Here is a 72,089-nt window from a genome sequence, read left to right as displayed (position 1 = left end):
AATACGGTAGATAAATCAGATGCGTCTAAAAATGGGCTCATGATGTTTCTGATGAAATGCATTGAAATGTAATGCAGTCATCTGAGGATAAGGGGAGAGGAGCCAGTCACCCTACGTCACAAGTCTATCGGTACACATCTAGTCTACCATTGATCAATTCCATGCAAAAATAAGGAAAACAGACTCGATTTTAGGAACGGCTGAACATATAGCCTAATCATTCGGCATATTTTATGTCAAACCGATTTGCCAGGATAACTTGTCATAGACAGATTTACATACCGTTACCGATGCCGAGCCACTTAAGCGTAGAGTCGTGTGTCTAGAAACCGGAGAGYAGCATTGGTGGTGTGCGCGTGGGCGGGGTGAGAAGGAGGAGGATGAGGGAGGGCGCGAGGGATTGGAGAGAAGATTGGCAGAGTTTGATACGAATGTAGGCCTGTGGCAAAGCGGGACGGGATGCGGCAACATCGTCTGCAGCCACCAGCCGCCTATGGTTCAGCTACGACTTTTTGGGCCAGTGAGGGGCGCTATGCGACTCACATATTGCACCAGCTTTAACTCTTCCACTGCTAAGACTAAGCACAAAACATTCTGGTGAGTAAGACAGGGGCGGACTGGGACAACAATTCGGCCCTGTGCGCACCACCAACTCATCCCAAAAACGAAAATCCTACAATATATATATATAGTGCAATTCAGAAAGTATTCACACCACTTGACTTTTGCCACATTTTGTTGTTACAGCCTGAATGTAACATTTATTAAATGTAGATTATGTGTCACTGACCTACACACAGTACCCCATAATGTAAAATATGGAATTACATTTTTACAAATTAATAAGAAATGAAAAACTGAAATGTCTTGAGTCAATAAGTATTCAACCCCTTTCTTATGGCAAGCCTAAATAGGTTCAGGAGTAAAAATGTGCTTAACAAGTCACACAATGAGTTGCATGGACTCACTTTGTGTGCAATAATAGTGTTTAAAATGATTTTTGAATGACRACCTCAACTCTGTACCCCGCACATACAATTATATGTAAGGTCCCTCAGTCGAGCAATGAATTTCAAACCCAGATTTAACCACAAAGACCAGGGAGGTTTTCCAATGGGTGAAAAAAMAATAATAAGTCAGACACTGAATATCACTTTGAGCATGGTGAAGTTATTACACTTTGGATGGTGTATCAATACACACAGTCACTACAAAGATACAGGCGTCCTTCCTAACTCAGTTGCCGGTGAGGAAGGAACCACTTAGGGATTTCACCATGAGGCCAATGGGGACTTTAAAACAGTTACAGAGTTTATTGGCTGTGATAGGAGAAAACTGAGGATGGATAAACAATATTGTAGTTACTCCACAATATTAACCTAAATGACAGAGAGAAAAGAAAGAAGCCTGTACAGAATACAAATATTCCAAAACATGCACCCTGTTTGCAATAAGGCACTAAATTAAACTGGGAAACAATGTGGCAATTTTTTTAACTTCATGTCCTTAATACAAAGCGTTATGTTTGGGGCAAACCCAACACAACACATCACTGAGTACCACTCTTTATATTTTCAATAATGGTGGTGGCTGCATCATGTTATGGGTATGCTTGTTAGGATAAAAATAAATGGAATAGAGCTAAGCACAGGCAAAATCCTAAAATCCTAAATCCTAAAACACAAGGACTGGAGTTGCTTACCAAGATGACATTGAATGTCCCTGGGTGGCTTAGTTATAGTTTTGACTTGAAAATGGCTGTCTAGCAATGATCAACAACCAACTTGACATAGCTTGAATAATTTTTAAAAGAATGTGAAAATATTGTACAATCCAGGTGTTCAAAGATCTTAGAGACTTACCCAGAAAGACTCACAGCTATAATCACTGCCAAAGGTTATTCTTCATTTTCAATAAATTAGCAAAAAAAACAATTGGTGATCATCCGTTCACCTACTCTGCATCTCACAAAGACACGGCGGTTGGAACCAAAAATCTCCAATTTGGACTCATCAGACCAAAGGACAGATTTCCACAGGTCTAATGTCCATTGCTCTTGTTTCTTGGCCCAAGCAAGTCTCTTCTTATTATTGGTGTCCTTTAGTAGTGGTTTCTTTGCAGCAATTTGACCATGAAGGCCTGATTCACGCAGTCTCCTCTGAACAGTTGATGTTGAGATGTGTCTGTTACTTGAACTCTGTGAAGCATTTATTATCCTCAATTTCTGAGGCTGGTAACTTTAATGAACCTATCTTATGCAGCAGAGGTAACTTTGGGTCTTCCTTTCCTGTGGCGGTCCTCATGAGAGCCAGTTTCATCATAGCGCTTGATGGTTTTTGCGATTGCACTTGAAGAAACTTTCGAAGTTCTTGAAATGTTTCAGATTGACTGGCCTTCATGACTTAAAGTAATGATGGACTGTCGTTTCTCTTTGCTTATTTGAGCTGTTCTTGCCATAATATTGACTTGGTCTTTTACCAAATAGGGCTATCTTCTGTATACCACCACTACACAACTGATTGGCTCAAACGCATTAAGAAGGAAATAAATTCCACAAATTAACTTTTAACAAGGCACACCTATTAATTGAAATGCATTCCAGGTGACTACCTCATGAAGCTGGTTGAGAGAATGCCGAGAGTGTGCAAAACTGTCATCAAGGCAAAGGGTGGCTACTTTGAAGAATTTAAAATACTAACTATATTTTGATTTGTTTAACACTTTTTTGGTTACTACATGATTCCATATGTGTTATTTCAGAGTTTTGATGTCTTGATGTAGAAAATAGTAAAAATAAAGAAAAACCCTTGAATGAGTAGGTGTGTCCAAACTGTATATATACAGTACATTCYTAAAATATCCCGACCCCTTGACTTTTTCCACATTTTGTTACGTTAGTCCAAAACAAACAKAAACTTCACACAATTCTGTCATATACGCAAAATGTTTAGACTGGGAAGCATGCAACAGGCTTAAGATAAGTGTTTAACATGTCATTAACCACATCAATATGATTTTGCAATTTGATGCCCATATGCAATGTAGATGATGTTGCATTAAATCACTAATMTGTGCAGCATGACTGATTTACAGACGATCTGGAACTTAGCCAAAGATTGCCAGCTACAGAGTCAGACGTTACAGACGATCRCTTTTGTAAATGTAATAGGGTGAKGTTTCCCCTAGGTACAGATCTAGGATCATCTTCCCCTTTCCCAATGCTAACCTAACCATTAATGGTGGGAATGCAYAACTGGCCCAAGATCAGCGCCTCGGCGCAACTTAACACCTACATCTCGCAAGGTATGCTACATTTCACTGCTCAGCAGTGCTCTTTTAAGACCTCACCTAATAACACACACACACCTCCAAAGTAAACATTCCTGCCATGGACTGTGTTCTGTTACAGTATGTGTCCAGGGCTGATACGCCCCCCCGTCAACCCATGGTTGGGTTCTGTTTGGCCCACCAGGGTACCATTGATGTGTGTGGTGTGGGAATTGTCTGAGAGATCAATGGGATGATGAGATGGTTGTCGTTCCTCTGACCTAAGCTTTATCTCTCTCGCTATCCTCCCTCTCACCTTTCCTTCTCCCCTTTTTCTATGTATTTCTCCATTTTCTTTCTCCATCTTTTTCTCTCTCTCCATCTCTCTCTCTCTCTCTCTCTGAGCCAGACTGCAGTGATATCAGGCCCTGGGATCAATATGAATGCTTTGAATAATTCAACATCAGCTTCCATAATGCATGATGCTCGCACACACAAACACATACACCATTTTGGAGAGATGGCGCTCTTATGTCAGGGTCTGTGCTATCCGGGATCCTTGGGATGTACATACTCCATTGAAGTTGACATTTAAATTGGTTAAGGTTAGGGTAAGAGTTATGGTTAAGGTAGGGTTTAGGGTAGGGACGTCCCAAGGATAGCACAGACCCTCAGGCCAGGTGCCCCTGAAGCCACTTTTTACTCTTGGCTTTTTGATTCTCTATTTGTAATCATGGGATTATTTCCCCCATTCATAGTATACATTCGTGAGGTTCCACAACTGTATGAAGTCTACATGAAACGAATCTAATCAGTGACATTGCCTTGTGCTTTTGGAATCTTGTAGATTTTCATGTTGTACTGAATTAACACAAAAGAGAAAGATTTAAAAAGAGTAGAAAATATTTAAACAACTGATACAGTATGCTCCGTAATTGCCCATTAGCACTGCACCAAAGATCATTCCTGGGTTTCTAAGATATCCACTCACCCTCTCCTGCTGGCTCAAGACATTGTAAAATCACAAGGATCCATACCCGCAGTGCCCAAGCGCTGTCTGAGTCTTTAATCTGAAATGTTAAATATCTGTCACCAAGGAGAATACTCTTACCTTGCAAAACCTCTTTCTACAGTTCCTCACAACAGATAAAACACTCCACCTATTTCTGTGGGTGGGTACAGGGAGGAATATTGTACCTCCGAGAGACTACTTGAACTGTCGAGAGTTGAACATGAAAAATGGACCCTGGCAAAAACATTTATCCATGTATTGCTCTTTCTGAAACATTTTCAGTGAAACCTCAGCGAAGGAAATTAAACCTACAGAATGAGACCCCAGCAACTTTTCTGAAATATGACTCGACATTACACATTGACTAATTTATTACACCACTCTTCACATAAGGAGAGTTAGCATGCACTAATATGCCTGGTGAGTGTAAATGGGATTAACGGACAGTCAGTCCACCACGATGACACTGAATTTTACTGCTATCGGATTAGCATAGCAGCAGCAGATTGGATGTACTGTAGCTAGTGACTATGGGCCATTGAGTACTTGTGTGCAGTAGCAAAAGCCTATTTCTTAAATAACACCCTATTTTTCTGTATAGTGGGTGGCACCCTATCACCTTCAGAGTGTAGCACTATGTAGGGAATCTGGTGCCATTTTGAGCACAGCCTATAATTTATCGGCATAAGCCTAATACTCATAGTTAATGTCAGCCCATTGTTAGCCTTTTACAATGTTCACTGGATTCTCCCTACAGTGCGCACTCCTGTGTATCTCCTTTTGACTTCCCTTTCTCAATCTGTAGCCCTGTAAACTCTTGCTCACCTCCTGCTTAGCTGTAATGCACTGTAGTAGAGCAACAACGCTTCCTAGAGAGCACAAGTCAACCCAATGTGCAGGGAGGTGGAAAAAGAGAAGTCAAGTGCAAGGCCATGTTCTGTTGGTTTAGAGACTACTGACATGTAAATGGAAGCTGACAGCTCTTCACCCTCCATTACAATAATAGCTATTTTTACGGATTCGTTTGCTGTGCCTGTGTGTGTGTCTCGACCCCGCCCTGTGCAACTGGGTCCTGGACTTCCTGCCGGGCCGCCCCCAGGTGTTGAGGGTAGGAAACAACATCTCCACCCCGCTGATCCTCAACACTGAGGCCCCACAAGGGTGCGTTCTTAGCCCTCTCCTGTACTCCCTGTTCGCCCATGACTGCGTGGCCATGCACGCCTCTAACTCAATCATCAAGTTTGCAGACGAAGCTACAGTGGTAGGCTTGCTTACCAACAGTGACAAGATGGCCTACAGGGAGGAGGTGAGGGCCCTCGGAGTGTGGTGTCAGGAAAATAACCTCACACTCAAAGTCAACAAAACAAAGGAGATGATTGTGGACTTCAGGAAACAGCAGAGGGAACACCCTCCTATCCACATCGACGGGACAGTAGTGGAGAAGGTGGAAAGTTAAGTTACTCGGCGTACACATCATGGACAAACTGAAATGGTCCACCCACACAGACAGTGTGGTGAAGAAGGTGCAACAACGCCTCTTCAACCTCAGGAGGCTGATGAAATTTGGCTTGTCACCGAAAACACTCACAAACTTTAACAGACGCACAATCGAGAGCATCCTGTCGGGCTGTATCACCGCCTGGTACGGCAACTGCTCCGCCCACAACCGTAAGGCTCTCCAGAGGGTAGTGAGGTCTGCAAAACACGTCACCGTGGGCAAACTACCTGCCCTCCAGGACACCTACACCACCTGATGTCACAGGAAGGCCAAAGAGATCATCAAGGACAACAACCACTTGAGCCACTGCCTGTTCACCCTGCTATCATCCAGAAGGCGAGGTCAGTACAGGTGCATCAAAGCTGGGACCGAGAGACTGAAAAACAGCTTCTATCTCAAGGCCATCAGACTGTTAAACAGCCATCATTAACATTGAGTGGCTGCTACCAACATACTGACTCAAATCTCTAGCCACTTTAATAATTAAATATTGGATGTAATAAATGTATCACTAGTCACTTTAAACAATGCCACTTTATATAATGTTTACATACCCTACATTACTCATCTCATATGTATATACTGTACTCGATACCGTCTACTGAATCTTGCCTATGCCGCACGGCCATCGCTCATCCACATATTTATATGTACATATTCTTATTCATTCCCTTACACTTGTGTGTATAGGGTAGTTGTTGTGAAATTGTTAGATTACTTGTTAGATATTACCGCACGGTCGGAACTAGAAGCACAAGCATTTCGCTACACTCGCATTAACATCTGCTAACCATGTGTATTTGACCAATGAAATTTGATGTGTGTGTGTGTGTGTGTATGTGACAGGAAAAAGTGGGTACCACACGTAAGTGTAAGGGGTGTTCACAATCACGTGTAACAAGGTTAACTCCGACTATTAAAACACTACCATTCCTCCAAATAAGTAACCTGGGCTACAAATAAGTAACCTGGGCTACTACTCAGGGAGCCTCCGAGTTCAGGGTGACCCAGTCAGAACCCCCGGGGCTAGCAGGGTAATTAATGGCAGTGACAAGAAGCAGAAGCCAGTTTCAGGGCCCTAAATGAGGTCAGAGAACTGGGCTGCACAGAATCGCAGGGCACTAATAGAACCAGGAAGTGTCGGTAATAGAACCAGGAAGTGTTGGTTATAGAACAAGGAAGTGTCTCAGGATCTCTTGATTACTCTATCACACAGTGTTATAAAGCAGTGCTCTACCACTATAGTCTGACTTGAAGATTTAGAAAAACAAAGGGGTACAAACAGGAAGAAGAACAGCCTGGATGCTTGTTAAACATGTTGAATAAGTATATAGTATTTATGGGTATTTTACTATATAGTATTTATGGGTATTTTACTATATAGTATTAAAGACTTTACTGTACTCCCCCCCCCGTATATGTTCATGAAGTCTTTATAACAGCTTCATCAGACATAACATTTACCATAGTCAGTCATAAACATGAGTGTTTCTAATAAAATAAAGATCAATCAATGTGATTAAGGCTTGATTACTTGTTGTTGCTGTTAGGTCATTAATACAATACATTCGGAAATTATTCCGACTCCTTCACTTTTACCACATTTTGTTGAATGGAGCAAAGTACAGAGAGATCCTTGATGAAAACCTGCTCCAGAGCGCTGAGGACTTCAGATTGGYACGAAAGTTCACTTTCCAACAYGACAARGACCCTAAGCACACAGCCAAGACAACGCAYGAGTGGCTTCGGGACAAGTCTCTGAATGTCCTTGAGTGGCCCAGCCAGAGCCCGGACTTGAACCCGATCTAACATCTCTGGAGAGACCTGAAAATAGCTGTGCAGCGACGCTCCCCATCCAACCTGACAGAGCTTGAGAAGATCTGCAGAGAAGAATGGGAGAAACTCCCCAAATACAGGTGTGCCAAGCTTGTAACTACATACCTAAGAAGAGGCTGTAATCGCAGCCAAAGGTTAAACAACAAAGTACTGAGTAAAGGGTCTGAATACTTATGTAAATTTGATATTTTTTTTATATTTTTTTTACAAATTAGCAAAAAAATCGAAAAACATGTTTTTGGTTTGTCCTTATGGGGTATTATGTGTAGATTGATGATATATATGTATTTTTTTTATTTTTAAATCCATTATAGAATAAGGCTGTAACGTAACAAAATGTGGGAAAAGTCAAGGGGTCTGAATACTTTTCAAAAACAGTGGCCAGATAGCTAGCTTGGTAAAGCATGTATTGTTGTGTGCATTGTGCTCCACCCCATTTGTTTCTTATGATGTGTGTGTGACTGCCTGGCTTAGTTAGAAAGTTCACATTAACTAGCTAACTAATAAGCCAGTGCACATCAAACCTAAGAAAAAACATCCTTCTTGAAGCACAAAACTCCATAGCTAGACGTAAAAGGGGTAAAGGGKTTGAAAAAAAAMATGTATTATGCAGCTTTATTGTTTTAGTTAGAACAATTCTYATGAAAAGGGTGGATTAGACCAGAAAAATAGCCCTTTTTTCCCCTTTTTCTTGTCACTCCAGTTYSCTCCCCCACGTGGAGGTTCGTGCTCTCTGATTGGTGCAAAGTCAAGTTGTCGGCCACTGCCGAGCATTCTACAAGTAGAAATGCAGTTTCGTCGGTAAGCAACAGGTTCTAGCAAGAGAAGGAACAGCCTCCTACTGTGATAATTACCTATCAGCAGTTTATCAGCAGTCAGATCAGGTCTTCCGGCACTATGGCCTTCCGGAGGACATCGRTTCCAACCGTGGTCCTCAATTCACGTTGRGGGTATGGAAAGCCTTTATGGAGAAGCTGGGAGCCACGGTCAGCCTCACATCCGGGTACCAGCCTTAGTCCAACAGGCAGGTGGATCAACCAGGAGCTGGGGAGGTTCTTAATGAGTCACTGCCAGGACCGTCAGGGGGTGTGGGCCCAGTTCCTTCCCTGGGCAGAGTACGCCCAGAACTCACTTCGGCACACCTTCACCGGGCTGACTCCCTTCCAGTGTGTCCTTGGATACCAGCCGGCCCTGGCTCCGTGGACTGCCCCCGCAGTGGATGACTGATTCCACCYTCAGAAGGATCAGGTGGACCGCCACCGCAGTGAGGCTCCCGTGTTCCARCCTGGTGATCACGTCTGGCCCTTCAAGGTTGTCCGGAGGGTCAATGAGAACTTATCGTCTACAACTCCCCTCCAACTACTGGATCTCACCATCCTTTCATGTCTCCCTCCTCCTTGTTCCTTGTTCCTGTTCCCCTGGTGGATGCCATCCCCCGCGACGCCACCCCTTGACATTGATGGGACCCCGCCTATGCCGTTAAGTGCCTCCTGGATTCCCGACGTCGTGGGGATCGGCTCCATCCTGGACCCCAACATCATCCGTGATTTCCATCTCCGCCATCCGGACTGGCCCACTCCTCACCCTCGGGGCCATCCTGCGGCTGGAGCCGCGCGCCAGGGGGGTGTACTGTCACGCCTACTCCCGCTCCCTCTCTCCAGCACTCAACTACTAACCACCGGGCCTGGTAACAACCATCACGCACACCTGTTCCCCATCATTACACACACCTGTTCCTTATCATTACGCACACCTGYTCATCATTATCTCCTTGATTACTCCGTTTATTTAGCCCTCAGTAGAAAGCAGTCACTAGGTAGTATTGTTTTCTCTCACGTTCTGTACGCTTCTCATGTTCTGTTCATCTGCATGATTATTAAACTCACCTTCTGCACTTGCTTCCTGACTCACACTGTATTACGTTACACTTCTGCCGCATTCAAAACAACTGGGAACTAGGAAATCTCAAACTTCAGTGAGTTCAAGATAACTGGGAACTCGGGGGGAAAAAACGAGCTCCGACTGGGAAAATGCGTTTTGAACGGTCATCCAGCATGGAATTCCAAGTCGGGAACTTGGGCCTCTTTCTAGAGCTCCGATCTGAAGATCAATGATATGATTCGACCTTGATTTTTTTTWAATTCCTAGTTGTCTTGAAAGCACKATAAATCCAGAGAATGCCAGACTTTGATGACAAAATTTTCCCAGAAGAAGGACCGCCGCGCCACCTTCCTGTTCATGCGAGCACTGCACAACAAGGTACTGTAAGTCCAAAAATGTCTTGTATGCTGCTGCATAAATAATGTAATATGCCAGGGAAATAAGAAAGTAGTAGTAAGTGTATGTTGTGTAGTAAGCTGTTAGTAGCCCATGTGCCTCACCCTAATAATTTGGTCCCTTRCCCCCTCATAACTTAGCCTACTGTTCTGACTTGGTGGTGCACATGTAACCTATAGCCTGTTTTAGAGAAACGTCATTGAATATTGAAAGAACTTTCATTGTCTGCTTATATGCCACTTGCTGTACAGGGAGAATACTGTAAGAATCACCCATGTTCTGAATTCTGTCGCTGTACATTTCAAAAGTGCTGATTAAATAGTTATACTGAGTATGTCCATCTCAACTCACTCATTAATGTCTTAATCAAAATTACGGATTGCCTCATCTGCTCATCGTTCCCTTATGCCATTGTTTGTACATCTCAATTGTCAGTAGAAACCACGTTTTGTATAAGCAAGTCAACCATATCAGCTGTTTTTCTTTTTTGAAGGCAGTAAATGAGGCTGAATGAACTGTTTTGCTGCCAGACAAGGCTCCGCTGATAGCCAGGTGTAGTGGTGGTAAGGATTCACTCCATGGTGCTGAAAAGAAAGCTCTGCTGTTGAGACAGCTTTATGTAGGCCCTAATAGTTTGTGGGCACCGTTTGTTACTGTTATAGTGTAATTCATGTGTTGTGTGGTGGCTTTGCTGGCATGCATAAAATTCAAAAAATTCCCCACCAAGGTTTACATGCTAAAATCGTCACTGGTGGTGGGTGACGCGTTGATAGGTTGCCTACCATTGGCTATAGCCTATGCACTCGAATGGGAGGCTATCAAAACTGTTAACATGCGATTGCATTATTTGTTGCGACTGTCCATAGATACAGAATAAAGCAACCCTAGATTTGTGTCAGTACTATTTGTGTCGGGACTATATCTTGTGGAAGAATTAAATAGTATGAATAGATTTTTAATAAAAATATGTCAATCATTATTTGAATATGTTGGTAACCCGCTGTATAAAAGTGATAATGCCCTCGAAGCCGGTGTTTGGAGGATGTATCGGCACGGTTTGCCGGCCCTATTGCTTCCTTGAAAATAGAACTTGGACAAATCTTTTAATCAGAAAAATTGTCATGATTAGGCCCAATCAAAATCCATCCATGTGTCAATCATCTGATTTTCAGAATCAATATTAGAACAGCAGCACTAGTGGAGTCAAAATAGCGTAAACATCATTCTTTGCATTGTATTAAAAACCATACTATTTCATTCTTCCACAAGATATAGTCCCGACACAAATCAACGGTCGCTTTGTTCTTGTAACGTCTGCTTCCAACTCACACTCCCAAAACGTAGATCCCCTGAACGCAGCTCACTCTCCAGATCCCAATCACCTGAATTCTGARCACCTGTTCACACACCTGTATGTCATTATCACACACTATTTAGATCAGTGCTTTGCACCCCATGATTGTGGGGGGTATTGTTTGTTCTGTGACACACTTCTAGTTGGAGCGCTYGGTTTCCTGTAATGTAACCCTCCTGTGTATGATAGTTTTTGCCTGCCTCACTAACGARGCCTARTCCCTGCCTGTACTRTAGCCTATCGGATTTCCTGTTATCAACCTATTGCCTGATCTCCCGGATGACGTTACTAGCCTTTTCCCTGCCTGTACTGTTACCTTGTTGGACCCCCTGTGTATGACCTTCTGCCTGTCCCTGGACCCAGCTACCTGCCTCCTGCTGTGGTCCTTTACAAGTAAACACKTGCTGCGCCCTGCGCTTGAAATCAGCTCTGTCTCCCATCGTGTTCATTACAGTTCTGTATCTATGGACGTGACCCAGTCGTTCAAACTAATGTTCCATTGCCATACTGGCTGGCATAGAAAATGTGCTCACTCGTCAGGACACTGTTGTTCAGAGGAGCTAGCCAACAACACAGCTAACACAATCACTTCAAACAGAAGATGGAAAGACTGCAAACTAGCTGCACTTTGTTTTGTTTGACCTTTTTTCAATTGACGTTTCTGTAAAAGTGATGCCAGCTGATTCATGATTTCTATTGGCTGAGAAACACTGTCTGTTTTGTCCCGACTCCCAACTCGTTCATTACTATGGGACAGATGGAGATCGAATTTGAATATTGAAACAATGTTGCAAATGTTGGAGACAGACAGCAAGGTTTATACAAATCTGTTGAAAACTAAATGTTAGTCTAAAAGAAATGTGAGATAATGTCTAGATGCTTTTTARAGTGGAGATCATGTTTATAAAGTGCCTGGCTGGGCTGATGAGACAGTGGATTGCACAGTCAGATGGAACAGAGTAAATGGGCATTTTAATGTCTCTAGATTTAGCCGGTGGTAAGTTGTGGCAAAGACACRGTCTGAAATGCGGTTTTAACCAATCKGCATTCAGGATTACACCCATCCGTTGTATAAAGGCTTATATCTGTGCACTGCTATGCTATGCATTTTGCAATCAGTAGCTTTTGCAGTAAAATTGTAACTTGATCTCAATGTGAATTTGAAAAGGTTAAATAACCATACAGTACCAGTCAAAAGTTTGTACACCTACTTATTCAAGGGTTGTTCTTTATTTTTTTTACTTTACCTCGATGACAACTTTGCACACTTGGCATTCTCAARCAGCTTCATGACGAATGCTTTTCCAACAGTCTTGAAGGAGTTCCCATATATGCTGAGCACTTGTTGGCTGCTTTTCCTTCACTCTGTGGTCCAACTCATCCCAAGTAATCRCAATTGGGTTGAGGTCAGGTGAATATGGAGGCCAGGTCATCTTATGTAGCACTCCATCACTCTCCTTGGTCAAATAGCCCTTACACAACCTGGAGGTGTGTTTTGGGCCATTGTCCTGTTGAAAAACAAATGATAGTCCCACTAAGCACAAACCAGATGGAATGGTGTATTGCTGCAGAATGKTGTGGTAGCCATGCTGGTTAAGTGGTGACAGACAGTGTCACCAGCAAAGCACCATCACACCTCCTCCATGCTTTACGGTTGGAACCACACATGCGGAGATCATCCGTTCACCTACTCTGTGTCTCACAAAGACARGGCAGTTGGAACCACAAATCTCTAATTTGGATTCATCAGACCATTGCTGGTGTTTCTTGGCCAAAGCAAGTCTCTTCTTATTATTGGTGTCCTTTAGTAGTGGTTTCTTTGCAGCAATTCGACCATGAAGGGCTGTTTCACGCAGTCTCCTCTGAACAGTTGATGTTGAGATGTGTCTGTTACTTGAACTCTGTGAAGCATTTATTTGGGCTGCGATCTGAGGTGCAGTTAGTTAACTCTAATGAACTTATCCTCTGCAGCAGAGGTAACTCTGGGTCTTCCTTTCCTGTGGRGGTCCTCATGAGAGCCAGTTCCATCATAGCGCTTGCACAATTTTCTGAATTGACTGACCTTCATGTCATTAAGTAATGACGGACTGTCGTTTCTATTCGCTTATTTGAGCTGTTCTTGCCATAATATGGACTTGGTCTTCTACTAAATAGGGCTATCTTCTGTATACCACCCCTACCTTGTCACAACACAACTMATTTGCTCAAACGCATTAAGAAGGAAAGAAATTCCACAAATGAACTTTTAACAAGGCACACCTGTTAATTGAAATGCATTCCAGGTGACTACCTCATGAAGCTGGTTGAGAGAATGCCAAGAGTGTGCAAATCTGCAATCAAGGCAAAGGGTGGCTCCTTTGAAGAATCTAAAATATATTTTGTTTTGTTTAACACTTTTTTGTTTACTACATGATTCCATATGTGTTATTTCATAGTTGTGATGGCTTAACTATTATTCTACAATGTAGAAAATAGTAAAAATAAAGAAAAACCCTTGACTGAGTAGGTGTGTCCGAACATTTGACTGTTAAAACGGTTGTGCTTTGTTTATTTCGCTAAATCAATACATTTCCGCTCTCAAAGTAGCAAAGGTTTTCAAGATCAAGCAACTTCCAAAGTGATCAATGCAATGAAAGGGCTAAATTTAAACGTTTCTTACAAAAGAAACATAGAAAGCATATGAATAACCATGGTAGTAGTTAAAGGGAACCGTTTGGAGATCATGGGGGACATTATTAGACTAAAGGTGAGGACAAAACAGTTAATCTGAAACGAGACTGAAACCAAACATTACACCGTTGATTTTGTGCTTTTTGTATTTACTGTACTTTTTGCCGCATTTGTTGATAACAAAATCTGAAAATACTCTAACATGGACATTTGGGGTAGATGCAGCACAAGACCATAAAATGGCACACCCCTCTCCAAAGTGTGCGCACAGTTCCGAAGTAATTTCAATGCACTTTTGTGACACGATAAGGTTCTTTTTTGAGCTCTCCTAGCTGTGCCATTGAGGAACTAGAGCACATGTATAGTTGTTTTGGACCACAGCTCTGCATCCCCGCCTTTACACAATTATTGTTGTTTACGCAATGCAAAAACGGTCCATTTATAAATCGCATTCTGGGTCAAGTGGGCATAATTTGACAGCTTGTTCTATCGCCAACATGACTAGCTAAATGATAAAATACGATCTTACAGTAATTAGGCTTTCACAATGACATTTCAGAGAAGCAGATCGTAATTTTGGTGCGCATAGAATGGAGTCATGAGAGCATTCAGATGCATGGTCCAAAGCAAATTTTCTTCAAAATACAACACAGGCTCGTTCTGTTCAGGATAACCCAGGGTATAATGCCATGTCATCTTGTAACTGTACATCAAACATAGTGATTGTCACGGATCCCTCCGGAACATTCATTGCGCCCACCTGGCCCCTATTCCCACTGATATTATTTGTATATATGTTCCCTTTGTTCACCATGGTGCTGTCGATTATTGTTACAATGTCCGTTGGTTCATGTGAGTACCTGTGCTGTGTTAATCATTGTGTGCCTGTGTATTTATTCGAGGTACTCCTCGCTCTTTTGTTTGGGTTTCAAACCTGTGTTTTTGTTACGTGTTTGTTTGGTCTTCGTTCCCATGCCATTACACGGCACGCCGTAATTTGGGCTAAATTTAAAAAACTATTACGCATTCCTGCGCCTGTCTCCCGAATKATTTATACCAGCGTGACAGTGATCATAAATGTTGACACTGTATATTGAGTTTTATGATTTGAGTGTTTGGCTCACGTGTTTGGCTTGCTTGTATGACATCAAAGCGGTATTTATTATAATCCTCAATGTCTCATCTTTTCCAAATACATAGATCCTAGTAATTTACAGCATTTCCCTCACTCAGACAACAAACAATGCAACTTATTGTTGTGCACCGTCCTCAAGTTCAGAACGGCTGTAAATCAAAACCKWTACAGAGCTGTGTAGCGGAGACCCAGAGCTCTGACGTCATGTATAGCATGTTACTGAGCACACACTGGTTGAATCAACGTTGTTTCCAAGTCATTTCAATGAAATTACGTTCAACCAACGTGGAATAGACGTTTTATTGACGTCTATGCCCAGTGGGTGAGCTTTGACGTCACGTATAGCGTGTTACTGTACAGTCACTGCGTTCCAATTTAGGCGCTTATCAGTGTCCAAATCTGCCATTTTCCACCTGTATATGGGTACAAGTGCAAAGGGCTACACTTTCATCTGCCAACCCCAGAGGTCAACGTCAGGGTCAATGAGGTGTCACCATGGTAACCTGGCTGAAGAGGAGGAACATGGATGCAACTAAGAAAATTGGAACCATCGACCCTGGATCTTATTAATTATCTACCCACTACCCTCAGGCCCCCTCTAACCTCTGTCATGTCACACAATGTATGAATTTTCACATACATTTTTAAGAGGTTATTTTGAAGTCGTAAAGGCAATTTTGGCATCACTGTACTAAAATGGCTTGCATATTATATATATWTTTTTTATTATTGAATTGGAGGGGATATTGTGCAGTGAGTTTTCTGACATTTTGTCTTCTTGTTGTGCCAACCTAAGATAAAGAATGGTGCATAAAAGTAAAATATATTTTATTTAATATCCTATCATTTCTTACCATATGTTCTGTGTTATCATTCTGGAACCTTCTCATCTAATGATCTAATTCATTTTACAGGGCATTACTGTCTCATATGAATCCATCTGATTGTGGCTTACCGTATCTGACAAACACACACACTATCCCAGGTCATCTCGCCTCCTCCTCCTCTCCACCTGTGGATCGTGTTGGGGAGGAAGATCTATATGGCGATTACAGCTGCTTACGATCGCACCGCTCTCTTGCTTTCCTCCCATATCCCCCTTTCACAGAAATAATAAACGGCCTCACTACAAAGTACCCCATAGGGCTTTTGGGCATTGAAGCCCACATCCGCCCTCTTTTCCCATAGCCCACTGCACCTAGCCCCAATTAACACTGAATGATCTCTGTGTTCTGGGAAGAAGTAACAGGCTGCTTCCCAAATGGTAKCATGTTCCCTTTATAGTGCACTGGTCAAAAGTTATGCACTTCATAGGGAATAGGGTGCTATTTGGGATGCAGACTCWGTCTGTTTGTYCCATTACTGACTGAGAATAAAATGYTTGGGAAAAACACAACAGTTGAAGGATAGAATAGTTGTTTGTTRGATAGTTTTGGTGGAAATTGAGCCATTTCTGTTGATGGGAACCCGGTGAGCACCATCGATACTCCCCATGTGAGGTTCAGCCTACACACCACTGTGTGTATCTGTGACTTAACTAAGCCTAGAAGGACTTAATCAYAGTAAATTGCTGACGGTAATCCATGCCTCATGCTTTGCTTCTCTGCTGGGTGTTAGAGGGGATGAGTTAGACACCACCAGAAAGGATACTGCACATCATTGCGAGCAAATCATTTTTAGGTCCGTCAGTGGGAGGGAGAAAGTGTGTATGTGTGTGAGTGCGTGTGTGCGTGCATGCGTGCGTGTATGATACACACCCTTGAAACTGTGTGTGAATATGCTCATTGTTTGTGAGTGTCAAGTACAGATGACAAAATGAATAAACGGATGGAGCAAAATGTAGAAAATGCAGACAGGCACAAAATACGCTGCAGACATCCTTGACAACTGAGGAGGCGAATCATGGGTGTTCACTGCTGCACTTCTACCGTTCAACACTTGAGTGCGCAAACTCAAAATCCAAGCTCATTTAAGTAACGTACAGTAAAGAAGAAGTCAGTCAGGAAGACTGCACTAAACGACCAGACAGTGGAAAGGTTAGTGCAATAAGGGTTCCTTGGGATGTCCCTACACTAAACCCTAACCTTAACTCCTACCCTTACCATAACCCTTACCTAACCCTAACCTTAACCGTTATAAACTTCAATGGGGTGACCTCAGAGTTCGGACGTCCCAAGGGTCCCGTTTAAAATGGTTAKGGTAAGGGTTATGGGGCACTACTTTTGACCAGGGCCCTATAGGGAATAGGGTGCCATTTGGGATGCACCTGGGTGAGCCTTTATGGAACAAATGAAACATTTAGATAAAATAAAGAAAACACAGGCTTCAAAGAGACACATGAATGACACACAGTTTCAAAAGGCTTCAAGGCCACACGGCTGACAACAGGAGTCACATACACTGAGTGTACAAAACATTAGGAACACCTTCCTAAAATTGAGTTGCACCCCCTTTTGCCRGCAGAACAGCCTCAAWTCATCGGGGCATGGACTCTACAAGGTGTCGAAAGAGTTCCACAGGGATGCTGGCCCATGTTGACTCCAATGCTTCCCACAGTTGTGTAGAGTTGGCTGGATGTCCTTTGGGTCATTCTCGATACACACAGGAAACTGTTGAGCGGGGAAAACACAGCAGCYTTGCAGTTCTTGACGCACTTAAACCGGTGCACCTGACACCTAATACTATACCCCGTTAAAAGGCACTTAAATATGTTGTCTTGCCCATTCACGCTCTGAATGGCACACATACACAATCCATGCCTCAAAGGTTTAAAAATCCTTAAAAATCCTTCTTTATCCTGTCTTTCCGTCATGTACACTGATTGATTGAAGTGGATTTAACAAGTGACCTSAATAAGGGATCATAGCTTTCACCTGGATTCACCTGGTCTGTCTATGTCATGGAATGTCATGGAAGAGCAGGTGTTCCTAATGTTTTGTGCACTCAGTGTATTGTTGCACAGCATTCATTAAAACACAGTTTCCATAGGTTTTCCTCAGTCTTAGGCTGTGTCATGCTAGACGATGTTAAACTGGCTTTCACTTTGTGGATGTGGACATTGGTGGTTTCCCGGACACAGATTAAGCTTCCTGGACCCAGAAATATTTTCCATGGAGATTCTCTATTGAGCTTGCTCCAGGACCGAGTTATGTCTTTCCATCGACTTTGAGCAACATGATCCCATTATCTATTTCTGCAATGCAGGCATTGAATTCCCCTCATCATTCAGTGCCATTGATCTGCATTGTAGCCTATCTCATGCTGAACAGAGGAGTGCAATTGATAGCCCCAGCCCTCCTCTCTACCCCCGCCCCCCCATCCCAGCCATCCCCGGCCCTCCTAAGCAGCCCCAGCCCCACTCAACCGGAGCTGCCTCAGAGAACCAGCAGTCCCTTTGTCTCCACCACAAAGTCCAGACTCGGCACAATCTGATCCCGCTCTCGAGTGCCCTTGGCTGGGAACGGTGGCCTCGCTCACCCCCCTTTCTGCCTGGAGGACCAGCATGCAGACGTGAAGTAATGCAGAGGTGGTCTAAAATGAAAACCACAAGCTAGGTTATGAACACACCGTCTTTCAACCCTTTATTGTGCTAGTGTTTCAAACCTCAGCGTTGACAGAATAAACCCATAATTATTGACGTGAGCAACTTTTTCCAGCAACTGCACAAAGCCATTGGACGTGTTGTATGTTCTGACTATTCTACATTCATTCAGTTTCTTGAGCTTAAACCACGTCTTTAAAAAAAAAATCACATTCAATTACAGCACATATCCACATTCTTATGAGATTCTTAAGAGCAATGGTCCTCGGATACTAGATCACTAAGAATAGATCGACTTTAGATCAAAGCTGCCCACAGAAGCAGTACACAAGGTGACTGATAGAGCAGATGGCTTTATGCAGCACAATGTCTGTGTGCATTTGGTAACCATACCAACGCTTTGGACACCTTGAAGCGACCTGGAAACACAGAACGGATGAAACCGATTAAAAGTTGCAACACTATAAAAACAAGCGTTCTTTTAAGATAGAACGTTCTCTGGATGTTTATCCTCTCGAAAAAAAAATGCTGTGTCATTTCTGCTTGCTCTGATATGGATCAGCACTTACTGTCGGTGCAGTGTAATGATCTAGCCTGTAGTTTGTTTGTGCGTGTGTGCTCTCAAGCTACCTGCAAGTCCCTGACCTGGCAGGGAATTTACCCTCCTCTCTCTCTAAAACCTGACAATGCAGTACCCCTGCCCCTGACACACACTCCCCAATAATAACCATYGTTATTATATWTWTTWTTTTATTTAACCTTTATTTAACCAGGCAAGTCAGTTAAGAACAAATTCTTATTCACAGTGACAGCCTACCGGGGAACAGTGGGTTAACTGCCTTGTTCAGGGGAAGAACGACAGATGTCTTACCTTGTCAGCTCAGGGATTCGATCCAGCAACCTTTCGGTTATTGGCCCAACGCTCTAACCACTAAGCTACCTGCCGCCCCAAAAGATAAAGCAATGAAGAATGTGGAGGCTATGGGATGGCAGTCAAGCCCCTGGATACCATGCAGAAATGTCTATCACCATCACAGGACTAAGAATTGTTGGTGTGTTGATAACATGTCTACTGTAGCAAAGTGTGGCTCATCTTCATTGCAATGAATTCAAATTGCAGTCTCAAACTCCGGCCATCTTAGTATTGTGTTTAACAGCTCATTTTATGTGACAAAGATGAATGAGTAAGTCAAGATTACTATGATTATTCCTAGGCAACAGGTACWGTGATGACGTCTAATGTCCAAGGTGAATGAGGTAATAGACTTGTTCCAACATCAAAGAAATGCATCCTTACCTCCATCCTCATTTTATTTAATCACAGACCTGAAAAGGCAGGATTGGTGAAAGCAATAGGGGGATGCTATAAACGTCTCGTATCTCTTTGTTCTCGTATCGCTAATCGTTTATAGATCAGTGATGCCCTGAAGGAAGTGAGGTAGGAAGGATGTTTTTCAAAAGCATTTGAACAGGACCCAAGTCCTCATAGAGTACCTCGCCAGTCCCCTCGCCTTGCACCAGAGTACTATTACCGTACCATAGAATTCAGGCACGTGATAGGGTTTCCAMTCTCCAAAATGTATTTTTCGGTGGTAGTATAATATCCCCAAAAATGTACTTTTTCTTTGTCATTGTTGTTGTTCTGAACCGTCATCGCTAAAGTCGTCGCTAAATTCTCATCTAAGCAGCGAAACCAAAAAKGTTGTGCATCTTGATTGTTGACCAATGAACAGTCATCAGCATTGGCGCAGAAAGGCGGGCACGCATAACCAGATCAGTGACCAGAAAAAACTTGTTTAATTTCCTCCAGTTTTGCCTGGCAACACAGTGTAGGCCTACGTTTTGGAAATCCACTGTTTTTGGCTGTAATGACAGGCTACATTTGCACAGCGATTGTGCGTGCGTGTTCGCGCGTGCACATGTGCCTGTGCGAGGGGCCGCGAGTTTTGTAGCACTCCTTTTTGAGGGGTTGCGGGTCAAAGTTTGGGATACATGGGATACATCAGAGTGGCAACAAACGGAGCTGGATATAGTAATGGTAGGCTACATTATTTCTGACAATCTTCTCTTTTGACTGGAATTGTGCAGCATTGTTAATAAGTGCAGCATTTATTTCAGTTCAAAATAATTGAGCAAAATACTTTACTCATCGGTTTGTGCTGCTCTGCCCTCTTCTTGTAGCCTATTGATTGGTCAACATGTCCGTGAGCATTGTTTCAGGATTTGCTTTGTTTGATAACACCCCCCCCCCCCAACAGGTTTGTGCAAGGCCCTGATATAATTATATAGTATAACTTCATTTAATAGGATCTCTGTGTACTCTACCTATTAATGAAGTATCATCTTATTTATTTGAACATGAATTCWTGTCAATTGGTGTTAGAACATGGCCTGGTCCCAGATCTGTTTGTGCTATCTRGCCAACTCCTATGTCATGGCCATTGTTTGGCGTGACAAAGACAGGAGYTGGCAAGATAGCARAAACAGATCTGGGACCAGGCTAGRTTSAATAGGGCCCATATATTCCAATGCCGTGGTGTGTGATGTCACACGACCCAGGTTTGACTGACCTCTGACCTCTGCAGAGAACTGGGCGGAGTGGCGCGTCACAAATAGCTGCAGCTGCTGGTCCAGGTCACATGACTTGAGGCTGATGTCCCAGGAGCGAATCCCTGGTGAAACGAAACAGAACAAAAGGGGAAAATATGTTACATTAAAGGATAAGTTCTGTATTTTAGACCTTACTATTATAAGTTCCTTACCCTGACAGTAGTCTATGGGTCAGAAGAAACCATGGTTTCTTCAAACAGCCACTACTAACTTCAGTGGAAGGGATAGGGGCAACCGTACAATAGTGGCACATAGACTACATGCAGGGCTAAGAACCATATAACATTCATTTATAAAATACTAAACTTCCCCTTTAATGGATTTCTTATTAACTGCAGATCCTTATAGCATTCAAAAATGTACGAATTGACTGAGCAAGGGCACAGGGGTAGAAAGGCAAGGAAATATGAAAACAACCAGCGTCTCTGAAATCTCTGGAACCTTCATGTTTTTAATATTTCAGTGTGATTATTTTTATTCATTTATTATTAATTTAACCCTGACTGATGCTGTATCTAATTGGAATGAATAAAAGTTGGTCCAGACAAACATGATGTTTTCTATCTATGTATTTTTRATGAATGTACTGGACTAGAACCTATTGTAATTTAGTGAAGGAACAGTTTTCCTCCCAAAAAATAAMAATTCTGATTTACAATTTTTCCTCAATAATTATGACATCACAATAACATGACATGATAAGGTATCATACGCTTATGACAAGCCTTACAATACATTAGAACGGCATCATAACGCATTCTATGTGGATTCAAACTAAAGTGTTACCGGAACAGGCCCACTGATGAAGCGTACAGTACAAGCAAAACCGATTCTCAATAATGTTCCCGCCAACATCCTCGTTCCACTAGGGAGAGCCTTTGTCAGATCGGATTCAGGCTAAGATTCTCTGAAGTTCAGAGAGAAACCTGCGTCAGATCTCATTCAACAGGGCATAAACCGCAGGAGAAGCCTGTCTCTGATCCTATTCACTGGTAGGGAAAGGAGTCTGGGATAGGAGATTAATATAATTTACTTTCATCCACCCCCTCATCCTCTCCTTCATATCTCCCCATGTCTCAAAAATAATATGATGACTCTACTCTGTATATAAGTTAGGTCGTTTTTTTTCCAGGTTCTGTTTTGCGTCACTGAGAGAGAGAGAGAAATGTTCCTTCCCCCACTGCAGACGACTGTGGTCTATTCTCTAAAATGCTGTGTCACTGATACTAATTCTGGTAAAGGGCTCAATGCTCCTCGCTCATTTGGGTATTTTGTGTTTGGACTGACAAAACACTTCACAAAGAGGTGACAATGACATCCGTCATTTTGACAGACAATTTGACATCTTTTGACACMGGATTGCTGATGAATTGACCAATTGGCCAATGAAAGGCTTTGAAGCCACTGGTCGGCCATATTGGCACTCCCCAGAAGAAGGACAAAATAACATGTATTTAAATATTTTTGTTATTGTAGTGGGGACAGTAACATTAGTACTTTCTACAAAATTTTACTTTAAGGAAATTATTATTATTATATGTATGTTTAGATCACATAATATAATTTAAAAGTATGCATTATGGTGTACATAATAGAAAATAAATGTGACAAAAACAAATGTAGACATTAGWACATTTTATATAGCTTCCAAAATATATTTTACAATGGTGCCACGATGGAGGAGCTGTGGCTTTGAAACTTCGCCCCCTGTCAGTCATCTAGTGTATATATAAATCATTGGTTTTGATTTCCTGGACTGGTGGAAGGTGAGATAAGATAGTGTGTATCCATCTTTCAATACCTGACTCCCCACTGGGCACAAACTGGTTAAATCAACGTTGTTTATACGTAATTTGTCAATGTATTGTGACGTGGAATCTATGTGGAAAATACATTGGATTTGAAAAAAGTGATCAACTGTTGTTTTGATGATAACATTTTAACCACATGATTATATCATCATGATCTATCTACAGCTATGCCTTCGGCACGGCCGGCCCGCTCATTAGGCAGGATTAGGTGGTCTCCTGTGGTGGCAGCCCTACGAGGGCGGCATTTTCTGAGCTAAACTGACCAAGACGTACCTCCAAAAACAACACATAAAACCTCACATAATTCGGCCCCAAAACAATGACAATTTCTTTCAACCAGTGGCATAAGGTCTTTTTAGGTGAGCGTCGATGCCGCCCTGTGATAAGCAGTGCCCACTTTGTCAAAGGCAGGGGCGCAAAATATTTTGCTTGTCCATTCACAGCTTGCCTCCCCAMGGTGCTGTTGGAGAGACGCATCGCTGCGGCGCTCCACCAACGTTCCATCAAAAACATCAATCATGTAGCAGATATAGGATATGGTAGAAAGATGCCGCCCTGTGATAAGCAGGGTGCCTCCTGAGTGGTGCAGTGGTCTAAGGCACTGCATCGCAGTGCTAGCTGTGCCACTAGAGATTCTGGGTTCCAGTCCAGACTCTGTCGCAGCCAGCCGCGACCAGGAGACCCATGGGGCGGCGCACAATTGGCCCAGCGTCGTCCAGGTTAGGGGAGGGTCTGGCCGGCAGGGATGTCCTTGTCCCGCTTACACGGTCACCAGGCGTGTTTCCTCCGACACATTGGTGTGGCTGGCTTCCGGGATAAGTGGGCATTGTGTCAAGAAGCAGTGCGGCTTGGTTGGGTTGTGTTTTCGAAGGATGCACGGCTCTTGACCTTTGCCTCTCCCGAGTCCATACGGGAGTTGCAGRGATGAGACAAGACTGTAACTACCAATTGGATACCACGAAATTGGGGAGAAAAAGGTGTAAAAAAATCTAAATAAAAGAAAGACTATGTGGCCTTTTCTGTAGCCTACAGGAGACTTCTTATAGCAGGTTTCTCAGATCAAATAGCTTAATCTAAACAGCGCACAGTCGAATACAAAATGCGCTGTCATGTTAACAAACAACATATRCTAAAAACAGGACAGGTCAAAGTAAAATCTACAATATGGAACGGACAATCAATCGCAACTGTTGTCCAGGAGTTTCACCCAATTGTCATGATCAGTGATTTRAAGTTTGTATCTGTCKATTTTTGACCAGCTGATCATAGTGAAAAGGAAAGTACTTCTGCATTTCCCACTGTGTAAACACATTTCAAATAGGCTCACGATAACTCCTAKTAAAGTTGGGTAACTGATATTCAGAGCTTAATTAGCCAAATTGATTAGTCACAGGAATCAGGACTAATGAAGCCAATGCAACGGCCTGTTTTACAAATGGTGGGCTTACCACATGGATGGGCATTCATAAAATTCCATTGCAGGCAGATATAGTAGGCTATACCCCAGTAAGCACTAGCCAACGTTTTTTGGTCGTCTTTTTTTGGTCCTTTCCAGACCATTCAGAACCTAACTTCAACGTCCAAAAAATACATATTTTAGACATGTTTTCAACGTCATTTTGCTTACCAGGACTATTCTAGTGTTGCAGAGCATATTTTATTGGTCTCGCCTAGGGCCGCAGAACGGCTAGGACCGGCCCTGCCCTTTGGTCTCCCATCCAGGCTTTTAACCAKGCCCTGCTTAGCTTTGATACTGTATTTGTCACTGACTATTACCAATGTGCAATCATGAGAATGGTTGTTGAGAACTCTCCACTTAATAGATTCCCTGTTGCTATCAAAGTCCTTCCAAAGGATAGGTTCAACAGTGCAAATGAAATGTAACCATACTTCATCAATCATATATCATCAAGGTTGTTATTCAGCAGAGGATTCAATCAAAAATAGACAATATATATATAGGCATAGGGTTTCAAGCTCAGTGGTATAAAGTACTTAAGTAAAAATACTTTAAAGTATTACTAAAGTCGTTTTTTTGAGTATCTGTATTTGACTATTTATATTTTTGACAATTTTACCTCTACTTCACTACATTCCTAAAAAAAAGTATGTACTTTTTACTCCATACATTTTCCCTACATTTGAATGCTTAGCAGGACAAGAAAATTGTGAAATTCATGCTCTTATCCCTGGTCATCCCTACTGCCTCTGATCTGGTGGACTCACTAAACACACATGCTTTGTTTGTAAATGATGTCTGAGTGTTGGAGTGTGCCCCTGGCTTTCYTCAATAATAAAACAAGAACATGGTGCCAGTCTGGTTTGCTTAACACAAGGATTTTGATGATGATTTATAATTATACTTTTGTTTTTTATACTTAAGTATCTTTTACCAATTACATCTACTTTTGATACTTAAGTATATATAAAAGAAAATACTTTTAGACTTTTACTGATGTAGTATTTTACTGGGTGACTTTCACTTTTACTTGAGTCATTTTCTATTAAGGTACCTTTACTTTTACTCGAGTATGACAATTGTGTACTTTTTCCACCACTGGTTAAGATTTGGTTCATTTCAAATTGAATCTACGTGTTAATAATAAATATGGTGGATCCATGTCTCCAACTCAACCAAAAATATAAGTTAAAAAATAGGATTAAATCAAATCAGCCTGTATTTAAAGTGCATTTAAAGCTCGATTTGATTTAGTCTTATTCTTTAACTTTGATATTTGGTTGAGATGGCGACGTGAATTCAACATGTCAATGATTAATTTGAACACAAACTGGAATTAAAACCAGACTAATTAGTGGCACAGYTGGAACTKTCCAAGTACAAGATACATCTACTTCAAATGTTGATATTCGGTTGCGTTGACAACCAAACACAATTCAATGTGACTTTTATAAGACAGTAAATAGCCTAATGWTAAGGCTAGCTTACAAATGAATGTAACAGTATTCATTCCACCTTAAAATGAGTAACACATCCACATTTTGAGGTTACAGTAACAATAAATGTATTAAGTAATTATAGAAAGCGTGCATGTTCAGGGTCACAGGTCGGTGGAAATCAAGACAATTGCTAAAAGAATCTGCACAGAATCGCAAACGCCATTGATCACTTGCACCATGTACTTTAATGTCATCTCAACTAACTGCAATCCGGGTCATTTGGTTGCGCTACTAGATTAAGCACAGTGATAACACATTAAGTTGTTTCATAAATAAACACAATATCTGACACTGTATTCCCATTTGAACTTTGGTGTGCCTTTGAATGGTTGAAAGCACAGTGATWACACATWTAAGTGACAACTGAACCAAAAAATGTAATTTGGAATTTCGTAGTTCTTTTAAATGTTCGAAAGCATAGTGACAACACATTGGGAATTCAACAAACTTTTGGCTMTCTTTTTGAGTGGGTGARAATAGGTTGGAATCTCATTGATCAACGTKTCTACCAAATATRACCCAATTCTCCACGTTAAAATGACGTGGTGTGCCCAATGGGTCATAGAAGGAGGAGTTTGTGTGATCACTCAATAGTTGTAAGAAAACAGTGTGTTCAATAGTTCAGGAGAGTTCTCTGACTAACTACCCATCACCAACTGAACGACACCGCAGCTCAAAAAACTCTGCTCRGATTGGCTCAAACGAATCATAAAACCCCACGGAGCCAATAAGCACCATTAATACTGATTCCCCAAGTGTTACCAAATGAATAATGGAGGACTAGTTCCGCACCCTGTAAATCTGTGTGTAGGGCACACAGTGTGATGCCAAAGGTGGTTTAGAAATCCGCTGAGAATGAAGGATAGAGAATGCAAAGTAGCTACTCCGTGTTCGCACTGTGTCTGAGGAGCGGAGCAGGGGGAGAGAAAGCAGGAGGAGAGCTCATTTTCTCAGTTACACTGTCAAGGGTAATTTTCCATGCTGCTGCCTGCCTGCCTCCAGTTTTGGCTAAGCCACTGTGAGCCATGACCGCTAGGCTATATGTCTTCTTCTGACACTTCTTTTTTTGTGTGGAATACGCCTGTAGCCTATTTCGTATGCTCCTACAGAACTTATTTAAAATGTTCCCRGAGGGTCGTAATTGCTGTGGCATTCGTGGCACTTGTCTTTGAATAAAACTTTTAATATGACAAATAGTTTTTGTTTATATCTGACTATTTATCAATGATAAAACATAATGCAAGTCCTTTATACTGCAAAACTTTATGTTTATGCCTTGCTTAAAGTAGTTAGGGTAAGCAAATTGGCTTCTCCCAGTAGTGATGTGTAGAGTTGTAGTGACATGTTTTGGGGATTTAGAGATACTGTATCTAGCTATTATTTGGAATGTTAGAGAGTGAACAAAAGTATTTAATACACAGATTAATAAAAACAAAGATGGCTCTTCAAATAGCAATTTATTTTAACTAATATACTGTTTGTCCCTCAGGTTAATGTCATTGGTGTTACTGCCTTCAAAATCACCCATTTCAAAGGACCTTGAGCATTCCCCAATGGCAAACTGTTATCAGGGAAGGAGTTTATTTATACTAAAGAAAATGATTAGCTAATCACACGATTTTAGTATGTCATACATTTGTGTCTAAATCCAAAGTCTCACTTGGTGTTACTCAATTTAAATGAAGGGAAATAACATTGTGTACAAAATMATTAATCATATTACTTCAGTAAATTATTTTTAAAGGGTTAATCATTTTAGGATTGAGCAACTGTGGCCTCCCTTTAAGAAAAGCCTCAATAATCTTAAATGTCTAATTGGTGTTACTGCTCCTGGCACAATGTTATCATAATGGTAAAAATACGATTTAAAGTCATTACGCTGTTAGTCGATTGAGAACGGGAAGATGTCTCGTGGGTTTCATAACCACGTCTTTATAACAATTAAATAATGACGAGATGGGAGACGGGAATCAGTTCAACCATTTATTTGAACATGCGAAGTCTGAACACCATACAACCCRCATGATGCTCTGTGGCACAAACCCAATACARAACAACGCCTCCCCTCCTACAAGTCCAAGTATCTAGACGCCCGCCCATCTATCGTAGGGTAACGACGGTCAACCTGACTCTCAACAACGACGTCTTTAGACTGTCGTGTTGACACAGGCGTAGGCACGTGAGTAGCCTGTGTCACAGTCTCGTCGTGTTGTTGTGTGGGTGCCGGCTGAGTCAGTGTCCTGTGAACGTGACTSTGAGCCCCTAGGTGATGACTGCTGGTGTCCGGGTGTCACTCAGTAACAGTTCTGGACTACTCACGACTGGTGGTTTTGTCAGTGTTTCTTTACTCAACAGTAACTGATCTGTGTGCCTTTCCAGATGACCTCATCTGSAGTCTGGACAGTGTAGGACACAGGAACAGTCTGAGTAATGACTGTTGCAGGAACCCACTTTGGTCATTTTGAGGTAGTTCCTAGCTAAGACAGTTTCTCCCGGATTGAAAGCTCAGTCCTGAAAGCTCATGACGTTTGACTTGACTCTCCTGTTGACATATCGCCCTGTGTTCTCTGCGTTCGGATGTTTGAGTAGATCGAATCTTGTGCGTAGCTCTCTCTTCATGAGTACCTAAGCAGGCAKAGCTCGGGGGTTGCATGAGGAGTGATCTGTTCACGCATTGGTTCAGTGTCCCTTGACCCTGAGACACTTTTAAGGCATGTTTCARGGTCTGTACAAACCTCTCCGCCAGCCCGTTGGTTGATGTATGACACGGTGCGAACCTGATGTGCTGGACGCCATTCACCTGTWGGAACGTGGCCATTTRTTGGGACACTAGCTGCGGTCCGTTGTCGCTAACGAGTTGGAGTGGCGATCCYAWRCGACTAAACACTTCTCGATGGTCTTCTCTCTGACACCCACCGGCCACTTGCTATGAGCATCCACAACCACGAGAAACATTTGGTCTAGAAATGGACCTTCAAAGTTGACGTGTATGCGTTGCCATGACTCTTCCGGGCCAATCCCACGGATGAAGAGGTGCAAGTTGAGGTACGTTGCAAACCTTCTGACATGTGGTACTTGTTTTTGCTTTCTCTAATGCAGCAGCAAACATTGTCACTGAATCCCAATACCCCAATACACAACTTACACAACAGTACCCAAATGCATTTAAATGAAAACAATTCTGGAAAAACCATTGAATTTATCCCAAATGCCATGTCCAAATGACACCGCAATTCAAGAATGACCCATGAACTATATTTTATTAAACAGAAGGAAGCAAAACTAAATGCCCTCATAGCGGTAACTGTCTCAACTATCCCTAAACTATCCCCGGTCCCTAAACTATCCCCGGTCCCTAAACTATCCCCGGTCCCTAAACTATCCCCGGTCCCTAAACTATCCCCGGTCCCTAAACTATCCCGGTCCCTAAACTACAGGGGGAAGTTTTCACGCAGATCCCAAGAACAACTGTGTATAATGTTGGTAAATGAAGTCATACCCAACCATCCTCCAAGCTGCTGTCTCCCATAGTCTACCACACTTACCCTTGATGGGACAGTGATACAATTGGACTACAATGGTAGCGTTCACATTTCAATGGGCTCTTACATCTAATGTCAGCATATACCCACCAACTATGGCTAACCAACAGTTGACATGACATTGTTAGTCATTTTCGCTTGTTGTTGTCGGCCTGCTGTAAAGCCCATGAGCAATAGGCAGTTGGCCGGTGAGCTCTGCAAATGGTTCGCCGCTCATGGCCACCGGGAGCTTGCTAGCTAAATGTCTTTGCTAATAAAGAGTACAGACAGTGGTTAACTTGGGGTGGCTTACACAACATGCAACACTAGGGTCTCGATTCAATCAGATCCACTTTAGCCAACATCCGCATGGCGGTTGTTTTGGTGGTGTCTGATCAAGCACCAAGCGGCTCCTGGCATTATACCTAAAGCGGACATTGTCATTGGCTGCATGGAGTCGCATTAAGAGAAATCCCATGCAGCCTTGTTTACAAGTTCGAACACTGGAATGTGAGATGTAATCTACACCTTGATTATGATAGAAATCCTCATTATTTCGTTGACCGATTTTCTATATTGCCTACAGTTTCTCATTCTGAACTTCTAACGCGAGTGGGACAGGTGTGGCTTCATGACAATGATCACAAGAGCAGCTGCTCACTGATTTGACGGCTTCAACGCAGTTCCAACTCCGACAACGCCAAAACATCTGCCATGCTGGTGTCTGCTATCGCCGGTTAATGATTGATCTGATTGAATCTAAGCCTGGGACTAAAGTATATTGTGATCAAAGGGTATTGTCTGCAGAGGTTTGCCAGTAGGGTCATCATTCAGACCTTGATCAGAGGACTAAACCCAACTGGAGACCAGTAGTCTGATCCAAGGCAACATAAAATGGCCACTCATCTCCATCAAGGGCAGCCTACCAAGTATTGACGTCACTTTCAGACTACAAGAGAACGGAGAGGTCAKGTCTTTTACAGGATAAAATCCCAATGGAACTAGCAGGGAGGGTTGCCTGACTCATTCTGCATTCAACAATGACATGACGATTTCTGTTGCTTTTCCAAAACCACTCTGTATGAAAAACAATATGAGGATGACGGCGATCTCTCATATCCTGAGAAAAAGTGTCATGATGTGCATGGTCCTTGGTAATGACGGCAATGAGGCGGTTGCCATGGTGCTAGCCAGGCACTTAATAGGGTGATTCATCATTWGCCGTCTCTGGCGGAGGAGAGCTGGCAGCCACGCTCAAATTGCTGCTGACCAGCAAACTCCTGTGAAAGCACCTAGCATCTTTCACACCACGAGTCTGTGTCAAATGGCACCCTATTCCCTATACAGTGCACTACTTTTGACGAGAGCCCCGTGGGCCCTGGTCAAAAGTAGTGCAATATGAAGGCAAGTGTATAGGGTGCCATTTGGGACATAACACACTGTGTTAAACATTGGATGACACTCTCCATTTGTACCCAACTTTCTATTATCCAAATGGCAACCCTTTAGTATTTAGCTCACACTGAAGATTTTCCCATAGGTTCAACACTTGGCATGGTCCCTGGGCTTCCTTGATACAGAGAGAACGTGCCAGACAACAACACTAGTGTATTTAACCGAACATCCTTCTGAATGTTTCAGTGCTGTGGATGACTCATTATTCATGAGGACAACACACCAGCAGCTCGGCAGGGTGCTTTTCTAACAAGGCAAACCAGTTATTCTGAGCATTTTCCCACCTCGTGGTCAATGCGTTGCTGTTGTTTGTGTATCACACCATTGCTGATCCTCAACTTTTTTTGAGGAAAAAAAAGTGCGCAACTTTTTTTCCCTTCCCGTAGTGGGCCCTCTAAAGGCAGYCTACATGTGTTATTAGGATCACGTTCACATTTAGTTTTTTAAACAAATGGGCTATAGAAAAAACCTGAAGGCTACATCTTATATTGTAAGCTATTCAAAACAAGCATGATTTATCCGGGAAGCAATTATTATGACATGTGTTTGTGTCCCTATTTTGAAAAACGAATTTAAATTTTAACCAAAGAATGAGATAATCCCTCGTAATTTATTAAACGATTGTGAAACGTTCAAGACAAAACAGGTGCACTTCAAGCAAACCAGAAGTCTTTATTGCACAAAAGGTTCCAGTAAAAAGTGGCGTATGGGCATTTCGTTGAACTGCTGATTCAATATTCCCGATGCGTCATTTCCTTAAAAGGAAACCGTCCACGCATTTTTAATATCTTTCAAATGTATCTTATACGTTTCAATATTTTCTATGCTATTATATATATATATTAGAGTACGTTATGCATGCTGGAATTACAGAATTGTTGTGTAAAAAGTGAGACTCGGTGACTCGGGGCTACTCACCCCGCTCAACGTGGTCTCTAGCGCGTTGCAGCTGGTGGTCTGTCGCTATCTCTCCTATCACTATAAGCATGTAGTAGTTCCCTTGGCTGAAAGGGGGTCCTTGGCGCCGCTGCTCTCCAAGGTCCTGAATTCGCTTCTCGAACCCTAGCTGCGTGCTGCTCTCGTCCTCCTGCACTGCCGAGAGCTCYCCTCGAGCAGGGATCTCCATGGCAACAATCCCGAGAGCCTGGGACGGGTCTATCTCCATGACAACTTCCAGGAGCACGGTGTGTGCATGGGCAAAGGTAGGGGAGGGCTCGCGGGGGTATCATAACGTTCACTTTTGGAGCTGTTTACTTCCATTTGATTGGTCTAAATGCCCATGCAGCAGGGTGATGTCACATATTGAGTCATTGGGCATGTTCAAGGGGAGTACCTTGATTTTAGAACCCCAACCCAAAGTATGATTACGTTTAATTCTCAAAGGTACCAATGGGCTGACATCTGCAGCATCTCAAAGTTTATTTTCAGTAACCTATATAGTCCACTCTGAGAACAAAACACATGCACACACACACACACAAACACACACGGACGTGCGCACACACACAAACACACACATCAAATAGCATTTTAGCAGTTTGTTTAAGTGTGTTTGTGTTAGTCTCTGCCCAAGATGGCAGYTTAAAGTGCCTGTATAGTACCAGTGTAATTCCAAAGCCACAGCAAACTGCTGACTCCCCTGCTGAAATTTGCAAATTTCTCAGACATTTTGGCGATGCCAGCTCATGCCAGGCTCAGACTGGCATTAAACGCAGATAGCTTGCTGCAATGCTGCCTCAGAGATCCGCCCATTGTATTTTTTTCTGGATCTGTCAGACAAGGTAGGATTAAWTATGAACATTGGTAAAAATGCTGAGAAAGACTCTAAGCCTTTTTTTTTGGTATGTTGTCAACATCAAAGTTAAAATAAATTGAGGGATATTAAAATATAAAAAGCCTTAGTCATCGTGATATGACTCAACAACACTAATGCAATGTGTCAGATTAAAAGTCTATTGATTTGCCCCGTTTTTATTAAGATGGATAAAATGTGGTAAATAAAAATGCAAATATGTAAGGAAGTTCTTTTTTCAGGCTCTCGATGACTTTGCAACCCATTTCCAATTTCTGATTTGTTCAATGTACTAACCCAGGCAATCTTGCACAGTGGATGAGCTAGGCCTAAAATGATCAGTGGAAAATTAAGTCATCAGTTGCTATTTCCCGTTCAGGCCGTGCAGTGAAGTCAATGTAAAGGCCAGTCTTGAAATAGTCTCTTTATTCTCTGCCTAATTCAGCTTTTCTCCTTGTTAAGCTTTGTTTCTGTCCAAAATAGCACCCTATTCCCTTAATAGTCTACTACTTATGACCAGGYCCCATAAAGCTCTGCTCAAAAGTAGTGCACTATGTAAGGAATAGAGTGCCATTTGGGACACAYCCCTTGTCCCTGCTGTTCACACATCTAAATATATACCAGAGGGAAACCATCACGATGATAACATGACCCTTTTATGAAGGTTGATGCAATTGGGTTAAAAGACTAGAGTTCCAATATTCCAATGGGCTATTATATTTCAGGTTATTTTTTTGGGGGGGGGGTAATTAACTGTGTGCAATTTCCTGTGTGTAATTTCCTGTGTGTGTGCGTGTGCACGCACGTGTGTGTGTAACAGAGAGAGACAGACAGAGACAAAGACACAGACAGGCAGACAGAGAAGGAAGGAAGTTCAGCATTACAGCGTGATTGAGATTTAAAAGCAATGTTCCCGCGTTAATGGGGACAGCATTCACGGTAAACACTGCATATCAACTCAATCGGAATGACCTTTAAATTGCTATAGCGCAATCTGTAATGCTTCATTTAACAGGTTTCAATCCAACCTTTTTATTCCAGCAAAGTGCATGTTGGATAAAACATGTCAAATTTGTCGGATAACTTTCCAAATTTAGACCAAAATAAATATGCTAGACAAGCTGGGATATTGTGTAGGTAAAATCAATAATGCGAAAAATGGCAGAGGAAACGTTTTTCAGCGCAAATATTGATATAATAACCATCGAAGTACACTTGGGAGTCATGCGATGAACCTCTGTGGTCCTCCCACTATGACTCGGGAAAGCATGCAGTTTATTAGGCACAGATTAAATTAATGATGATGAACTTCACAGGGTGGTGGAAGTGAAAGGTGATGAGCTTGATGCTCCTTTCCAATAAATATCGAGGGTCTTATTCTGGTGACATGATCGATGCTTGGCTGCCTTTGCTTGGCTGCCGTTTGACAAACATAAATAATCTTTCTCTTTTGTACATAACAATCTCTTAATGTAGGCTATACTCGTACTGTCTGTGAGCTGTTGGCTAAYGCGCAATTGCCAAGACCAGAGTGGGCACATTCGCTATATAATGCCACATTTGTTTGTGACAAAACCACCAGTAGAGTTGAAAATGCATGGAAACATATTTAACTTAGATTTTTTTATTCGGTACATTTAACCATAAACGTTATTTGGATATGTACTGCGTCATCATGCAACAACAACAAAATTCTGCAACAAGTACATTTGATGGAAACATCTCTGGCGGGAAAATGCGCATATTGTTTTTATACAGATTTTAGAATATTCGCCAAATTGGATGGAAACCTAGCTACTGAGAGAGACATGAGAGAGAGAGAGACTGAATCAGAGCGAGATTGAATCAGGCATTCACCATMCATAGATCGGTCATTTGAGTACATACACCAAGCAGTAAATGTATAGATGCAGGTACATGTGTATGATACAGCACCGTACAGTGAGTCAGCACTTCATTCCAGCATATTACAGAAACGCCACCATACTGCCCCCTACTGGAAAACATGTCTCTCCTCGTTCAAAAAAAAAGTATACTCAGTCATTCATGTCTCTGCAGTGCTTCAAGTTAAGATAGGTCAAATCCCAAGTTATTTTGTTGAGCTTTCACCTAAACTTCTAATATAATAATATGCCATTTAGCAGATGCTTTTATCCAAAGCGARTTACAGTCATGTGTGCATACATTTTACGTACGGGTAGTCCCAGGAATCAACCTCACTATCCATTGCGTTGCAAGCGCCATCCTATACCAACTGAGGTAGGTGATGCCATTCCAATAATGTCAAGAATAAGTTAGTATATAACTCCTGAAGATGTGGAGTGTCCTCTGCTTGTCATCGATGACCTTAGGAGTTGGTAAGACAGCACAAACAGATCTGGGTCCAGGCTTTGACTACAACTACCACAACACTATGCTTTGACTACAACTATTGATTGGTAACACCGCAAACTTCCTGGACAGAAAACCACAACAGTACGTTTTGTCTGCAGCTATACAGTTACACAGCCGCCGGCCTCCTTCTTGCCTCCCTCCCTTCATTGACTTGCCAAAGATGTTCAGACTCAGAGACTGTTCCTCTCCTCCTCTGACCTTAATTGCTTTGTTTGACTTATAAATAGCTCCCCTGCCGTGTAATGTACCTGTAAAGCGTCAGGAGAATTTCCCTGGGTCTTTGTGTCTGGCCGCCTGTGCTCTGAATGATCAGTGTGCAAGGTCAGGTGGTTGACGGGTTAGCTGGGACACTGTCTGGCCTCATTTGGTGATGGTGGAGAACAGGAGGAGAACAGGAYGAGGCTGGGTTGTTATTCTGGGCTGCAGCCAGACTCCCCTGGAGAGAGAAGGATGAGCCTCACCTGCTGTTCAGTCTTTACTGCAAAGTCACTGCAGCCCCAGACAGTGGAGTAATAATAATAATTAGGTGGGTGCTTACATTTGTCCTATTTCTCTCATGTACAAGTTTTTTTTGCATATCCCACTCCCCCTGAGAGTGGGGTCAGAGCCAGGGATCAGCCATTACTGACAGTGACACTTAGGGTTAAGTGTCTTGCTCAAGGGCACAGACATATTTTTCACCTAGTCGGCTCGGGATTTGAACCAGCAACGTTTCGGTTACTGGTCCAACGCTCCTAACCGCTAGGCTACCTGCCACCCTAGTGGGTCAAGGGCTTAGCTACAGGGAACAACCAATGTACTACATTTGTGAAGAAAATACTTTCCCTCCCGCACTTCCTGCGGCTATGATCATTGAGAAGGTGGCAGAAATCAATGAAGGCCACGCTGCGTTTCAACATTGTCCCCATTCAAATACTTTCGATTTGCATGCTTCCTTCCTAGTTTCCTAAAAGTGTAGAGCACTTCGGTATAGAGAAAGTGTAGAGCGTGTCAGTTCTGATATCACTAGATTGGTAAAAGTAACGCTACAGAAGCCTTGCTCTTATCTATCAAATCATGTAAGATCAGGGATCACTTCAAGGAAATTATGGATTTTAAAGTTTTAACAGGGCCTAAGAATCCAAAGTAGCCCTTTGAGACATCACTAATGAAAAGATCCTGAGTAAACTTACGATCTCAATTTAAACACATACGAATTGTATCAATTAAAGCAACCATTTTTATTAGATAGACACTAAGTTAACTATAAACATTGAAATACAAAAGGCAATATATAATTCTCCACTCCCAATACATTGCAGGCAAATGGTCATATTCACACAGATATTAAGAAAACAAAATATATATTTCAATATCAAGTAACAATGATTCAGAAAATTAAATATTTACCCATTAGTAAACCATTAGCTTGAAWATTACATTCTTCATAAGAGTTATTGATTTGCTTAGTTGATCTCAGACAATTGTTACATTTAAACCGACAATGAATACATACTCTTGTGAAGGTGACAAATGAAAATGACAAAATAGATAGTTTACATCAATCCATTCACAAATAATTTAGGTGCTGGTCTTCCTCTAGGAAACTTAGGGAAAAATCAATTCTGTTACAGTAGCTAGGTTTCTATCCGAATATTCCAAAATCCGCACAAAAACAATACACACATTTTCCCCACAGGAGTTACGTTTCCATCAAATTGATTTGTGAATAAAATGCTGTGTGTGATGACATAGTGGACATAAAAATAACTTTTGTGGTTAAATCCCCCCCCTTAAAAAAAAAAAAAAAAAAGTTAAAATGGGTTTCCATCACATTTTCAACTCTGATTTTTTTGTCACAACAAATGTTGCGTTACATAGAGAATGTGCCCACTATGGTTTTGGCACGTGCGCCCTAGCCAACAGCTCGCAGGTACAGTGCAGGTATAGCCTACTACACYATGAGATTACTAATGGACAAAAAGAGCAAGATTATGTTAATTTGTCAAARGGCAGCCAAGCATCACCAAAATAAGACCCTCGATATTTATTGGAAAGGAGCATCAAGCCCATCACCTTGCACTTTCACCACCCTGGGAAGTTCATCATAATTTATTTAATSTGTAGCCTGATAAACTGCATGTTTTCTCAACGAGCAGTAGTGGGAGGACCTCACAACATGACTCCAAGTTGTTTTTTTTCTCTCGATATGGTTATTATTCACCTCTATTGCTCGCGTAATTCATTTAATTGACACAAAAAGAGCCCACCTTGCCTAGAGTTTTTTGTTCTGTCGATATTTAAAAAAAAATCTAAACATCTACTTTACACGCATACAAAAAGTTGGATGGAAACCTGGTTAAGAAATACTTTACTTTTATTTTTTTTAACCACTCAGCACTACTTTATCCAGCTTTGACTGACAACCACTTCCCCCTGAAGTATAAAAAAAAGTATCAAAGTGTAGCAAAAAATCTATTTCGCATTGTTCACGTTTAGTCTTAGTGGCAAATCCATAGAATAKAACAGAGCAATCATTTGTAGGTAGGATTAGGAATGCCAATCTAACTGATACCTTTTTCACACTACTGAGCTAAGCTGAGCTGTACTGGTCTCTCATCCTCCATAGTTGACTGAACRGTACTGGAAAGAACAAGGTGAAAAGAAAATACGATACAGGTCGACACAATACTACGAAAAGGTATTTGTCTCAATTTTCTTTCAATTCTTCCTTCAATCATGTCATTTTCCCCATAAAAAAAAAAAGGTTAAGGCTTGGTTACCGTAGGAACCAATGGCAACAGAGGCAAACGCAATAGGTGACACCTCACACAGGCTTTGGTCAAGGCACAGGTCACGGCTTTGGTTAAAGGTGGAGTCCACGCCAAAATCCAAATTTGCCAGATGCCACCATACCGTAAAAGATGTGACTATCACAGAGTGGGCCTTTAAATTGTAAACAGAGTCTATTCCGTGCTATCTGCACTAAGATCCCCATTGGTTTGAGATTYAGGCCGACACATTTCTTTGAATGCATGTGTAGTGGGATCACATACATTGTGAAATAGACCACTTTGAGGGTATGAAAACGACAAACTTTGGTTTCGGGGTGAACTGTCCCTTTAAGTTGTATGGGACAGTCTATACTGACAAACCAACCTATAGTCAACCCATTCTTACACAACACCAGTCTCTCATTGCCAAAGCCAATACGCAGACAACAAATACAGAAGGCACTTTCTACCACGTGAAAAGATTGAAAACCAAAGTACCTCGTTTTAACGAGAACTGTCTGAAAAGGCTAACGAAATGTTGTAAATCTGAAAAGGACATTAGATTGTGATGCGCAAGTATAATGGCAAATGTGCATTTAATAATTACAGTAGCCCTGGTAACTAATAACCTAACTGATACCTTTTTGATTATGATTATCATAGTTCTTCTAGACTGAGTGCCCGCTAAACTAAACTTCATACATGATGCTTTTCATTCAGGTATCACCCTACTGGAAGCAAACACTCATTCTCTTCATTAGCACATTGAAATCGAAGGATGCTGAAAAGCCACCCTCGTTGGAGTCCCAACATGTGGTTACTTTACAACAGTCAGACATGCGAGAGGAATATACAAAGACTGAATTGACAACAAGCATGAAGCAAACAAAACATGTCATCTTCTTTATGACACGACCAGGGGACACTTTACACACACACGCTGGAGAGCATAGCTAAAAGAGAACATTGACACATACACGAACAAAGGGCATTGCAAAAAAAAAAAAAAAAAAAGGGGACACACATACTGAAAAACATCGCAAGATTCGCAATCATTCGACTTTCCATTCTGAAAAAGCACAGCGGGGACAAGTTCCTACTCAAGTGCCCCTTTTTTTTTTTGCTGTCAGGTGACCACAGCTCATATATAAAATTAAAATAAACAGATCCCAGATCAGGCCTTACGGAAGCCCCAGCAGACAGACTGCTGGTCAATGGTGGTTTCTTCAACTGAGGCTCCATGGTGTGACCTATAAGGGATTGATGACAGCAGGGTGTGGGGGATCCATCCACATCCCAGAAAGGTGGTGTGGTGGTGGGCGTTGGATGGATGGAAGAGGGGAAGGGCGTATCTGGGGGTTAAGTTAGCCCGGCCTGGGTCTAGTTGTTCCCCTGGAAGGCTCCGGAGGCAGCAGTGGCGGCTGCGGAGGTGGCGGCCGTCTGGAAGGACTTGTTGGTGAGCACACCCTGGGAGAACTCCTGCTGGGCCTTCTGGAAGCTGGCCCCGGTACGCCGGTACTGGCTGTGCACCTGGGAAAGGAGGAGACCCCAGGCATTAGGGTTTATAGATTCTATACTGATAGGTGTAGAGGTGGAAGTGCAATGAACTATGGTATTTGTAGTAGGGCTGGGATGATACCAGTATCGCYATACTCGTTAGTATCGTGGGCAAGGGAACAAAATACAAAGAAGATTTAACTTCTTCAGGAAAACAGCCCWAATGTTGGAAACAAACGTCATTATGTTGTCARCCAGAGTCACATGTATTTATTTTCCAAGCTGTAGCACACAATTGTTTTACATACAGCAGGTTTTTTTTCATCATTTTTGCCAAAATATCCCAGCCTTAATTTGTAGTGGGATGTAGCAGTCAGTCTTTATTGTCGAATGTTGAACACAAACTGAGCGAGTACGGTAGTTAATTGTAGTCATGTAGAGTACCAGTCATGTGTTCTAGTAAAAACTGAATACCGTAGCTTGAACAGAAGTGAACAATGGGATTTGTAGTCATCATGTCTATACAAGTTTATAGTAAAGCACCACAGTCATGTGGTCATACTGAAAAAAATGGTGCTCAGTCACAAGTAAAAAAAAAAAAAAAAACTGTTTTGTCCCCAAGTCTGGATATGTACAGTTATAACATACAGGTAGGTACTGTAACGCCACATACCATCTTCAGTAGGATGATTGACAGCACAGCGCAGACGGTGAAGAAGCAAGCCACCACGATCATGATGGCTCCCACTGCCTTGTTGGTGCTGATGATGGTGAACGAGGCGATCCAACCACTGGAATCAAAGAGAGGGATCAACATAGGGTAATTCGTTTCATTTAGTCTAATATGTGAATGTATTGGCCWATGAAATTATGTTATAAAATGTATGTTATTCACCATTGAACTATTCTGTGGTTTATATTCACACTATTTATAGAATTTCCCAAAATACTCCATTTCATTGCCGAAACATGGGGGGGGGTCTAAAAAGGTTGGAGTGTATTTTATGAAAAATATTTTCAGATAAATMATATTAACTTATCAACTATTCAAAGCAATGCATCTGTTGAGTTCCGCCAGATTGTACTAAGCTATTCACTTTTGACAGTGAACCACCTGGAGGTCATCCTCAGCGACATACACCATTCTGACTAAGAGCCTAATTGTAAACAAAGTAAGAAGCTTCATGTTTAAATCAGACAAAGGAAAGCACAACTAAACAGATGGATGGGAAGTAAAAAAGACCCGAGGCCTTGAGAGAATCTCAATTGCATTTCCTTGATTCCCAACCTTCTCATACAACGGGTTCRGAGAAGGAGGTGAGGAAAGAGGACACTAGGAATCAAGCAAATGCAATTTYCATTCTCCCCCCTTTTCGAATTGCATTTTTTCAGAAACATCCACTTGGCTAACCTAAACAAATAGGATGGATAGGTGTAAGCAAAATGGTGATGTTTCCACCTAGCCTCACCACAGGACATAGGGGACCGTTCACCATATTACTCGCTTACACCTACTGTATCTAATTCGCTCAGATCTGCCAACACTGACGATTTAGGGGGGGGGGGGGGGGCCCAGGAGAGGAGAGTTACTGCAGGAAGAGCAGAAGGAGCCAACGCCTCTCACTTACAGAGGAGTCTTTAGGAGGAACGAGAGACGCTAGTAGGAGGGAATCTGTCAAAGACATGACAAGAAGAGTGAGAGAGGAGATGGGCGAGAAAAAGAGAGATGGAGAGAAATCTCAAAGTCCGGCATGTACACCTTCGTACACACACACACACACACGCATAAAAACACGTGCCCTGCAATCCCCCTCCACCCCCACATATACAGATTGAAGACATGCAAAAAAATATATATACATCTATAGCGTCCCATTCAGACCTGTCCCTCAGACCTACCTGTTTCCCCACTTGGGGATGCCGACAGACTGGATGACGAACAACACCACTTGGCAGAAGAACACAAAGAAGAACAAGAAGAAACTGAAGGAGCTGTCCGTCCTGCAAAAGAAGTGAGAGCGAGCACACAGGGTTGAGCGAACACACAGGGTTGAGCGAACTCACATTGGATGTCAATTCAATAACAGAATCAGGCAGTTCTTTGGGAAGTAAAACCCTTCATTTTACACACTACTCTGTGCCTCCGTGTCTGGTCCGTCCCTTACAGGTATTTGGCTAATGGACAGGATGCCATCAACATCAAAAATGTCATGATCATTGTACTACTGGAAAAGAAAACAGGAAACCATTTCTATTGCAAGTATTTTAACCTTRGTTCAACACTGTGCAATGTTAAAATGTTGTCCACCAGTGCAATGCAAATAAATTGGATGCCAAAATGTGCTTTACGCAAATATGGTAATAAATTAATTGAGATCAAAACAGGAAAACTGTCCCTTTAAGCTATTACATAATTGCAACTCAACAGTAGGTCAGTCAATCCTGGTACTCACTTGAAGGCCTTGTAGACGGGTCTGTACCAGCAGAGGAAGGAGCAGGGGGCGAACAGGATGAACCAGAGGATGGACAGGCCAAAGTCCACGCCGTACGCGGAATCCGCGGTGAAGTAGGCCAAACATGCCAGCAGGTTGAGGAACAGAGTCACACAGTGGACTGGAGGGAGAGGTTGTGTTCATTAGGCACCAAATGGAAGAAAACTGACTGAAACATGGTGAGGCAACCTGGTCTCATTTTTGTATTCCGTTGCAAAACTTATGGAATTGTTTTAAGAGGGTCATACCATGGATCATTTAGCTATCTGATTTTGAATTTTATGGCCCGGTACCGGGTTACCTTCAGARGAGTCTTGTGGGCGTTGTAGAGCAAAACATGTACAACATCTACGTGTTTGTGACAGTCTCAGCTTTTGATGGCGGAGTCATATTAGTTTGTAGCCCAAACCGTTCGGACGCTACAGACAGAAGTTGGCAAATCGGCGGTACCGACTTCAGACGAGACCCGTGAAAACGTATCCTGGTCTGACAAACACCGCTGTGGCTCTGCCACCTTCCACCGAAGATGCATGAAGGCCYACATGGGAGGATGTGGTGGATTGAGACGCAGCCCATGCAATAAAGGGTATATCTCTAGCTTAAACTGACAGCTTTTTAATGGGGATTTTGTTATTCTGCTCAATAGACTTCCGTGCGGACATAAACTCCATGGGGTATTAAAGAAGGGTGGGCAGTGCATCACATTACAATATTCCATGAGTCAGCATCTTTGCAGTATTTAACAAAGTAACAAACCAGTCTCTGCGGTAGTACTGCATGCATGCGCGCACACACACACACACACACAGACAGTGTACTTACACATCCACAGATAGTAAATCATCTTGCAGACTCTCTGGTACTCCACGGGAATCTCCTCTGAGAAGTCCTGGTAGAAGCAAGGCTTGATGGGAAAGATCTTGGGCAGAGGTGGCCAGTTGTTTTCTTTGCCTATTACAATAGAAATTCATTGATTAACATTCAATCAATCACTTTTTCCAACAGCTCCATTGCAAATGTTTTAAATGTACCCTGATTGATCCTCATCTTTCCCAAGAAGATTTTTCCATTAATGAATTTGAATTTTGAATTCACTTCCTGGCTTGCCTGAAATGAAGTGGGCATTGACCCCGTCCCTGCTGTAGAGGTAAGGAATGTCAGAGGCAGGGTTGGGGTCAATTCCATTTATTCAGGAAGTACATTGAAATTCAAACTGAAATTCCAGGAATTGTTTGAATTGAAATTGACCCAAAACTTGTTGAGAAGGTAGGATATCTTCAGAGCGTGAGCGGTGTGTACATGGCGTGGCATGTTTAGGGAGAGAATAGAGTGAAGGGGAGTGACCTGTGGAGGCTCCTCTGCTCTGAAGTGCCTGCTCTCTGCGATCCAGCTCTGCAGCCTTCCTCTCCAGCTCCTCCTGCTGCCTCAGCAGGCTGGCCTGGGCTGCAGCCGCCGTGGCCTGCAGAGACAGGAGGGGAGAGAGGACAGGTCACATTTTGGCTGTATGGTTCACATACATGTATGATATAATTGTAACGTAATCAATGACTTATCTCATGAAATCACACAAACAGTTTTAGGCAAACAATATATGCTTTTGCTCATGGTAGATGTGTCCCCTTTCTGTCCACTGATGTAATTTCTGGACTATAAATCTGTCCATTTAAGGGACCCCTTTTGGCACCCCCAGAAGCAAAAAAAAATCCATATAGCTTAAATCAGTATGGACAGGTGAGACAGTTAAATGTGAAAAAGTCTATATTTTCAGTCTCATGCGAAGACATCGATGGCTTTTGGTCTCATAGTGAACTAGTGTCAAGCGCCATCACTGACCTTTGGGCCGGGCTCTGTGGACGGCTGGAGCACGGCAGGCTGGGAAAGGGTCGTGGAAGCCGGAATGGTGGGCCCTGATAGGCCAGCCTGAAACAGGAAAGACACACGGCAGACTGAAAAAAAGTGGGACAAACACCAACACACAATACAGCAATCTGTGATCAATGGGCATCAATCTAGTCCACATCAGTTACTGTAGTTTTGATCAGTGAGTGGTTTGGTTTGTTATATTACAGAGTGTATGTGTGTGTTCATGCTAGGGTAAAAAGCAGGTAATCTTACCGTCTGATGGTCTGGGAAAGGGTTAAATTGCTCAATGTGGTCTACACCAGAGTTGGTCACTTGTGTAACTGAGGGATCCTGAAACAAAACAACAAATTGCTCTTCAATATTATGGGCAATTCCACAATTATGCTTTGACTCCGATTTTACACGTTAAAATGTATGCCAAACAAAAACTATTGATTTCAAAGTTTAACAAATGATACAACTCTATGCACAAGGACTACTTTGAACAATTTACACAGAATTTCACAAAAACACATTTATTGTAAGAATTGCACAGATGCATATTTAATGCGARCACGTTTTCCAAAGAATTCTGTTAAATATCTACTCTGAATTAAGATTCAAAGAATTCTGCAGAAAGAATGGGATGTCAGCTATGACATGAAAAAAAAATGTTTTMTTTATTGAACTACAGTAGGTGAATCAGATTTACATCATGGGTCCCTGATCTGTACTATATAGAAATGCATGATTCTGGATATTAATATCATTCTCTTCATGGTGATGTATCCTGAATAGGTACACAAAGATAGAAATATGCAATATCCTTATTTTGCATATTTTGGTAATATTCTACACGCTGGCTATTATTGTAATGAGCTCCGCCCCCAAACAAGACCACATTTGGTTGGTCTGGACCAGACCAAATCTGAACCAATCACAGACGTCTGTTTCACAAGTTTGGACATTACAGCACACTATAGTACAGTAGATATTTTAAGTACAGTACTGCACTCTACTTTTCTTTACTGTGCAAATTTGAGAAACKTAGACATCTATGATTGGTCCAATTTGGTCTCTCCTTTGTTCAAGAAAGAAAAAACAGTTATGAGCTGAACATAACAATATGCCAGTGGAAGGGAGGACAGTAGCAAGTTACCCAACTGTGGTTCGTGACTACTATGATTTCCCATTGTAGCCAACTCAGTTGCAGTAATTCCAATACWGATTTTTCGATAATTCAGTTACCGATTTTAAATCACTTAATAATTAAACAAACTTGATAATCAGTAAAAACACAAACTAATTGGTAGGTCTACCTTTATCTGTTACTTCTGTTATCCTCCCTACTCATGAGGGAGAGAAATTAGTAAATATCTTAAAGATATGTGGGGTTTTTGGTAACAGAGTTACAAGGCACAAAGCAATGTTTCTTGAACTTACAGAAGGCAAATCATTTCTCCAAAACCAAATATAGGTGTTGATATTAATTGGCATGGGTCTTTACTTCAACATTATTCTGTTTTGATCCYTTTCTAATAAATGTTAAGACTTTTTCTGGTAGATGACCCTTTATCCATCTGTTTGACCAGAAATCAAAGCCTTTTTCAATCCTGAAAATTAGGAATAAGCAAATGGTTAAAACATTTATATATGCCTTCATTTCTCAAAAAGAAAGACTACTAGCTTTTATTTGACATGCTCCTATTTGACTTCACATGTTGTTGCCCATGGGTCKTTTTAGATGGAAATGCCAATATGCAACACTCATTCTTATTATTACCACATAAATTGTCTCATCTAATAGGCCTATTGATCCATCACAGGAAAGAATGTGACGCAACATTGGCAATGTTCACGTGACGCAAATAGCATTTCATTTCAGAGCTCACATAAAAGAGATTGCTTATGAATTCTTGTGATATTTCCAGAGGTCAAATAGCTCAAGAAGTTTCATTTCCTGAAGTCAAAAAACAGTATATCAAAAATGTAAATCAGGGGCAACCACATTCATCCCGGAGTCCAGTTTGACCTGATATTTCAGTGGGCATCAGAAAAAGGATTGATGTTAGCCTAAGCAAGGCTAATTCTTTACAGGACCGTTTAGTAAACTTCAAGTAAAGGCTGAATGACCCCTGGCCCGAGAGCAGAGCAATACAAACAAACAAAATCCAGAAGAGACATGGGGGTTGATATGAKCAGGTGGGAGTCGGTCTGCTCTCAGCACATGATAATGTGTCACACATGAAGTCATGTGACATAGGCCTTATACTCTGACTTGCGTAGTAGCCATCCGCCACTCTGACACACCTGGCAGCTTTCCCAAGCAGGAGGAAGAGACATCCCTGCCATTTAACAATTCAATCAGTTAAATAGATGGCAAACCTTGGTAATCATTGGCGACCACAAAAATATGGATACAGTGCATTCGGAGAGTATGCAGACCCCTTCCATTTTTCCACATTTTGTTACGTTACAGCCTTATTCTAAACTGGATATTTTTTATTATTTTTTTATCCCTCAATCTACACACAATATCCCATAATGACAAACCGAAAACAGGTTTTTAGAAATGTGTTAAAAATAAAAAAAACAGAAAGACCTTAACTATTCAGACCCTTTGCTACGAGACTCAAGATTGAGCTCAGGTGCATCCCGTTTCCATTAATCATCCTTAAGATGTTTATACAACTTGATTGGAGTCCACCTGTGGTAAATTCCATTGATTGGACATGATTTGGAAAGGCACACACCCGTCTATATAAGGTCCCACAGTTGACAGTGCATGTCAGAGCAAAAACCAAGCCATGAGGTTGAAGGAATTGTCCGTAGAGCTCCGAGACAGGATTGTGCCGAGGCACAGATCTGGGGAAGGGTACCAAAACATCTCTGTAGCATTGAAGGTCCCCAAGAACAGTGGCCTCCACTATTCTTAAATGGAAGAAGTCTGGAATCACCAAGACTCTTAATAGAGCTGGCCGCTCGGCCAAACTGAGCAATCATGGAGAAGGGCCTTGGTCAAGGAGGTGGCCAAGAACCAGAAGATCACTCTGACAGAGCTCCGGAGTTCTTCTGTGGAGATGGGACAACCATCTATGCAGCACTCCACCAATCAGACCTTTATGGTAGAGTGGTCAGACAGAAGCCACTCTTCAGTAAAAGGCACATGACAGCCCGCTTGGATTCTCTGTTCTGATGAAACCAAGATTGAACTCATTGGCCTGAATGCCAAGTGTCACGTCTGGAGGAAACCTGGCACCATGCCTACAGTGAAGCGGGTATATATATATATATATATATATTTTTTTTTAACAATTTCTAAAAACCTGTTTTTGCTTTGTCATTATGGGGTATTGTGTGTATATTGATGAGAAAATGTATCAATTTTAGAATAAGGCTGTAACGTAACAAAATGTGGTAAAAGCCAAGGGGTCTGAATTCTTTCAGAATACACTGTATGTTTGAGGTAGTTTGGGAAACAAATGATGACGGCAGAAACATACATAAGCGGAATAATGATAATAAGGTGTAGGCCTAACCAACAAGAAATACAAGACGGGACGCTCTCTCAACAATACAGTAATAACAACTAGGGAGTGGTGTTGTCTATATAGAAACCAGTGAACTAGCCTAGCAGCCTACTAGAAAGTAGACTTTGACAACGTCACACCAGACATTCCTATATAGGCTACCCTGGCAGTGTGTGTGTGGTCACCAATGATTACCAAGGTTTTCCAGTTTCACAAACCCACAGCTAAGGCAAACTCATATCTAATCCAGACTTCATATCCAAATTCATAATTGAGTAATAACGCCCAGAATTGCAATATCAGACATGTGAACAGCAGCTGTGAACTGTAGGCTGAGCTATTTGTTCAGGCGCATACACACCCTGCAAGCAAACAGTCAGTACCATTGCGAACTAGAGACAGTGAAAATACAGGAAGAGCGATTGCTTTGCAACTATTAGCTACCATTGAAGTAATTGTAGGTCTGAATCAAAATGTGACGTGGTTACAGTAATACTGTTTTTCACTCTACGAGTAGCAAARACAGAGCGTGCTATATAGCCTACTTGGTATTTGGTTTCTGTAAGTTCTGATTGAAACAGTGGATATGATTCGTTAAGCCTAGATTTTGCCTTCTGTCAACATTACACACTAGGCCAGTCCTTTAACTGATGGKAAACGTACTGAAAATTGGTATTGTACACTAAAGTATGCAGCATTCTATATGCAGAGGTATTGTTAGAAGAAGTTTGCGCTACTCTACATAGTAGTCACAGGAAACATTACAGAGTTTTGCAGCATTGCAAGATCTGTAGCATTCATTCTGACAAGTTCAGCCTACTGCTCTTGATCAAAAATAATTGATATTCATGCCCAGCCTATATGCTATCTCGCTGCTGTGCAATTGAGTTTGTTCAGCTTATCTCTCTCACACTTCCTTGATGGCCAGTGTGGCCATAAGCTTGTTCAATTCATTTTGTTAAAGTCRATAGAGAGATAGGCCCTTTGTAAAAGGTGCAGCTGAACTGTAGACCTACAACCTAGACATCATGGAAGCTATGAAGTCAGTCCACACAGCCTGGTGTCAAACTAGACGTAACACAGTACAGTAAACGTACATCCAGGACACTCAAATTACACGGAACAAAAATATAAAACACAACATGTAAAGTGAAGTCACCAGAAATGTCACCCATTGAGCGRGTTTGGGATGCTCTGGATCGATGTGTACAATAGCATGTTCCAGTTCCCACCAATATCCAGAAACGTCGCACAGCCATTGAAGAGGYGTGGGACAACATTCCAAAGGCCACAGTCAACAGCCTGATCAACTCTATGTGAAGGAGATGAGTCGTGCTGCATGAGGAAAATGGTGGTCACACCAGATACTGACTAGTTTGCTGATCTACGCCCCTACCTTTTTCTTAAGGTAACTGTGACCAACAGATGCATATCTGTATTAACATAAATCCATAGATTAGGMTCTAATGAATTTATTTAAATTGACTGATTTCCTTATATGAACTGTAACTCAGTCAAATCTTTGAAATTGTTGCATGTTGCATTTATATTTCTGTTCAGTATATGTGTACACTTCTGTGTGTGTGCGCGTGCATGTCTGTGTGTAGTGTTTTTGTGTACCATTTTAATTAGGAAAGCAACAGTATTCTGATGCCCTGTGTATTTACTTGATAGTGAGTGTAAGACTATGTATATCTGTCTGTCTACCTGTGAACTGTAAGTCTGTAAAATCTTTGAAATTGTAGCATGTTGCATTTATATTTTTGTTTCGTGTAGAATTATATTTTATGTCATCATGAATCTCATCACGGTCAACTTTAGCAACTTCTTACTACCTTTTAGCTACTAGGCATGTTAGCTAACCCTTAACCCCGCTAACATTAGCCACCTAGTTAACGTTAGTGTTAGCAAGGATGCTTCAGAAGAGATCGGAAACTCCATCMTATTTTGTATATTGCCCATGCTACTTCAATAGGCCGTGCGGTGCATTCTGGGCTATTTTGGGACAAAGAGAATTGTCCTTCAAGGAGTGAATGGGAGTCAATTGAYCACTAGCTCAACAACCCAACATTAGCATGAATTTCATCAACATCACAAATATTTTCCGAGATGTGAGATAATTAACTTGCTATCTGTATTARTGTATAGCTTTGGTATCGTGACATTACGTTCTGTCAGGGAAAATAGGCACGTTTCTCAACTCATAACCTGACTCTGAGAAGGGATTGCATGACAATTATCTTAGCAACCGCGTGATGCGGTATGACAACGTGAACGCAATTGGTCGATAGTCTGCTGCTTGGGGTATTATATATTTATACAATCCTCCATTGATTGCACAATGGGGTTCCGATCTCCTTTCTCTAATATCTCTGGTGTTAGCAACCTAACTAATGTTGCCCCAACAAATATGAATTTGTAACATATCATACGCTTTGCAAATGCATAACATATCATACAAAATMGATTATTGACATCCACAAATTAATGCATAGCATATGAAACGGAACATAATCAGCCCAATTGGAGTGTATCGGATTTACATTTACTATATGTCTACCCCCGAGTCCAGGTTGGTCCCCACCTAAAGGTAAACTGAATTCTGTAGGTTTCGGTTTATGAAAAACAGATGATGCAGACAATGTGCTCACTAACAGTAGCCTACCCTAAGAACGTATAGCCTATGCCATGGCGTGCTAGCTAACTTGTGGAATTCCATATTATTTTGAAAAGAAGTAGTAGACKAGTCTATCAGCTTGTAAACTATTTCCTTGATCAAATTTGCATTTATCCACATTTGCAACTTCCTGTWTCTGAGAGAACGGCGAAACCCCACCCTCATTTGCAGACAATGACAAATTAGAAGCTGAAGCTTTGTCAATCATGCCACGTCGCCCGAATTAAACCCAGAATACACCCAACAGGTTTCTTTGTGTTACTTTTMAGCAAATAATGGTTAAAAGTTAGCAGCAACTTTGTATCAACTCTAGTGTGGAATGAAAGGGTCTTACTTGGAAAGGGTTGACATTGGACGAATCTGCAAATGGGTTATCATCAAATCCCGACATTTTAATGGCGTTTTATAGATCTCCTCAAAGTATAAACAATASACAGTCCTATCGTTTGATATGCTCCTTTTTATCGCACTGGTAACTTCCTGAAACGCAGACGTTGGTTACGTATGAGATGACGTCTATCTACGTCATTTGGCTAGTCAAGTAAGACCCCACCTTTAGATCAAAATAGGTGTTTTGGGAGACGTCATGTCTCCGATTTGTTTACAAAACAAATAGACAAAACATTTGTGCATYTCTTTAGTACTATTTTGAAACAATMCGATGTGTATTAATGGCACTAGCCAGACCTATGGTTAAAAATACAATKATTTGGAAAATTCCCCCCTTAGGTTAATGTTAACATGGTCATGGTAGATTCTTTTTTTTTTAAGGAACTATTATTTTAATTTGATCCGTAAACTGTAGCAGAGGGAAATACATACATAAAGGTGGGTTGAAAGTAACATATGCATGCCACGTTCATAACAACTGGGAACTCAGAACTCGGAAATCTCCAATTGATTTTCAGGTCGGGAAGTCGGAGCTGCAGAAAGATGACAGAGTATCCGTCTTGATATTCCGAGTTGGATGACCATTAAACAAATGTTTCTCCGAGTTCCCGTTTGTCTTGAACYCACTGAAGTCGGAAGTCAGAGATTTCCGAGTTCCCAGTTGTTTTGAACGCGGCATAGGATGAGCCCATGGCCATATCAAGACGTCAGAACTACAGTGATAGCCGACGTTGCAGCCATGGAGGAAGTAAYAGGTGAGACATATTTCTCCTTTTTTGTATTGATTTAATCCGTAAAATGCCTTTAATGACACTGTCACATGTAGCGACAATGTCGCTATATAACAGCAATCGAACAGCAGAGCATGTTTTCGTATTTAAATGTGAATAAAGTAAAGCAACTTCGTTCGCAAGCATCCATTSAAATTTTAGCAGAGATTACGTTTACTGCACGCGAGCCACCTTCATAATAGAGCACACAAACGCATTAGTTATCGTGTATTGTTTAGCATACTGAAAATGAGAACACATGATTTACACGAGATATATTCCAATTAAAAGGTTGAGTTCAATAACCTATAAAATAGCTGATGTTTTGCTTTCAATGAACGCTGCAGATTCAGCAGTGCGGAGGGACTTACTCAAAAGTGCAATTCTCAGTCATATTGTAGACTTGTGATAKAATTGGTGTGCATGTTGTTCATATTGAAAGTTACTGACTGTKTTTGTTTTCTCATTTTACAGTATTCCCGCTATCCTGTGCAGTGCAGAACTATGCATGGGGGAAGGTCGGTCTGGACAGTGAGGTGGCCAAACTGGTTGTTGGTGGYGATACCTCGGCTGTCATTGAAGCTGACAAACATTATGCCGAGGTAAGATTTAGACAGTGGTGAACCGRGATTATTGGACCTAGGCCTTTAGCGGGGGAAAAAATATTCCAAAACGTCAAACTTCACCAATAGGCTAGCGATTACAATAGTGACACATCTAAGGTGACCATAATTTGAGCACCCCGTGTAGGAGAGAATAGTTTTTATAAAAACACATATACACGGCCACAAGCAAGGGAGCAGTCACACACAGCATACTGTTAAAAGCGACCCATTCATTAAAGGCCAGTAGGCCCCCAATCATAACAWAAACATTAAGCATTTCCAAATTGAAATMTACAATGTACTTCCCATTGCGCACGTCTTTTATCACGCTCAGCACACAAAGTAACCAGTGATCTAAAGTATAAATGCAACAATTTTTCACGCATTATTTTCAAAGAGAGAGCAAGTGAGCTGCAAAAAAACAGTGCCACTCACCAAATGATGATKATTTGAAACAGAACTTKWTTTTGAAAGTTAATCATGAAGGGCGARGTTAACAAATTAGCAAAAACATCCTCCCCGACAACACGTGTGGCTGCAGCCGCTGCACAACACAACAAAAGCTAGCTAYACCAAAGGAAAACTAGGCTACTGCTCATGCTCTCAGGAATGACGTGTCTAGGCCTTCAAGAAGTTGGGAGTAAAACATTTTTTWAAAGAAGAGCTAGTAAAAATAGTCCCACTCATTGCAAGTCAAAATGTTATTGGTTGATTTCCATGTCACTCCAAAATTCTGCCCTAATACAGTTCATTCCTATGTGAAGACTCAATAGCCAGATTAAGCTAAATTAAGTCGTTTAAGATGGCGTTTCTTGGAGAAAATAACATGTACAGTTTGAGCTACTCCAAGAAGTGATGTTGCATGCTAGCACATTGCTGCCCCCTCTCATTCAGTAACTTTAAATGAAGACCGACCGGGGTACTGCAGGCTGCCATTAAAAACCTCTTCAGGATCSGCCCCTTTTTCAATTTTTGCCTAAAATGACATACCCAACTCTAACTGCCTGTAGCTCAGGACCTGAAGCAAGGATATGCATATTCTTGAAACCTTTTGAAAGGAAACACTTTGAAGTTTGTGGAAATGTTAAATTAATGTAGGAGAATATAACACATTAGATCTGGTAAAATATGCWTTTTTTTTGTATCTTTGAAATGCAAGAGAAAGGCCATAATSTATTATTCCAGCCCAGGTGCAATTWAKATTTTGGCCGCTAGATGGCAGCAGTGTATGTGCAAKGRTTTAGACTGATCCAATGAACCACTGTATTTCTGTTCAAAATGTTGTATCAAGACTGCCCAAATGTGCCTAATTGGTTTATTAATCCATTTTCAAGTTCATAACTGTGCACTCTCCTCAAACYATAGCATGTTATTTTTTCACTGTAATAGCTACTGTAAATTGGAGAGTGCAGTTAGATTAACAAGATTTTAAGCTTTCTGCCAGTATCAGATATGTCTATGTCCTGGGAAATGTTCTTGTTACTTACAACCTCAMGCTAATSWSATTAGCCTATGTTAGCTCAACCGTCCCGCGGGGGACCCACCGTTCCTGTATAGGTTGCCATAGTGGGGTACCTAGTCAGTTGTTCACCTGAAATGTGTCTTTTGCATTTAACCCAACCCCTCTGAATCAGAGAGGTGCATTAGCAAGTAAATTATACTCTTCTGTGTCTGATTTTAAAATAATTGGTTCAAGGACATGCATCTGGTCTATTAAAAGCTATTATTATTATTACCATGATTGTCTTCAAAACATTAATTTTTTTTACACAAAGATTGACAACGAATATCTGCCTTTTCCCATTCAATATAATGGGGGATCCTGTTTTCCGCTAACAATGCCTGCAGTACCYTGGCTTCAATGAGAGGAGGCAGTCGTTCTCCCCTGTAAATGGCAGATGTCCACCCCCCAAAAAATCCTGATTGGATATTTTTTTCTCTTCAGTGTTAACCTTTCCCTTTTCAATACAAACTGAATAGAAATCAGAATAACATTTTAAATTATAGAAAATATTTAAATGACATTTTAATAAAGAATCAATAATTTTATAAATCCTTATGCTCTCTCTGAAGGTGTAGCCTATGGCGTTTTTCCCCCTTCCAATGTATTATTCCTGTCCTGCAGATATTTAAAAAATATAAAAATAAAAATAAATTACAAAGCCCTTCAGGACTTTGGCTGAGAGTCTCTTACCCTTCAAGCTCCCTCAATGCCTGCCCTGTCAAAAGTCATTCTTTATTTAGCTTCAGCTTCACAGGGAGTGTTTATCATAAAGGTTAATAGATCTGAGTATGGGAGTGGGGACATTTTGTCCAAGTGAAACGCATAGTCACATGCTATGGTGAATGGGCAGATGTATTTTCATACTCTGCAATCAGCATCCATAGTCAATAGCCTGGGTGCCTTCTCCTGTTTGAGACAATCCTRTGGTGCTAAACAATAGCTTCCTAGGATGGCACCTAGGCTATCGTATATGCATTGAAGATCATTCTATTGAACTGTTCATATCCTGTTTGTCATTCTTTGCATGTTATTGACATTTTCATACATAAAATACCTTTAATTAATTTAGTTTGTTTTATCTTTGAAAAACTTGATCACAATGGATGACGAAGCTAAATCACAAAGTGATGTTAACTCTGTTTTTATATATATTTAAAGAGTCGCACACTCCATATGTATAACCTCCCAGTAATTTATTGGGTAAAAAAGACCCTGAAGAAGGCACAGTGATGCTGAAACGTTGTTTTACCCAATATATTACTAGGAGGTTATACATATGGAGTGTGCGTCTCTCTTAGTTTTTACAGCTTACAGTTTATTCTCAGTTAGTCAGCACCTCTACACTAAATAATATTCTCTGGGTGTGTGCCAGCTCATGCTTTTTATTAAACCGTTTTAAAAGAGAAATACTCTTGTATGGTCAATGATGAGGCCCCTCCCTGTGTGTCTTGCAGCTTTGGATGGGCGCTCACCCCAAAGGAGACGCCCTCATCAAGGATAACCGGATAGCCCAGAGGACGCTCGGTCAGTGGATTGCAGACTACCCAGCATGCTTGGGGTCAAAGGTCAAAGACACCTTCCATGGCCAGCTTCCCTTCCTCTTCAAGGTCCTGTCGGTCAACACCGCTCTGTCCATACAGGCCCATCCGAACAGGGTAAGTCCTGGGTCGTGTTCATTAGGGCACACTGTAACACAGCATTTTGCAGTGGCAAATTAAAACAAAGGTTTCATGTCTGCTGACCAACCCAAAAACAAAAGTAAGGGGAGGATGGGGTTACATGTATTTATCTCAAGTAGATATGGTGTATTTTGTTGCGTTTCTATTCTAAATTTGTTTCATTTTGCTAATCAAATTGCTCTTTTCCCATTGGCTCTCACACCAGGAGTTGGCTGGACGGCTCCATGCTCAGTTTCCAGAGCATTATCCTGACAACAACCACAAGCCTGAGATGGCTGTCGCACTCACCCATTTTGAAGGCCTCTGTGGCTTCAGGCCCGTGGAAGAGATCATTGGCTTTCTCAAATGTGAGTCCCATATCTTGCAGACTGTCCATTATCAGTGTTTTAAAGTCCATGTTTTTAAAATGCATTCAACAGCACAGCAGCTCAGTTGAGGGATTTCCTTCACTTTAAGATAAATTAAGTAGAGATCAATGATGCTCAGTAATCCCTTTAAAGCGATAGTTCATTTGAAGTGTTGGCTCATTTTCGACTTACCTAGGGTCTTTCCTCCCAACTATTTTTAAGTTTGTTACCTGGTTATTTAGCGACATCCAGAATATTCTGGCTAGCATCTTTTGAGAATATAGCAATGCTAGTGGAAACGGATTGTATCACTTAGCAGTGCATTCAAAAGTATGGGGAATGTGGGGGAGTGGACCAAAAATGGCACCACTCTCTGTGGGAGGCAAAGCCCTTTCCCCACGCTTTTTTTTATGTACAGCTAACTGTTACTGTTCAAATTGTAGGAAATGTACTTTAAAACTGCACATTTTTCTCTCCGCCGCCAAATCGTGCTTAGGGCCCCCAAAAGGCTAGAGCCGGCCTTGACTGTTACAATCCATCCGAGGATTGTATTCAAGTTTGCTAAGAGTGTAAAATGTGTGTCCCCCAGCCGTGCCAGAATTCCACGCTCTTGTAGGGAACGAGGCGGCAGAGGAGCTGGTGAGCAGTATAGGGGAGGCGGGCCGCACCTCGCTGGCCCTGAAGAAGTGCTTCACCCGCATGATGAACTGTGAGAAGAAAGTGTTTGTGGACCAGCTCAACATGCTGGTGAAAAGAGTCACTGAGGAAGGTGAGCATCAAACAATAAGTATTTTGTTTTTGTGACACCTTATACTTCCTCATGTAGGTAGACACCAACTATCTTGGTCCCAGATCTGTTTGTTCTGTAATGCCAACTCCTATGGTCGTTGACATGTCAATCCAAACATGACCTATTTGGCAACAGCCATAAAAGTTGCCAAGAAAGCACAAACAGATCTGGGACCAGGCCTCAACTTTCTTGCGTAAGTTTCAAAAAGAGGTTATCTTTTTATAATAACAGGGGTTAAAGTTCTAAGTCACTGCGACGGAGTTCCATCATATGGATTTTGGAGAGGTTGTTTTTGAGATCAGTGTAAATCTTTTGAAAGAAGTTTTGTCAAATGTATTTTGAAAGCAGTTTTGGTTTTTGTTAGAGMTGGATCCCAGTTTTACATGACTACGTTTATTTCTCTTCAATTGCGTGCGTGGTATCGTTTTACAAATGCTGTTTTACTACTGGAGCTTCAAGCATGGTTTAGGGAGGCGCCGCTGCACAACTTACTTCTTAAAGGTGTAATGATATACAGTGCATTGGGAAAATATTCAGACCCCTTGACTTTTTACGCATTTGTTACGTTACAGGCTTATTTTCGAAAATGGATTAAATGGTTTTGTTTTGCCCCTCAAATCTACACACAATACCCCAATAATGACAAGGCAAAAACTGGTTTTTAGAAATATTAGCAAACATATCACATTTTACATAAGTATTCAGACCCTTTACTCAGTACTTTGTTGAAGCACCTTCCGCAGTGATTACAGCCTCAAATCTTTTTGGGTATGATGCTACAAGCTTGGCACACCTGTATTTGGGGAGTTTCTCCCATTCGTCTCTGCAGATCCTCTCAAGCTCTGTCAGGTTGGATGGAGAGCGTGGATGGAGAGCGTCGCTGCACAGCTATTTTCAGGTTTCTCCAGAGATGTCCGATCGGGTTCAAGTCTGGGCTCTGGCTGGGCCACTGAAGGACATTGAGACTTGTTCTGAAGCCTCTCCTGCGTTGTCTTGGCTGTGTGCTTAGGGTTGTTGTTCTGTTGGAAGGTGAACCTTCGCCCCAGCCTGAGGTCCTGAGTGCTCTGGAGCAGGTTTTCATCAAGGATCTCTCTCACCTTTGCTACGTTCATCTTTCCCCAAACTCCAAGCAGGCTGTCATGTGCCTTTTACTGAGGACTGGCTTCTGTCTGGCCACTCTACCACAAAGGTCTGATTGATGGAGTGCTGCAGAGATGGTTGTCCTTCTGGAAGGTTCTCCCATCTCCACAGAGGAACTCTGGAGCTCTGTCAGAGTGACCATCGGGTTCTTGGTCGCCTCCCTGACCAAGGCCCTTCTCCCCCAATTGCTAAATTTGGCCTTCTTCCATTTAAGAATGAAGGAGGTCACTGTGTTCTTGGGGACCTTCAATGCTGCAGAAATGTTTTGGTACCCTTCCCCAGATCTGTGCCTCGACACAATCCTGTCTCGGAGCTCTATGGACAATTCCTTCAACCTCATGGCTTGGTTTTTGATCTGACATGCACTGTAAACTGTCTGACCTTATATAGACGGGTGTGTGTGCATTTCCAAATCATGTCCAATCAATTGAATTTACCACAGGTGGACTCCAATCAAGTTGTAGAAACATCAAGGATGATCAATGGAAACYGGATGCACCAGACTCAATTTCGAMTCTCATAGTAAGGGGGTCTGAATACGTATGTAAATAAGGTATTTCTGTTTTTTATTTGTAATACAGTTGCTTTGTCATTATGGGTTATTGTGTGTAGATTGAGGAAAACAATTAATTTAATCCATTTTAGAATAGGACCGTAACATAACAAAATGTGGAAAAGGTCAAGGGGTATGAATACTTTTATWGGCACTGTACTTTGTAATAGAAATCGAATTTGAGTGAATGATTCATAATAATAATCAGGATTTTGTGTGTACATTTTACTATACTATGCTGCGTCAGTTAGGCTTCAGGTGATCATGCTTATAGCACATCTGACCATGCATGGGCTCCTATATGCATGGTTCAATATGTTAAAGTCATTCAAACATAATTTTTACCAATATGTTATTGGGCTTATTTCTGGAGGTCAAATTTAGTCAAATGTATATTTTATATGGTGTCAGCATAATTAGAAAAATGATCATTTTGGAGTAGAATGTTCTTTTAAAAAGTTCCTAGAACTGCGCTTCTCTGTCCTGCTACATACAAATTCTCCCAGGGAGAACCCCGGACCCACTAKGGGGACTGGAATTGGTCAAACTCGCAGTTTAATACATGTACAAAATTGTCCTCTTTCCCTAAAAGCATGATGGCCATGACTTTCTTACATGAAAGGGGAGGTTAACTTGGCCCCAAACTATATATTTTTTCTTTAACCCCTGTAATCAATAGTGCATGAATGTGGGCATAAATGATATACTCCTTGAGATTGTATATTTTCTACTGAATAATGCATAGTCAAGGTTTCCAAAGGACCTCTTGCACCAAAGACAGCTTTCTATGTAATATCAAACCTTAATTTATCCAGGTTAGTCTTATTGAGATACAAATATCTTTCACAAGAGAGATGGGTTGTTCACTACGCATTAAACGGACTGAAACYGGGAGGGACTTGTCCAGTAAGAAACACTCATTTTTATTTTCTGTAGCAAAACATTTTCATTGCATGCCCTAATGAACACGACCCTATGTTAAAGACTTTTGTTGTACCTCATTCAGCTGCTGCAGGGAAGGACACATCGGGCAGTAACAGTGAACTGTTGCTCCGGCTCCACTCCCAGTATCCGGGTGACATCGGCTGTTTTTCCATCTACTTCCTAAACCGCATGGTGCTGGAGCCAGGCGACGCCATGTTTCTGGGTGCCAATGAACCACACGCGTACCTCAATGGAGGTCAGGGGTCAACCAGTCAGCTTCTTAGAGTTAACTAGATGTATTGATAAGCTGTTAGAGTACAGTGGAAATGCACTATATATAGAAAAGTATGTGGACACCCCTTCAATATAGTGGTTTGGCTATTCCAGCCAGACCCGTTGCTGACAGGTGTATAAAATCGAGCACACAGCCATGCAATCTCCATAGACAAAAGTTAGCTGTAGAATGGCCTTACTGAAGAGCTCAGTGACTTTCAACGTGGCACTGTCATAGGATGCCACCTTTCCAACAAGTCAGTATGTCAAATTTCTGCCCAGCTAGAGCTGCCCCGGTCAACTGTTAGTGCTGTTATTCTGAAGTGGAAACGTCTAGGAGCAACAATGGCTCKMRKWRACTCCATATTAATTCCCATGATTTTGGAATGAGATGTTTGATGAGCGGGTGTCCACATACTTTTGGCCATGTGGTGAATAATACAGTAGATGAGCTATTGTTTAGTGTGGTGGTATGCGCACAGGCATAGAAACATGTTTCCCAGGTGTTGGATTAGTAAGAGAATAATGTAGAAGTGAGGYAAAAAAAATATTCTGCACAATTGTATAGCTTCCAAAGTATAGAGCTTCAGACTGATTTTAAACTACACTTTGGGAGCTATATCTGTATGTGGATCTGTTTGTTATACAATGAGATTACCTATTGAAATACATTTTAAAATATGACAATGGTTTATTATGTAAAGTATATCATTATGTWAAGTTACAATGAATCTCAAATACAGAGCAGTGAGAATTCTAATTTTTACATGTTTTTTTATTTTGAAGTGAACTTGAATGAAAGTGTCCTATATCCCATTCGCTCTCTCATAATGCTATTCAGACTGCATCGAGTGCATGGCCTGCTCGGACAACACGGTGCGCGCCGGCCTGACGCCCAAGTACATCGACGTCAGCACCCTGTGTGAGATGCTGGACTACAGCCCCGCTCCAGCCAGCGCCAAGATCTTCCCCTCCATACAGGACCCCTCAGACCCCTTTGTCTACCTCTATGACCCCCCTGTCCCTGACTTCACTGTCATGAGGATACAGGTAATTGACTTACTTATTTAGCCTGGTCCCAGATCTGTTTGTGCTGTCTTGCCAACTCCTATGGTCATTGTCACGCCAGACAACACAAACAATTATACTCCGCCTTGACAATATTCTCTGTTTGAATGGTTCTCTTGTAGTAAGCCATTGCCATATTTGTTCCAGTGTGGCTCATACATTTTTAAACTTAACATAGGTAATGTCATTCTCCCCCTTTCTTCTTCCTTTTCTCTCTTTGGCCTCTCCCCCCTTTCTCTCCCCATCTCTGTCTGCCTCCTCTCTCTCCAACCCCCTACTCCCTTTCTTTTTCCTCTCTGCTCCCCCTCATTCCCCCATCTCTCTCTATCTCCAGGTGCCAGCCTCAGTCAGACAGTACACGGTGGCCCCGGTGGACTGTGCGGGCATCCTGCTGGTGATTGAGGGCGAGGCCACCGGCACCTCTGCCGCTGCCCTCTCTGACATCACCCTGAGCCGGGGCACCGTCCTCTTCATCTCAGCCAATGAGAGCGTCTCCCTTCACGTCACCTCCCCCTCCGGAATGACCATGTACCGGGCCTGCAGTCTCCTGTAGCCCCAGGCCTTCTGATAATGTTTTCTACCAACGTCAACCCAACCTGTGGTTCTGTGTCATTCGTCATGCCAGGATGTTCCCTGACATAAGGCCAGTAGTGATAGGCTACTAACAGTTTTAACCGTAGTCTATGTGCAGTTCCATTCATTTTTCTCAGACAATCGCCCTGACAGGTCCAGGAACATGCACAGCTAGTGTGTACTTGCTGTGGTCCTTCTTATTCGMCCCATGTTTCTGTGACAGTTTATACAGTATCGAGGCAGTGATTATGGAGTTTTCATTGGTACAGTATGCCTCAGCTCACATCTCGCTGTAAGTGTCACATACTCTGTCATTGCTGCTGATTTTAATTGAGCATGTTGTAATTAATTACCTCATAAGCAATCATTTATTMTATTTTTTTCAGTGGGGGAATTCTTCTGTTCAATACTAGTGCTGTTAAGACGATGCATCATAACAAAAACATAGTATTTTAAAAATATATCAGCTGTATTGGGAACATTTGGCATTTACAGTATGCTGAGGTTCCTGTGCATGTTTGCGGAACAAAGGCACCTGCCATTCACACKTGCATACATAGCTGCCTGCTGCATACATAGCTGCCTGCTGCATACATAGTGTACATACAAATAGAGCATATAGTAAGAATGCATAGCTACTGTATGGGGAGACCTTTTTTCAGCTGGACCGCCAACATTGAAGTTGGTTCAGTTGACAAATGTTTGCACTAGGGCCGTGGCATTTAGTGATCCAAAATGTCTGCCGTACGGCTGAAGCAGCATGTGACCATGCAATTCAACTCACGCATCCAACAGAAGAAATGCATCCGGTAGTAGTCTGGACTGAAGGTGGCTTGTGAGCTGTACTGTGTCAATGGTAACACCTCACACAGTGTTACAGGATACAAAGTTGGTGTTTGAGATGGACTGCATTGCAGTTGGTGACTGTAGACTGCCGAATCATCTTGCATCCTAAATGACTACTGATTATAATTTGTATATCAGTCTAGTCGTAAACTGCAATGTAGTCTCTCAAACACGCAAAATAGCTTTCCCCAAAGGTAAAAAAAAGTGACATTTTGTATGCTATAGTTTGTTGTTCCAAGACTGTTAGTCACTTTGAATGAAGCTCTGTTGGGTCAGGCATGTCTGCTGGTTGGTGTTCGTTAGAGCACATTGTAGCAAAACGAAAAGTTTCAAGATTTCCTATTGGCGAAGTACTGATTGTACCTCCGCGTTAATGTTTTCTTCRGTTTTGTGCTTAATGAACACGACTCTGGTGCTTTCAATTGAACAGCGATGATCCACTTAATATTTGTGAATGAAGGACAGGAACATTGAGAGCAAACGATAACTTGTTTTTATTCCAACTGGTTTTGTCCAGGATATTTTCATTTACAGTGAGGGAAAAAAGTATTTGATCCCCTGCTGATTTTGTACGTTTGCCCACTGACAAAGAAAGGATCCCAGTCTATAATTTTAATGGAGGTTTTCGTTCACCCAGTTGTCCTCTGAATCATTCAGATATACATGCCCGTCTGAAGTTGCCAATGAACATGTGCTTTCTGAGCAGGGGACCTTGCGGGCGCTGCAGGATTCAGTCCTTCACGGCATAGTGTGTTACCAATTGTTTTCTTGATGACTATGGTCCCAGCTGCCTTGAGATCATTGACAAGATCCTCCTGTGTAGTTCTGGGCTGATTCCTCACCGTTCTCATGATCATGCAACTCCACGAGGTGAGATCTTGCATGGGCCCCAGGCTGAGAGAGATTGACAGTTCTTTTGTGTTTCTTCCATTTGTGAATAATCCAGAAACTGTTGTACCTTCTCACAAGCTGCTTGGCGATGGTCTTGTAGCCCATTCCAGCCTTGTGTAGGTCACAATCTTGTCCCTGACATCCTTGGAGAGCTCTTTGGTCTTGGCCATGGTGGAGAGTTTGGAATCTGATTGATTGCTTCTGTGGACAGGTATCTTTATACAGGTAAGAAACTGAGATTAGGAGCACTCCTTTAAGAGTGTGCTCCTAACTCCGTTCCTTACCTGTATGAAAGACACCTGGGAGCCAGAAATCTTTTTGATTGAGAAGGGGTCAAATACTTATTTCCCTCATTAAAATGCAAATCAATTTATAACATTTTTGACATGCATTTTTCTGGATATTTTTGTTGTTATTCTGTCTCTCACTGTTCAAATAAACCTACCATTAAAATTATAGACTGATAATTTCTTTGTCAGTGGGCAAACGTACAAAATCAGCAGGGGATCAAATACTTTTTCCCTCACTGTACATGGAACTGTTTGTACAATTAGTTTAAAATATATATATACACACATACTACTGTAGGTTGATTGCAAACAAGTCTAGGATTTATGGGTTAAAAGTGTAACGGTTTTACTTGAACATTATGCGAATGTTTTTTTCAATAGAAGCTGGAATGAGAGCATGGTTTTGCATTTGACTATACTACAGTAGCATGGATCTCTACAGAGAGTGTCTGTATGTAAACAAAATAAAAAAACATTCTGCACTAGTGCGTGGAGTGCTTTCATTGGATAGAATACCCAGAGTGAAAAGATGTGTGCTCAGTACTTATTCACCTTATTTAACCAGGATAGCGCTAACGCTGATGAACAAGTTCTCATTGCAACTGCGACCTGGCCAAGATAAAGCAAAGCAGTTCGACACATACAGTTACACATGGCATAAACAATCAATAATACAGTAGGAAAATCTATATAACAGCATGTGGGATAATAGGCCATGGTGCAAAGGAAATTACAATATAGCAAATAAAACACTGGAATGGTAGGATGTGCAGAGAATGAATGTGCAATTTAGATACTGGGTGTAAAGGAGCAAGATAAATTAATACAGTATGGGATGAGGTAGATTGGATGGGCTATTACAGATGAGCTATGTACAGGTGCAGTGAGCTGCTCTGACAGCATGTGCTTAAAGCTGTGAGGAGATAAGTCTCCAGCTTCAGAGATTTTTGCAGTTCGTTCCAGTCATTGACAGCAGAGAACTGGAAGGAGAGTGTGCCAAAGGAAGAATTGGCTTTGGGGTGACCAGTGAGATATACCTGCTGGAGCGCGTGCTACGGGTGGGTGCTGCTATGGTGACCAGTGAGCTGAGATAAGGCGGGGCTTTACCCAGCAGAGACTTGTAGATGGCCTGGAGCCAGTGGTTTGGCGACGAGTATGAAGCGAGGGCCAGCCAACTAGAGCATACAGGTCGCAGTGGTGGGTATAGTATATGGGGCCTTGGTGATGAAACGATGTGCACTGTGATCGAACTGCCCCTAAGATCCATGCGGCTACGCGTGCTACTGCAGAACTGGCACACTAACTTCCAGCCTAGGCGAGCGTGTGTTGAAGCGCTATTTTGCTAAATGACAAGTTTCGTGCCGAACGAGAACACGGTCTGCAGGATCGGTCATTAATACCACTCATCTACGCCTTCCAATCCATCTGTGTTACACCAGTTTTATCACGCCGAGTGGAGTATGTTTGCAGCCATGAGTGACAGGAGCTTTGTTTTCGCCGGAACAATTAGGAAATCCTACGCTCGTACACTATAGCTTACTATTTCAATATAATTCATCCGCTGGAGATGCGACGAGATCCTTCAGCTATGGAGTCTTGACAGCGGTACTTCACTGTCTTCAGACATAAGGCGCGTTTCTTAATCCACGAACCTATGCGGTGATTGGTAGTTGCCCATATTTTAAGATCAGCACAGCTCCGTCCCAGGAGTAGTGATGCTGGATGGCGCGGCAGTGTGCGCGGCGAGCTGCATCGGTTGAAGCACATGCAAGTTGGAGGCCATGGAAGGAGAGTGATGGCATGGAAGCTCATCTGGAGGTTAGTTAACAAGGTCAACGAAGGCCAGAGGTATAACAGAAATGGGTCGTCTGTGTAGAGGTGGATCAAAGAATCAACAGCAGTGAGAGCGAATCCATTTGATGTATACAGAGAAGAGAGTCGGCCCGACGAATTGAACCCTTGGGCACCCCTATAGAGACTTGCCAGAGGGTCCGGACAACCATGGCCCTCCGAATTTGATCATACTGAACTCTATTGGAGAAGTAGTTGGTGAACCAAGCGAGGCAATCATTTGAGAAACCAAGGCTGTTGAGTCTGCCAATAAGAATGTTGTGATTGACAGAGTCGAAAGCCTTAGCCAGGTCGATGAATACGGCTGCACAGTAATGTCTCTTATCGATGGCGGTAATGATATCGTTTAGGACCTTGAGCGTGGCTGAGGTGCACCCATGACCAGCTCTGAAACCAGATTGCATAGCGGAGAAGCTACGGTGAGATTCGAAATGGTCAGTAATCTGTTTGTTAACTTGGCTTTCAAAGACCTTAGAAAGGCAGGGTATAATAGATATAGGTCTGTAGCAGTTTGGGTCTAGAGTGTCTCCCCCTTTGAAGAGGGAGATGACCGAGGCAGCTTTCCAATCTATAGGAATCTCAGACGATACGAAAGAGAGGTTGAACAGGCTAGTGATAGGGGTTGCAACAATTTCGGCAGATCATTTTAGAAAGAGAGGGTCCAAATTGTCTAGCGCAGCTGATTTGTAGGGGTCCAGATTTTGCAGCTCTTTCAGAACATCAGCTATCTGGATTTGGGTGAAGGAGAAGTGGGGAGGTTTGGGCGAGTTGCTGTGGGGAGCGCAGGGCTGTTGATCGTATATTGAAAGCAGTGATGATAGTGCAGATGAAAACAGCAGGGGCAGATTTTTTTTTTTTTTGTATCTACAGATTGTAATCCTAGTCGCAGGGCCAGCTCAAGGCAAAATATTTTTGTGGCTCTCCTGACAGTGGAGAGAAAGTTAGGCCTAATTTCCTGCAATTCTACACATTGTGCCATGCGGCTGAGATAATTTCAGAAATGTCATGCAATTCCACTAAGGATTTAACGATTCACCAATATGCATCGGTCCGGTCCTCGGTTCAAATGTGTAAAATATGAGTGCATCATTAGGCAGAACCCAAACGATCCAAATGTAGCATGCATCGGTCCAAAAATGTTTTCTAACGTTACAAATCATCAGTTCACTAAAATGTTTTGCTCAAATTACTTTATTTCTAACTTCCGAAAACCTAGTATTTTGTGCCAACTGCGTCCTCTCCTTCAGTGTCAAACTAAGCATGTGATTATGTTGACAGTCACTAGGCAGGTTACCATTGACATTTACATTTTACATTTAAGTCATTTAGCAGACGCTCTTATCCAGGGCGACTTACAAATTGGAAAGTTCATACATATTCATCCTGGTCCCCCCGTGGGGAATGAACCCACAACCCTGGCGTTGCAAGCGCCATGCTCTACCAACTGAGCCACACATTGACCCAGGTTTATTTGACAAAAGCAATGTCGCAAAAAAAATTGGATACATGTGTGATGGAAACGGAAGAGATAAAACTTTATTGCGAAAAATTAAGATGGAAATTGTGTTTTTTAAATAAATTATGGTTGCAGAATAATTTGGAAGATACGCAGGGCACGCGATGTCATCACATAACTATAAAGCGCCCTAACCCTTTTATTTCTAAATGCCTTCTGATTTTTTAAATAAGGGGTAGATCAGCTTTAATATTGCAGATCGATTGTAGCTTCCATTAATGTAATTGTCGGCATCATTTCCAATCCCCCATATATTGTTTTGTAAATATTCACTGCTCAAAAAAAATAAAGGGAACACTTAAACAACACAATGTAACTCCAAGTCAATCACACTTCTATGAAATCGAACTGTCCACTTAGGAAGCAACACTGATTGACAATAAATTTCACATGCTGTTGTGCAAATGGAATAGACAAAGGTGGAAATTATAGGCAATTAGCAAGACACCCCCAATAAAGAGTGGTTCTGCAGGTGGTGACCACAGACCACTTCTCAGTTCCTATGCTTCCTGGCTGATGTTTTGGTCACTTTTGAATGCTGCGGTGCTTTCACTCTAGTGGTAGCATGAGACGGAGTCTACAACCCACACAAGTGGCTCAGGTAGTGCAGCTCATCCAGGATGCACATCAATGCGAGCTGTGGCAAGAAGGTTTGCTGTGTCTGTCAGCGTAGTGTCCAGAGCATGGAGGCGCTACCAGGAGACAGGCCAGTACATCAGGAGACGTGGAGGAGCCGTAGGAGGCAACAACCCAGCAGCAGGACCGCTACCTCCGCCTTGTGCAAGGAGGAGCACTGACAGAGCCCTGCAAAATGACCTCCAGCAGGCCACAAATGTGCATGTGTCTGCTCAAACGTCAGAAACAGACTCCATGAGGGTGGTATGAGGGCCCGACGTCCACAGGTGGGGTTGTGCTTACAGCCCAACACCGTGCAGGACGTTTGGCATTTGCCAGGGAACACCAAGATTGGCAAATTCGCCACTGGCGCCCTGTGCTCTTCACAGATGAAAGCAGGTTCACACTAAGCACATGAGCACATGGGACGCCGTGGAGAACGTTCTGCTGCCTGCAACATCCTCCAGCATGACCGGTTTGGCGGTGGGTCAGTCATGTGGTGTGGTTGCATTTCTTTGGGGGCCGCACAGCCCTCCATGTGCTCGCCAGAGGTAGCCTGACTGCCATTAGGTACCGAGATGAGATCCTCAGACCCCTTTGAGACCATATGCTGACACATGCATATTTGTGGCCTGCTGGAGGTCATTTTGCAGGGCTCTGGCAGTGCTCCTTGCACAACAGCATGTGAAATTTATTGTCAATCAGTGATGCTTCCTAAGTGGACAGTTTGATTTCACAGAAGTGTGATTGACTTGAAGTTACATTGTGTTGTTTAAGTGTTCCTTTATTTTTTGAGCAGTTGTATATAATGTACCAGTCAAAAGTTTGGACACCTACTCATTCAAGTGTTTTTCTTAATTTTACTTTTTTCAATATTGTAGATAATAGTGAAGACATCTAAACTATGAAATAACACATGGAATCATGTAGTAACTAAAAAAGTGTTTAATCAAAATGTAATTGAGATTCTTCAAAGTAGCCACCGTTTGCCTTGATGACAGCTTTGCACACTCTTGGCATTCTCTCAACCAGCTTCACCTGAATGCTTTTAGATATACAGGTAAAGTTGATAATTTCATAACAAGACAGCAATCACTTTTGGTTTGCCTGGAAACCTGAATTTCAATTGCATTGAATCAGAAAAGTTTCCTCCCATGACCTCTACAAGTATAGAATGTTGACAAAAATTACATTTTAATGTAACTTTGACCACGTTGTCTGTGTAGTTGGTCCTTTTGGCAGTAGGAATGTGAGACAATATATCCTCAGGACAGAATAATTACAAACTTTTCAAAGCGCTGGGAATGCATTCAGATTTCTATCACCTGAAGCYTGTGCAGAAACATGTAAACACTGTAACGATCTCGGCAACTATGCATGCGTCTCATGCATGTATACTGAACAAAAATATAAATGCAACATGTAAAGTGTTGGTCCCATGTTTCATGAACTGAAATAAAAGATCCCAGAAATATTWKATTTTTTCACAAAAAGGTTATTTCTCTCAAATTTTGTCAACAAATTTGTTTACATTACTGTTAGTGAGCATTTTTCCTTTGTCAAAATAATCCATCCACCTGACAGGTGTGGCATATCAAGAAGTTTATTAAACAGCATGATCATTTCACAGGTGCACCTTGTGCTGGGGACAATAAAAGGCCACTATAAAATGTGCAGTTTTGTCACACAGCACAATGCCACAGATGTCTCAAGTTGAGGGAGCATGCAATTGGCATGCTGACTGCAGAAATTTGGACAGAGAATTGAATGTTCATGTCTTTACCATAAGCCGCCTCCAACATAGTTTTTAGAGAATTTGGCAGTACGGCCAAACGGGCTCACGACCGCAGAACACGCCAGCCCAGGAGCTCCACATTCGACATCTTCACCTGCGGAATCGTCTGAGACCAGCCACCCGGACAACTGATAAAAACTGAGGAGTATTTACATTTGAAGTCAGAAGTGTACATACACTTAGGTTGGAGTCATTAAAACTKGTTTTTCAACCACTCCACAAATTTCTGGTTAACAAACTATAGTTTTGGCAAGTCGGTTAGGACATCTACTTGTATCACAATTCCAGTGGGTCAGAAGTTTACATACACTAAGTTGACTGTGCCTTTAAACAGCTTGGAAAATTCCAGAAAATGATGTCATGGCTTTAGAAGCTTCTGATAGGCTAATTGACATCATTTGAGTCAATTGGAGGTGTACGTGTGGATGTATTTCAAGGCCTACAGTAGTGGCCAAAAGTTTTGAGAATGACACAAATATTATATTTCACAAAGTCTGTTGCCTCAGTTTGTATGATGGCAATTTGCATATACTCCAGAATGTTATGAAGAGTGATCAGATGATTTGCAATTATTTGCAAAGTCCCTCTTTGCCATACAAAATGAACTGAATCCACAAAAAACATTTTCACTGCATTTCAGCCCTGCCACAAAAGGACCAGCTGACATCATGTCAGTGATTCTCTCGTTAACACAGGTGTAAGTGTTGACGAGGACAAGGCTGGAGATCACTCTGTCAGGCTGATTGAGTTCGAATAATAGACTGGAAGCTTCAAAAGGAGGGTGGTGCTTGGAATCTTTGTTCTTCCTCTGTCATCCATGTTTACCTGCAAGGAAACACGTGCCGTCATCATTGCTTTGCACAAAAAGGACAGGCATCCGGAAAAAAGCCTGTCCGAAGAAGACAAGGTGAGTGTTCCCATCAGTCCTGTGTCATGCCAACAGTAAAGCATCCTGAGACCATTCATGTGTGGGGTTGCTTCTCAGCCAAGGGAGTGGGCTCACTCACAATTTTGCCTAAGAACACAGCCACGAATAAAGAATGGTACCAACACATCCTCCGAGAGCAACTTCTCCCAACCATCCAGGAACAGTTTGGTGACGAACAATGCCTTTTCCAGCATGATGGAGCACCTTGCCATAAGGCAAAAGTGATAACTAAGTGGATTGGGGAACAAAACATCAATATTTTGAGTCCATGGCCAGGAAACTCCAGACCTTAATCCCATTGAGAACGTGTGGTCAATCCTCAAGAGGCGGGTGGACAAACAAAACCCCACAAATTCTGACAAACTCCAAGCATTGATTATGCAAGAATGGGCTGCCATCAGTCAGGATGTGGCCCAGAAGTTAATTGACAGCATGCCAGGGCGGATTGCCCTAACCCTAACCCTAAAATCKTTTGACACTTATGAAATGCTTGTAATTATACTTCAGTATTCCATAGTAACATCTGACAAAAATATCTAAATACAGCAAAGCAGCAAACTTTGTGTAAATTATAATATGTGTCATTCTCAAACTTTTGCCACAACTATAACTTCAAAACTCAAGTATGCTCTTTTGCTTGACATCATGGAAAATAAAAGAATCAGCCAAGACCTCAGGAAAATAATTGCAGACGTCCACAAGTCTGGTTTCATCACCTTGGAGCCATTTCCAAACGCCGTGAAAGTAACCGACATTCATCTGTACAATCAATCGTACGCAAGTATATAACAATCATGGACCACGCAGCGTCATACGCTCACGATGGAGACGCGTTCTGTCTCCTAGAGATAACGTATTTTGGTGCCGGAAAAGTGCAAATCAATCCCACAGAACACAGCAAAGGACCTTGTGAAGATGCCTGGAGGAAACAGTTTACGAGTTATCTACAGTGGGAAGAACAAGTATTTGATACAGCTTGAACGATTTGCGTTTTCCTACTTACAAAGCATGTAGAGGTCTTCATTTTATCATAGGTACACTTCAACTGTGAGAGACCGGAATCTAAAACAAAATCCAGAAATCACATTGTATGATTTTTAAGTAATTAATTTGCATTTTATTGCAATGATAAGTATTTGATCACCTACCAACGCAGTTAAGAATTCCGGCTCTCACAGACCCTGTTAGTTTTTCTTTAAAGAAGCCCTCCTGTTTTCTCCACTCATTACTGTATTAACTGCACCTGTTTGAACTCGTTACCACCTGTATAAACGAACCTGTCCCAGCACACTCAATCAAACAGACGTCCAACTCTCCAAATGGCCAAGACCAGAGAGCTGTGTAAGGACATCAGGATAAATGGGTAGACCTGTACAAGGCTTGGATGGCTCCAGGACACTAGCCAAGCAGGCTGGTGAGAAGGCAACAACTGTTGGCACAATTATTAGAGAAATGGAAAGAAGTTCAGATGACGGTCAATCACGACTCGTCTGGGGCTTCCATGCAAGATCTCACCTCGTGGGCCTCAATGATCAATGAGGAATCGTGAGGGATCAGCCAGAACTACACGGCAGGACCTGGTCATGAACCTGAAGAGAGAATGGGACAAGTCTCAAAAAGAAAACCATTAATTTTTGTAACACACTACGCCGTCCATGGATTAAAATCCTCAGCGCACGCAAGGTTCCCCTGCTCAAGCCAGCGCATGTCCAGGCCCGTCTGAAGTTTGCCAATGACATCTGGATGATCCAGAGGAGGAATGGGAACGAAGGTCAATGTGGTCTGAATGAGACAAAAATAGAGCTTTTTTGCTCCTATCTACTCGCCGTGTTTGGAGAATAGAAGGACTGAGTACAACCCCAAGACCACCATCCCAACGTGGAAGCATGGAGGTGGAAACATCATTCTTTGGGGATGCTTTTCTGCAAAGGGGACAGGACGACTGCACCGTATTGAAGGGAGGATGGATGGGCCATGTATCGCGGAGATCTTGACCCAACCAACCTCCTCCCCTCAGTAAGAGCATTTGAAGATGGGTTCGTGGCTGGTCTTCAGCATGACAAACGACCCGACAACACACCAGCCAGGGCAACTAAGGAGTGGCTCCGTAAGAAGCATCTCAAGTTTCCCTGGCAGTGGCCTAGCCAGTCTCCAGACTAACCAATAAAAATCTTTGGAGAGCCCGAAAGTTTTTCCGTATTGCCAGCGACAGCCGCGAAAACCTGAAGAATCTGGAGAAGGTCCTGTCATGGAGGAGTGGGCCAAAATCCCTCTTGCAGTGTGTACATGAAACCCTTTGTTTGCATGTACAGAGATCATACGTTCCTGTAGTTTTTGACCAGGTTTGTCACACACTGCAGCAGGGATTTTGGCCCACTCCTCCATACAGACCTTCTCCAGATCCTTCAGGTTTCGGGGCTGTCGCTGGGCAATACGGACTTTCGGCTCCCTCCAAAGTTTTCTATTGGTTCAGGTCTGGAGACTGGCTAGGCCACTCCAGGACCTTGAGATGCTTCTTACGGAGCCACTCCTTGTTTGCCCTGGCTGTGTGTTTCGGGTCGTTGTCATGCTGGAAGCACCAGCCACGACCCATCTTCAATGCTCTTACTGAGGGAAGGAGGTTGTTGGTCAGATCTCGCGATACATGGCCCCATCCATCCTCCCTCAATAAGTGCAGGCACGCCCTGTCCTTTGCAGAAAAGCATCCCCAAAGAATGATGTTTCCACTCCATGCTTCACGGTTGGGATGGGTTCTTGGGGTTGTACTCATCCTTCTTCCTCCAAACACGGCGAGTGGAGTTTAGAGCAAAAAGCTCTAT

The 72,089-nt window shown here is 42.2% G+C and overlaps 2 protein-coding genes across 2 annotated transcripts; one reads left to right on the top strand and one right to left on the bottom strand.

The window, feature by feature from the left end:
- Window positions 1-39,168: 39,168 nt before the first annotated feature.
- Window positions 39,169-50,412, bottom strand: scamp2 (secretory carrier membrane protein 2). The gene is made up of 9 exons (XM_023984911.2): window positions 50,257-50,412; window positions 43,989-44,066; window positions 43,707-43,793; window positions 43,218-43,332; window positions 42,696-42,824; window positions 41,835-41,994; window positions 41,281-41,382; window positions 40,055-40,172; window positions 39,169-39,414 (listed from the first exon to the last, which is right to left on the bottom strand). The coding sequence occupies exons 1-9, from the start codon at window positions 50,311-50,313 to the stop codon at window positions 39,265-39,267; spliced, it is 996 nt and encodes a 331-aa protein (XP_023840679.1). The 5' UTR covers window positions 50,314-50,412; the 3' UTR covers window positions 39,169-39,264.
- Window positions 48,579-63,053, top strand: mpi (mannose phosphate isomerase). Its single transcript, XM_023984910.3, has 9 exons — window positions 48,579-48,653; window positions 50,831-51,067; window positions 51,557-51,684; window positions 54,646-54,846; window positions 55,076-55,217; window positions 55,807-55,986; window positions 58,707-58,880; window positions 59,739-59,947; window positions 60,300-63,053. The coding sequence occupies exons 2-9, from the start codon at window positions 50,995-50,997 to the stop codon at window positions 60,516-60,518; spliced, it is 1,326 nt and encodes a 441-aa protein (XP_023840678.1). The 5' UTR covers window positions 48,579-48,653; window positions 50,831-50,994; the 3' UTR covers window positions 60,519-63,053.
- The last annotated feature ends 9,036 nt before the right edge of the window (window positions 63,054-72,089 follow it).

Source organism: Salvelinus sp. IW2-2015, linkage group LG4q.1:29, assembly GCF_002910315.2.
Source record: "Salvelinus sp. IW2-2015 linkage group LG4q.1:29, ASM291031v2, whole genome shotgun sequence".
Taxonomy (NCBI): domain Eukaryota; kingdom Metazoa; phylum Chordata; class Actinopteri; order Salmoniformes; family Salmonidae; genus Salvelinus; species Salvelinus sp. IW2-2015.
The sequence above is the reverse complement of the archived record's forward strand: the minus strand, read 5'-3'. Positions and strand labels throughout refer to the sequence as shown.

Coding starts and splice junctions, on each gene's coding strand:
- scamp2 (XM_023984911.2), bottom strand. CDS start 50,313: ATGTCGGGATTTGATGATAACCCATTTGCAGATTCGTCCAATGTCAAC. Junction 43,794..43,988: donor CTTTCCCAGACCATCAGACG/GTAAGATTACCT, acceptor TTCCTGTTTCAG/GCTGGCCTATCAGGGCCCAC. Junction 40,173..41,280: donor ATCCCCAAGTGGGGAAACAG/GTAGGTCTGAGG, acceptor CTTTGATTCCAG/TGGTTGGATCGCCTCGTTCA.